We start from the raw sequence: 72,089 nt of genomic DNA, 5'->3' as shown, positions 1-72,089 counted from the left end.
AATTAAAGGAAAACTAAAACTGACATTTAAACTAATAACTGGAGCATACGTGTATTTTGGTCCACTTGTGGATACATTTAATTTGTGTATGGAGCACTGAGAATTTAATATTTATTTTCTAACCACTACAAATGTTGGTGAACCATTCATTTATGTTATCCTATTTTCATGGTATTTTGAGTTAAGATTTGGGTCAAACAATCTTGTCCTTTGAAGAGGTACTTGAATATATATGAGAAAGGTATCTGAGAAGTGATATGCCATGATATGATATTTTTTTATAAATACACCTTTTTCTAAGTCAGTGGTTGTGTGTGTGTTGTGTGGGTTGGAGGTCTTGTGTCTCTCCTCGTAGAGTCTGCTACTGCCAATCTCCTTACCGAACCTAGTGAACAGTGAACCTAGAACCTGAGTAAACCTGAAATCATATTGAACTGTGAGGTTTTTGGTCTGAGGTATCTCAGAGAACCCCAGATTTAAATACTATAGATACTTAAGCCAAGATCAGCAATATAGGAACCCTTTCTAGAGGGGAAGGTGACACACAGGTTACATTTAGATGTATGATGTTCTACATGCCATCACACCAGGTCATGGGTCCAAATGTCCCCAGTACAAACCACTTTGTCTGGCCTACACATATTTTCCAATGAACAGAATTAATTTGAAGAAAAAAGTGTTTTTTCAACACACACTAAGTATGTTATTCTAGATCTGTGTGATTGTAATGTATTTATTTTTTTGTCTCAAACCTTTAGAGTAAAAATGGTCAGAGACCTGTTGATCCATCATGTGTAATATGTGTGTTTAGATTTTTAGATTTAGATTAGATTATTTTATTTTGAATGTGTAAAAGAAGAAAAAACTAAACAAAAACATCAAAAACAACATATAAACATCTATGAGTAATTGTAGAATGGAAGTATTACCAAGGACATAACCTTGGTGTCCTCAGTTGTAGCTGTACGGCAATGCAGTCTGGTTAATTCAACAAAACTGGTGGAAAAATACAATAATAATGTGCAAAGAAGAAAAATACAATGACATTTCATAATTAATTAATAATAACCACTGTTCAAATGAAATTAATGGTTACATGCAAATTAAATTAATTAAAATACAAACTGAGGACAAGCATCTTTTACACTATTCATCGCAGCTCTGCAGTAGTTACACACACATACACACAAAGAAATTATGCCAATCACAAAAACAGAAGAAAGAAAAAGATTAAGCAGAAGAGGAGATGGTTTATCATTTTTCTGCTGTGCTGTTTTTTAATTGAAGATTTATCTTCTCATCACACTCTTCAGGAGTTTTCAGGCAGGCATGGTGAATGACACTTCAGGAGTGAGATATCTCACATCTCTGTTGGCCAGTTTTGGACTGACTTCAGGACCCACCTAATGTGTCACAGTCATGATGACTACTCACCAGACCAACTCTACACTAGCCAATTCAATAAGAGGAAAAAGAGAGCACTAATTGTTTAATTGACGTGTAAAGCATTGTTGTTAACGGCTTGACGCCTCCCAGTTCTCACAGTACTCCTGACACCAGGTCTGTCAGTCAGTCAGTCTGCGTCCTGTTGGCTATCTGCACTCCCACATGTGTGTCTGTGGCCTTGGGCCTCATTCTGTCAGATCAGCTTTCCACGGCAGACAGCACAAGGTCATCAGATGATGACCCTCAGCCGGGGCTTCCCCGCGGTCGCTCGGCTGTCCACATTCATTTTCAGTCAGCCGTCGTCCTGCACTCACCGGCCATTTTGGGAACTTTGCTGCTTTGCTGTCTTGCTGAGGGTCAAATATCAAAATCAGTTTCATCTCTGAGCATTCAGTACAGAGTGAACTTGGTGTTTTAGGAGGATATATAGCTTATTATGTCAACCCCCTTGAGACTAGCCCCAACCATAACCATTAAAACTAAAGGCTAACCCCAGTCCTACCTATAACCAAAAAGCAGCTGAATGGAGAAGATCTGTTGCCAGACATTCACTTCGTTATATGAATGTACCACCAGGAAGGATCCATGGACCATATATTCATTTTAGCATGATTAAAATGCTAAAATGATGTGACTATAATGAAAACCAATGTGGAAGTGTGTTTCGTGATGATGCATAAGCAATGTTTAGCAAGTTTCAAGTCTCTGTGAGTTGATTTTGATAGCGTACTTAAATGAACAGAAACCTATGGCATCTGGAAAGCAGGAAAACCCATTATATAATATCTTTACTGTACTAACTCATAAAATGACCATGATATATTATCAGACATTGAGGAAACATGCATGTTGAAATACTGGCTTCTGTGGCTTTAATACTACAGCCAGTGTGTTCTCTTTTGAAATTTCTATTCTGGTTCTGAACAAAATTTCTATTCTTGTACTATTTTTCTTTTGGCTTCTGTGATTCAACATAATTGTGGTGCTGGCACATAATTTTAACACATTATGTGCCGCCACCACCACGTAATGTGGTCTTAAGAGGTCATGGTCACGCATTTCTGTAAAATCAGGTTGCCGACCATTGCACCACAGGTTGCGAGATATGAAATAAAAACAGTATGCTGCAGCCATGGAACCAAGCAAAGACACCGGATCAACAGATTCAACCTGACTTAAAAACTTTCATGAGTATGGGGAGCAAGGGCAAATTTGGACTGCAGTAGCCATTTTAAACACTTGCTGTCAGCATTAGGCAAATTTATCACCTTTACAGAGCCAGCATAGCTGTTTTCGTCTGTTTCCAAGATTTATGCTAAGCTAAGATAACAATCTCCTGAATGCAGATTCATATTTAAGGACAGGTATCAATCTTTTTTTTATCTAACTCTCAGCAAGAAAGCAAATATTCAACTATTCCTTTAACAGCAATAAAAACCGAACAAACAACTGGCATTCCGTGTTTAGGTCATGTGATGGCAACTGAACCATCTGAATGACAACTGGGCAAACTTTATCTACTGAGGAAGACTAAGATGCGATTAAAAGCAATGCAAAATCTAGCAAGTGAAAACTGAGTCATTTTTTTTCAATGTGTTAATAATTTTAATAATACTGTTAATAATAATACTTTTTACAAAAATGTCATTGTTGGTTTCAGTGTCTTAGAGGGATTTGCTGAGAATAAAATAACCTTCAAAGTAATATACTACTTGGTGGGAAGAATAAAGGGAAAGAAAAAGAAACAAGTGAAGAAAGGGAGGACAGAATAGCAAGGGAAGGCATGGAGAAAACAGTCACAACAGATTGAAATCACTAAGACAGAATGGGTCTCAAACTGTGATATTGTTACCATTTCGGGTAATTGTTGGTCGTGCAGACGTCAACACAGCTGTGAAGAGTCCATCTCTGATCACTGAGCCCTGACCGTCTCCTTTCCCCTACTGATAAACAGTACAGGGGTTGAGATTGAATAGAATCTTAATAGGCGAGGAGAGGACAAAATGTGAGCCATTTAGGACTCTTGATGGCAATCACTGGACGGCTCGGACGGAAATTGGTCCTGCTTTTTTATGTGTCTCCATGTCAGAGAGAAAACACTAAGGAGCACTGAAGAGCTTAACCTTCCAAACCCATCAACTCAAACTGAGCAAACATATACTCACCGGTGTTCACATTCAGACAGAGGACCACTAGACAATGACTAATGAGAAGACTAAAACTTTAACACCTAGAAAATGTCCCTAAGAGGCAGCACCGGTTATTACGCCCTCAAGAATTTAAATAAAATCAAAATTATAATAATGATGACAAAGTTCTTTATGATCAAAACAATAGGGACAAAGTGGAACGCATACTGTATAGAACAGAAAATTTCAATTGTGATTATCAGTCATATTCACATGATGAATATTAAGGCATTTAAACAAATGACTACAGTCCCAGTCACACGTCTTTCCGAAATGTTTAGTTTTAGAGCAGCTGAAACTCACCATTAAGAGGGTGGGAGTTATCTTTTAAAATAGAGCCAGCTATCTTCTGTAATTGTCTGCTCTACAGGGATTCTGGATAAAGCTGAGACTCGCCAATCAGTTGGCCTGATCATTTCATGATTTGGTGTAAACAATTGGTGAACACTTTGAGATCTGAGTGTGTAGTGTGGGATATATTTTCATGCCTTGTGATTCAAAGTGGACATTAATGTCCAACTTGGTTAGTCTTGAAAGTGGAGATGGAGAAGTGGGTTAAAAGGCTTTCATTAGTCTCTAACCCAATGTTTAATTAATGCCTCACACTCATGCAACGGTTCAATTGCCTTCATAATTTTTTGGGGTTATTTCCATATTCATGATGGCATAGAGGTCAGTTCGAATTATTGTCAAGGTGCCATTTTTATTCTTTGGTTGGTCAGCAGTCATTGTGCTGTAAAGTTCAGCAGTTAGTCAAAGCAATGTCACCTTTAATGTTTGCTTACTAGCTAGTTCTGGAGATTTACTGTAATCACATAGTCTGCAGCGAATGGGGATGTTCAAACTTTCTGTTTTTCTCAGTGGACAAGATCCCAAGTGTTAAAAAAAAGTGTTCCATGTCCACAGTTCCACAACTGAACAAAATCCACCCACTGATGAGCCCATGTGATATGGTTGACAGCTCCAGAACAATCTATTAAGTGGAACTTGAGTTGAGATCAGGAAATCCTAATCAAGTTTTTCTTGTTTTTTTTTTTTTAATTTGGTATCTGCTGATCATTGCAAATTTGCATATTTTACTGATCTGAGTGTCAGAAAAATGGAACTGCATTTCAGTGAGTTTATTTTAGCAGATAACAATCCATTAAAATAGGCCTGAAGCAGCAGTGTGATCCTTATGATTGGCTCAGACTTTACAATATCATTATGAGGTATGTCAGATGGTGAGATGAAATGTATAGTGAATCTGCTATATCTGTGCTGTTTGTATGTTTTGAAAAGGCAGCCAAGTCAAACAAACTTCTTCCATCACTTTGGTTTTTGTGGGCAATGGATGTATTAAGGAGAACAAGTGTTTCTTCTCTCTAAACTTTTTTCAAAAACTACACTTACGAAATGTCATCTAAGCTAGTCTATTCTGTGTCATTTCACATCGTATTAGGATTGGTTTGTGAGCAGTAGTCACATTCTGAGAATTTGGTCTCATATCTCTTTAGACACGCTAAATTCTACTGGGCTGTCTTTGGTTGGCAAAGCTCCACATTGGTCGTTGGTGGATGCGTCTCACAATGCGACCAAAGATTTTACCACCTCGACTTTTGTCTTTGACAGCCGAAAATCGCACAGTGTAAAGGGGCCTTTGGGAGGACTCCTAAAGGTAAGACCCTTTGTGAATATAGTCCCTGGTAGACAAATGGGGAATGGCAAAATCTGTGACCTCAGCACTCCATATGTTACTCTGTGATTCAGTCACACAGCATTCCTTACCCAAATCTTAAGGGCTAGAATTAAAACTTTTTTTTAAACCTGTTATCCAGCAGTGAGTCGCATCTTCAAACATATTTTCATGATCCCACAGGTGTCGCCTGTTTGCCCAAAACAACCAGATGTTTGCAAAGACTAAAACCAACTTTTAAATCCCATATTTTCACATGATCATGAGTGGTCTGTTGTCAGAAAAAACATTTGGTCACACACTTAAAATGAGCTGGGTTTATGTTTTCAGACAAGGCTTGAAATCTTGAGTCTTGAAATGTCAAATATTACAATACAAATATACATGACACACATATTTCAAGCACCTCAGCTCTTCATTAGCTCCTCGAGCACCTCATTTTTGTCTCCATCTCTGTTAGTGGATTGTTTGCTCTTGCCTGATTTCAGCAGAGCAGAGGCTTGGGGGATTATTTGGAATTGAGCCTCTGGATTTGTCACTGTGTGCCACAAGCCTTTTGCATGAGTGACAACAGAGGTATTTTAGCAATTCAAATCTGCTGCAGGGTCCAAATCAGTTCATCAGGAAAAAGCTGCCGTCTGTGGATATACATATGATAGTTTGTCATACTGAGGGCAACAAGAGGATACAGGAGGAAAAAGTCCAACAGCAAAGTGATTACAATATGTCTGGAAGCAAAGTGAATCAGTTTCTTTGATACTTTCTTGGGTGGTTAAGTGGAAGCTATTAGGATTAATGCAATTTTAAAAGGAATATTTTTCCAGCGACAGTCATTGTTGGGATATTAGTGAACTCTCTGTTATACATATGGGAGATATCTTAAAGGGATACTCCAGGGATAATAGAATCGCTCTTCCATATAGTTAGTGCCTTTGTGAGAAATAGTTTTAAAAAGGAACGGTATAATTCAAAGCAGCAGAGGCTGAGGTATCTTGACCTTTGGTTCCTACTGTACTATACTATAGTACTATCCTTCATTAGACTCGCCACATCCTTGTAACACAGTTGATGTGAAGATGTTGGTACAGGACAGGTGAATGATTCGAAGAACACCACCTTCTGTCTCTCTGTTCCATTCAGTTACATCTCCCTGATTCAGAGAGACTATCCTCCCAGAAGGAAAATAACAGGATCAGCTGTTTATGCAAGCGCCCCAAAAGGACAGAGTGACAGAAGCAGGAAATGAGGTGACATTGTTATAGAGCAACAAACTCTGAGGTCAACACAAAACTGCACTTTGATGTGAGAGATTGCTGTTTGTTTTATCATTTCATTTTGCAAACTTGGAATCAGAAGATGGGTAGGGGAAGACTCTGGAACTGCAGGATGCAGTGCGATTATTTGTCTGCTTTTTTTAATTCAAGAGAAAATGAAATTGGAGATGTTGCCTTTGGTCACACTGCTTTGGAGAGCTTAAGCTGGCTACTGGAAATATTACATTATCTTGGAAATACCAATGCTAACCAAACATTACCCAGTAACTAGTAACTAGTAACATAACCCTCAACACTGTATGTAAATCAACCACTTTTATCATAAGTTTGTGCTGATCTATTGGAGACACCACACTTAGAGATATTAACCTCACACACATGTGGTACTCTCTGGTCCATACTTGTTAGCAGGGTTTCTGCTGTGTCAGTAATGTTGCACCCTTATGGTTATCAAAGCAGATTTCAAGTCATAGAACTCTTCTTTTTTCTGCAAACGCCTGTATATTGCATTCCTTTCCCAGAAGTACCGGGAACTTACAGTTTGCAGCAGCTGATGACCAGTGCTGAAATTTAGGTTCAGGAACCCCAAAGTGAGTGGATCAGTGGAAACAAAAGCAGAACCCATGACATTGACTGGCCATTAACAGGTTTAAGTCTCTCTGTTGGAAAAGACATAAAAGTAACAGTTAGGTTTGGACTGTTTTTGCACAAAATGTGTACTGGATTGTCCTGTGAAGCCTGACCTTGAAATGTCCAGGTACTTTTGAAAATAACCTGGAATGGTTTTGAAGGAAAGTTAACATTTGTTTTTAACCTGAAACCAAATTCTGTCATTGTAAATGTCACTGAGAATAAAATGCAAATTGGTAAAACTCTATTAAATTGAATTGGCTTTTTGGATTTAATAATCTTTCGATTTTTAATATTGGCTACTGGCTGACGTGTTTTGACATGTTGTTTTGAGCCTGAGTCACAAATTGAATCTATTATAATTGTTGTTGATCCAAGCTGAATGCATCCTCCATGAGTGTTAGTATGTATTTTCTCTGACCATACTCAGCATGACTCACCAAGGATATCACATTCTGCTCGAGCTGTGCATTGTAGATATTTGACCCACTCTGTGACAGTATAAGGCTCCTGTGTTCTGTAGTGAATCTTTGTCAGTGTCTCAGGCATGCGGACGTGAACCGAGCTCGTATTAAAACATGTATTAAGACGGAACTTCTGATTTGAGTCATCATTGCCACTTCTCCGACACAGTTTTCGCACTATCAATGAGGGAACGGAGCCACTTAATAAAGTTAAACTATTGTTTAAAACAAACAACGCAGCAGGTAGAGTCGACCCTACACTCCAACTTCCAAATTCATGTTAGGCCAGCCAACTCCCCTTGTTACCTCACCAGTCTCCAAATTTGGAGATGGATGTCTGAACTATTCAGTAACATAAACTGAGATGAGAGGAAGATATAAAACACACACTATATTTGCCTTACATTGGGAATTCAGGGCTCCATGTTTCTCTATATGAACTATAAAAGGTCTTGGATGTAGTGTTTGGACGAAGCAGCGTGTCATGCTCTTTCATAATGTGGTTTCCATCTACGCAGCCTTTTAAAATCTTAAAATATGCTCTTTATTCTGTGAGGAGTGGGCATGTAAATTCTCTTAAGTAAATGTTCTGACTAAGGCGGGAAGTCATATGCTTTTAGTCACCATGGTTACAGTGAATGGTGTGGCTCTGACACTGAAACATGTGAAACAGACGATAATGGTCAGAATGGAACATGTCGGACACACATGTTAAGTGCACCCATTGAGGATCAGGCAACCGCTAGAGAGTAAGAAACATGGCCTCCGTAACCTTTGTACATGTATTGAAGAGGAGAGCGTGGGGGAATATATTGTACGTTTGGTGTAAATATGAGGAGAAAACTGACAGGAGACAGAAGAGAGAAAGAAAAAGAAAAACACAGTTACTGTAAGGCAACTTATGTAGAAAGAAAGACAAAACAGCCAAACAAACACGCTGCTGGTGTATAAAGCTAGTTATAGTGTCTATAGGGTGCTGGGCTATGTAGTGTTTCAGAGTTTCAGGCAGTGTGAAATGGGTTTCAATAAATAGTGTATGGAACGTACAATAAATTATATATAGAGGAGGTCAAATGCAGAATTATTGTTCAGTAATTTGCAGGCATACACAGTACAAGCAGCAGGCATAGTAAGTAATGACTCAGCAGTGGATCAATTTATTCATTAGTCAGCTGACAGACAGCAAATCGATAATTTAAGCAAACAGGCAGAGAGGAAGAAAAGTGCATTAGCAGCAGCTTGCAAAAGACGATGCAAAAAAGAAAAAAACTGTTAAATAATGAATAATTTAAGTTATTTATTTTGTGTGATTCTGTTTTTATTAGTATAAAAATAATTATTGTTTTCTGATTGCTGGTTTAAAATGAATAAATTGAAGATAACACTTTGAGGTCTAGGAACTCCTGATGTGCATTTGCAGCTCTTGAAAAAAAAAAAAGTTAACTAATTAAGAGAAAATTAAACTAATATGTTTCATTTTAATCTTTCTTTCTTTGTTATTCCTTTATTTAAGCAGGTAAAAAGTCTCATTGACAGACCTGGTCAAGAAAGTGGCGTAAACATTGTTACAATAATTATTGTTAACAATGAATACAAATAACACACACTTATTCAACTCAATAGAAATTTAAGAGAAACTACATTGACCAAAAGTATTATTTTCTCAATCCTTTAGAACTTACTTGAAGTCCTTAATCATCTCTGACAGTTTCAGGTCTTTCTGTACATTGTTCTAGCTGGTGCATTCATAAAGCACTGATCACCATAATACTGTACCATTTGATATAAAAAAGACAACATTTCAGTTCCACCTTGGAAACAAGGTTTTCAATGTGTGGTTTAAAGGGTATGTTCTGATAAATAATAGTAACTAAATAGTTGGGCCTATATGTTGAGACCATTTCAATTTCAACCTTAAGGGCAGTTGATTAAACATTAATTAACATTAATTATTAAACAGTCATTTGTTGCAGCCTGGCTGTGAGTCTGGGTGAGATTGCAGATGTTAAGTGACTGAAAGTTATGAACAGGGGAATGTATAGGACATTCATTTCTTGCATAATTTACATATATACTAAAATATTCAAGTCTGCATGTATTATATAGTTACTGTTGTACAATTCTGTTTTGTGACAACGTTGTGGAGTTGTTAATGAGTGTGATAGCAGCTGGGAGGAAACCTTGAGTGTGAGTGTTCTTCATCATAATGATCTGGAGTGCCAGAGGTGAAAGGTCCTGTGTGTGGTGGCCAAGTCAAACCAGAGTGATGAGAGTGGAGAGAACGGACTCACTGGCTGCCAGGACTGGATCCAGTAGAGCTTCGTCGGACATTTGGTGCCCCAGGCGAGTGTGTGTGTCTAATATGCAATAGTACTGAAGGGGGAGGAGTGCTGGCACCGCAGTAAGAGAGTGATGTTGCCCAGAGTGTTGAGCGTTTTTTTTTTGAAAGTCGAACAATCAGTATTCTCTCATCCTCCATGGGTCTGCATCTGTCATCATGCAAATCAAAATTTGGACTATTCTCTCAATAGATTTAATTTTTTGTCACAAGCAGCTAATGGACCAGTTCCATGGCTGAAAGTACAGAGCTGTAACAACACACACTGAGCACTGCATATGTGCGCCAGGTCAGGCAGACTGATTTCCAGATTTTCTTGGAATCCAGCGGTCTCTCATATTTTTACTCCAGATGTGTTTGTTTTTGCTCATTTCTGAGTTGTACAAGCCTAAACGCCTTCAGAAAGCATAGAATAATCTTGCACATCTTTGTGAAATACTTCTAGAAGCTTAGTGATGTTGTGAGTGCATAGTTTCTAACTTTAACAACTGTTGCTCACATACTAACTGCCAACATGCTAGCCAGCATGGTAGCACTAGTCCAGGCATGTCCAAACTATTCCATAAAGGGCCATGTGGCCCTTTATGGAATAAAGGAGTGCAAGAGTGCACACTATTCGACCAATCAACTGTCAACTGAAAACATGCAGCCACATGGTCCTTTACCAAATAATTTGGACATGCCTGCACTAGTCAGTCACAATAGCTCTGCAAGCTTCTTACTAATATCTCTGTGCCGTGCCATGTACTGTACTACTGCGTGGCATTTCCTCCCAAGATAATGATTAAAGAGGCAGTAAACTTCTTCAAGATAGCCACTGGTGTAGGCAAAAATTGTATTTTGGCTGGGCAAATACATAAGTGGGAGGGCCGTCTTTAAGGTGTTAACCTCTCCTCTGTCTGGGTTAACATATCCCTCTTGCATTCAGCCTACAGCATTTGTTGTTTCAGTACCACAATTAGCTCACAAATAACCAGATCTGCACATTTTTCGAAAAGAAATGCGTCCTTACACTATTGATTTTTCATTCTTGACTGCGCAGGGAAATACCTACAGATTTGGCTGTGAAGTTGATTCAGAAATTGCACAAAAATTGGCAGGTGAACCTGCATTAGGCTGACTGAGAGAAAGCACTATAACGCCAGGCCGAGTAAATCTCATTGTAGGCTGATCTGGTGTAGATGGAGGCAGTGGCTTTATTTTCGACCTCAACTTGTTTTAAAGTAACACATTACAAAAATTCTCTGTATGTACAGAAACGATGCGGGTGGATAGATAACATGGAGCTGCTGAAATGACACCTGTCACACCTGCAGCACATTGTTTGACACTTGGCATTATAATTTCGTTTTGTGCATAGTAAATTACTGAATGTTCAGTTGGGACTTATCAACAGTGACCATAGCTGGCAACAAGAATCGTAAAATCGGTTGTTATTGATCTAGTCACTCTGAAAGAAGGAGCACTGGATCAATTACCAGTGTGCAAAAGAAACATTTGACCTCTCATTAACTAAGTTGCAACAAACGATCAAGCAGAGAAGAGAGTTTTCCATTCCCATTGAAATGATTCTGAATGAGGGTTCTTCCAAAGGTCTTTACATGATAGCTCAATAAAGTGATCAATTAAGGTGTACTGTTTTCTATGCTTCCCATTCAGTCCCTGTAATGAAAGTAGGGTTCTGTCTAAGGGTGTTTTCAGACCTGCGCTTTTTAGTCTGATTCAATTGGACTCTTGTTCCAAATGAAGTCTGGAGCAGTTTGTTCATGGTGGAAACCTGATGCAACCTCAACACAATCCAACTACTAGGCGCACTCTACAAGTTTGAGCGAAACAGCTTCTACAGCAAGGCGTGCTTTGCATACTGAGATCCAGATCAGGGAATTGAACAGTTACTTACAGATAGCCAAAGAATGATTTGAGATCCGACCTGGGCTACCGCAATGGAGCAGGAATTTCTGGAATTTTTAATTTTTATTTAAAGAGCAGCATCCAAGTAACCACAGTCAGACTGATAATTGGTCATATATGATGCATAGGAATTTCTGAATGAATCAATTTCACCACAGCTTCACTTGTTATAAATGAGAGGAGTTAGGATCCTCTTAAAATGCAGGACCATGAAGACAGAACTCTAGAAAATCTCTTCAACAATCTGACAATCATGGCAGGAAAGTGGGACGCTGATGAAAGAGCTTGATATTGGTAGCAAGACAAAATGAAAGAACTACCAAGGTTTTTAAAGAGGAGAGGAGTTATTGGGTCAGATATGGGATGTATTAAATTTGCAAATCTGAGGCCGGACATGTATAAATGTACATCAAAATAAAAGGAAATGGTAAAAGTTCAAACATAGGAAGCCTGCAGAAACATTTTCTTGTTTCACCCCCCCCCCCCCCCCCCCCCCCCCCCCCCTCACCCCCAAGACATAGTGGAAAGTAATAAAAGCAGGAAGTGATGGAGACAGGAGTGCAGAAAAATGCAAAGACATAGACAATTAGAGCAAACAACTGCTGGTGTGCAACTTTTCTCCTTCTAGCAAGGACTTTAAGTTTGCATTTGTACATTATTTGAAAACTTCCATAGCTGATGAAAAAGCCTGTGTGATTATTTTGTGTGAGTGTCCGCCTGTGAGTGAGTCTTGTGTGAAACTCAGACACATTTGAGAGACTTCTGTCAGGCAAAGGTAACACCACCTATGGCGAGATGACTCACACTGATAGATTTCCCGTATTCATCACGACCTCACACCAAGAAAACTCCCATGAGTGATGACATTTTTTTAAACAAGCTGTCTAAACTGCTGTCTGCTCAACATGATGATGATCCTCAGCTCTTAAATCACTGTGCTTAGTTGTACCCACTGAGGCACTAGAGTGACTGCTAATTATCTGTCATCACTACTGACACTTGATCACAGACAAGACATCGCATTCTGAACTGACAAATAAAGGTGCGCAGTTATTACATTCCTACAATCCTGTTTTCTTCTAGGAACAGTTTTGCAAGTCCAAGTACATTAGTAGTTTATATTTTGATTGGTGGAGATCCACCATCAGTCCAACACTGACCTTTATGAGCAGCCACATGGGATTGATCCACGTTTCTTCGTCCTCATAAAATTCTCTTTCCACAATCAGTTATAATCATGTTGAGATACTTCACAGGATGAGTGAAACATTTGACCTGCTGGTGGTGCTAGAAAAAGTCAAGTGGTCACCAAAGTGAGTATTTATCCTCTGGTTGTCATGGAAATCTGTACCAAATTGAGTGAAGATGCATGAAATAATTGAAATGTTTGGTGACACTTTGCTTTAAGTCCCCATATTTAGCACTTATAAGCACTAACTTGTGCAGTTTTTTTTTTTTAAATTGAAGGAAACTCTCTTAACTATTTTAACTTTTCCTTTGAAGACATGTTGTATTATTACTGCTGTTTTACTATATTGTCAATCATTATACATCAGTATCCACTTACAGGCACCCACAGGAGTTACAATTATTGAAAACTAATGAACTACTGAACCATTTACAATATTAACTGTTAATAGTACTGTTAATAGTACAAATACTTAACAGAGGCACTTAAAGTTATCAGATATTTCAATAAAAAACAAAATGTCAACCATGAAGGAATGACATGACACCATGGTTGACATGGTGACATTTGATATTTGATGTTTCCAACCACCTCTGCTGACTTTGTGGCTCTATAACATCACACTACTTCCTTTTTTGCTGAAGCAACTTGTGCCCTTTTTTTCTTCTTCAGAAGGACAGTCTCCCTTGGAGTGCTGTCTGTTTGGGTCAGTGCTTAGAGTGATGTATTTCTATTTGAGGTACTTGACTTCTATGTGACCATAGAAGAAAAGAAAAGTTAAAAGTAAGTACTTATTAAGTACTTAATACTTTTGTATTGTATGAGATATTCTATCATAAACATACAGATGGTTGTACTAACTTGAATGTTCACTGGACAGCTTTGTAATGTATGCAAGTTAGTAACAGATCAGACTAGGAATGTGTACTGAACTTGGATACTTTTATGGAACTGACCAGAACATCGAGCTGTAGCGCCAACAGCATAAACAGCAATGGTGGAGTTTGCCTGCTAGCTAGCTGACTGGAGAGAAGATGATGCAGACGAAGCCACACAAAAGTCCAACTGGTCTTTAACTTTAAGAAAGTTAAAGATAATCTTGTCAAGTTTGAAATTTGTTGAGCTGAGCTATCGTGGTTTCACATCTACAGTGCTGACTCGTGAAAAAACTATTGTCTGCTGTGGCAGTTACTGAGGGAAACCTGACACTAATCACCAAACTAGTACGACAACATTTGTAGCAGCTCCTTGAAATTGTGACAAAAGTCTCAGAGAGAAAACTAACGTTACGTCTCTCATTGCTAACATGATCGTAAAGGATATGCTCAGTGTTGTTCAGGACAGTTAGGAAAAAAATCCACACTTATATTTTTAGGCTTCTGTAAGATTTTTTTTCTTTTTAATTAATGCATTTCTGTAAAGAAATAAATGCTTGGTTGTTTTGAATATTGAAAGTTATTTTCTACGCATTATCTGTTTAATCTTTGTAAATGTTGGCATGCAGCGAATATTCGGTTATTCGTCGGTTCTACCCACTGGTTAACCAGCCATGAAAAAATGGGCTCATGCACATCCCTATTACAGTCACAGCATATGCCGGGTGCCACGTCAGTGAACATTACGGGTTAGGATGGTGTCAGCAGTGTGAAAGTATTCTACTTCTTCTTCTTCTATTTTTATGTAATGAAACTGCTTTGAGTGTGTAAAATGCCAAGCCGAGCTGAAAAATAAAACTAAAGAGTTGTACTGTAATATATATATATATATATATGTATATATATATATATTATTTTTTTTTGTTCAAATGAATTTTATAACGAAAAAAAACCCAGCCCTTCGAGGCTGAGTTTGTTATTGATTAGCGTTAAGGTTAGATTACTGCTGTAAACATATTATCACCTCTACCACCAAATATAATTAATGCACGTCTGACTAACAGAAACAGAAAATATGATGATAACAACATGAAGCAATTTCTCAGCACATGGTGTAACACATTCAACAATAAAGTGCACTACATTTAACATTCAGCCTCCTTATGTGTTCACACCGCATGGCATCTCGCTATGACACCTACCAGGGACATCACCTCTCCCAGCATAAACATGGAAGATGGGCTCATTTAAGAGAGAAGAGTTATCAGGAGACATGTCGCCCACACAGCCACTGATAGCTGCAATCAGCAGGAGAAGGAAGAAGGGGACTCGAGAGGGCAACTTGTCAGCACTGATAAGGCCTTCTGTATCACCTCTGATTGAGTTGGCATACTTAGAAGATGCACTGTAATGAGAGTCATTTTGGCTGGTGTCTGTCCCCGTGTGTTGTCTGAAGATCTCTGCAATTTAGTATTCATTCGTAAGAGCGAGGGAGTGAAGAGAGAAAGTGAGGATGGGAGTGTTTGTGTAAGTCAAGACCTCGTGCTGGAAAATGTAAACACACCATGTGGTTGCTCTCTCTCCATCGAGAAATCAATCCAATGTCACGTAAGATGATGTGTGAATGTAAAATCTGGTGGGAAAAGAGATGCATTGCATTTACATTACAATGTGGATATTTCCCCTAGGTGATCATTTAGAGTGATATACAGAGACTCCATCAGTACAGTAAACACATTACTTATGGTATCCTTATGCTTCCAACGTACTGTATGGGATGTTGGAATGAATGCCCCATCTCTGCTTCAAAAGCCTGAAAAGTCAGGATTGATTTCTCCACTTAATTATTGAACTGATCAGTGTTTGTGATCCCAATCAAAGCACATACTGACCATTAAAAGATCCCTTTATAATGCACTTACAATGTAAGTGATGGAAGACACAATCCACAGTCCTCCTTCTGTGCGAAAACAAAAAAAAGTATTAAAAAGTTGATCTCAAGCTAATATGAAGCTTCAGTTGTCCAAATGAGTCAAATCAAGTAGATATCTTTCAACGTTAGTCTTTTTTTGTCACTTTCTCAGGCTTCTATGACAGTAAACTGACTGTCTTTAGTCAGTGCCTAACTTCGTATGCTGTTTCTTGTTGTATTATGGGTCATCGGAGCTTGTTGGCTAAAAACAGCTGCCTGCTGCTGCTGTTACTGGAAACAAGGCTGAGAATGAATCAGAATAGTAGAAAAGTGAAAAGTTGTGGGCCGTAAACCTAAAACAATAAGCTGAAAGACTGCATAATGCTCCTTAGAACTACAGGGAACTGTAATCAGGTGATAAATGTGGGTTCATCATTGCCATTTGATTTACTCATATAAAAGTGTCGATCAGTGCAGCTTTAACACTCACCTCCCCTGTCATATAAATTCACTCATATTGGAGAAAAATACTTTTTTCTAAACTTTCCTGCCCAAATGTGAAGCTTTATGCTCAGGCACATTTGAAGTGTAGAGTAATGGGTCTCCATGCTGAGCAGCAATATGAACCTCATGAATTTTCTTGAAGAGTGTGAAAATATAGTACACTTCAGGAAATACTGACAACATAGCTCGACATTTGTGGACACACAAACAGTGCACCTACTCTTGCCTGCTGAACCTATGACTAAACCCTGCTGTTCTAACAGCCTCCTCTCTTTTAAGATGTTGGAACCTGGCTGCCGCAATTTATCCCCATTCAGCCAAAAAAACATTAGTGAGATCAGACACTGATGTTGGCTTACGATTGGTTTTCAAGCTTATTCTAAAGGTTTTGTAAGGGTGGTGAACTGGGAGAACCATTTCATTATGGAGCTGGCTTGTGCACGGTGGCATTGTCATGTTGAAACAGGAAGGAGCTTTCACTAAATTCTGACAGAAAGTTGGTACCACACTATTGTCCGCATTGCAAGTGGACTTTAAAAGCATATCTGTCAGTTAGGCAGGAAATAACAACATATGATCATTCTGGGTTCTTCACAGAAAAAAATGTTGTGCCTTACACAATCTTAACAGTCAGCTTAGTTCCCAGAGGAGAATCACAAATGAGTCATATAAGCAGCCTTTCAGTGTTCTTTTTCATTCCTTTTATAGATAGGATAGATTTAGAAATAGTTTGTAGTTCTAGCACGTGTGCAGTGTTTGCTGATTTCACACTTCCCTTTTCTCACTGCACTGGACTGTTTATTTTCAAATGACTTTATTTGCATCCGGGGTTTGACAGTCTGGCCACTCATACATGTGAATCAAGTCACACGTGAATCAAGTGGCAGGTACCATATTTCTTTATTTTTGGAATAGCATGTGCTCTACCTGCATCAGCTTTGCAATCTGCAATCTTTGGGTTGACCACGATCGACATATTGGGCAGCCCTGGTCTACATTATCACTGCATCCTGAATCATTTGATTTTCCACAAACAACTGCATGTTTCCACATACTTCTGGCCAAATAGTGTAGATTTTAAGCTTAAATGTGTTGCTTTTTTCCTTGAGAGGCTGAGCAAATAAAAAGAAAATAAAAAAGGCATAAAATGTTGTTCTCCATTGTCCATCATGAGGACCGAGTGCAACACTCTTGTCGGAACACAGAGAATCACACAAAGATCATGTGTAATTCTGCAGAAATATGAAAGCAAACAATTTTTATCTACCACTGTTTTTCCGGGGTCTTATTACCATGTCTGTTGATGGGAGTGGATGGCTGGTGTTTTTTGACTCACAGCATGTTGTTGGTTTCCCACAAAGCTCTTTGGCATCATGGAGCTGTCAAAACGCAGAAGGTCCAACACAGCTGAGGTTGCTGTGAGCAATCATATCTACAAATGACTCCGGCATTATCTGATGTTGTCATATGAAGCTCAAGCATGGAGAGTTTCAGTCCATGCCAAAAAAAAAACTTTTTGTCATACCTGCTCGTAGTGCGTGCCGACATTTAAAAAGAGAAAAAATGAACAGTTTTGTAATAAGGGACAAAGTTCACTGGTCACAGAAGGGACGAACCCTAGTTGAGGTTGTTCTGGTGTTTGAGCAGGCTCCTTCCTGGATGCTTCCCTGTGGAGGTATTTCACACAGTTTGGCCTCAGTAGCCCTCAGATTACAGCAGGTGGAACTGGAGCATGTGGCTGAGGGGAGCAATGTGGGGAGTACTTTGGATGATTGGCCTCCACTTCAAAGCTGCTATTTGTGCCTACATACTTTCACCCATGTGATATGTACTATGTCAGCCCCAGCAGTACTTGGGCTCAGATGCAAAATAAGCTGAATGCTAATGTTATACTACCATGTACATTTTCATATAACACAACATTTAGCTGGGAGCATTTTCACTATTTTTGCAGATACAATTCCTGTGTTCCAATATCCAACATACAACATTTTTCTTTACTTTGAGAAATATCATTATTATTATTATTATTATTATTATTATTATTATTATTATTATTATTATTATTATTATTATTATTATTATTATTATTATTATTATATGTTTACCAAAGAACCCAAAGTTCACAAATACCTAAATTAAACCGGCAACATTGGCAAAATTCAGATTGTAAATCTGGAATTATCTAACCAAAGAAGTAAACAAGATTCTGAATATATGACCAGCCATCAGTGCCAGTTTCCAAAACTTGATCTTTGACACTCGGCAGCATTTCAAGCAGAACAAAAACAACATGTCAGCAAGTTACATATAACGTATATATACATTTAAAATACTTCCTCTGTTGTTACATTCTAACCTTGTGGTTTGATATATATTCATGTTTGATTATTATGCGATTCATCTGGTAAAAATAAGAACTATAGCTGTGCTCAGTATGATGCTTGGGAGTTTTAAGCTATGTATACTGTAGCTATACAAGCTAACCAGGCCTCTCTGCACTCTAGTCAGATATATCTTAATGTGTTAGTCAATGTATACATATCTTAAGTTCAAACTTTAGTAGAATCTCACTAACTCACCTTTCATGCAAAGGTACTATTGGATGTTAAAACGTGCCATAACATTCTGTAAAATGAGAGATGAGTGTGCGGGCTACAATTGTATAGGCTATAGTCTATATCTTATCTAATGATATACAGTATATTCAATAAACTGCAACACTGGCATCAGAGGGAAATACATTTCTTTTTATATCTGTTAAATGTTTGATATCTGTTTGAGAGCTATAGGATGTCTTGAGTACTTCTCTTGTTTTTTTCTGTTTTTTTTCCTTACATAACTTGCTGATATTTATCACACTTTCACATCTATGGAAGGTTTAACCTTACTCATAAAAGCCATTGATCATTGTCACAGTGTTAAGACGATCTCCCTTGGGGATGCTGATTGGACTGAGGAGAAGCTCTGTTTTCTCTATTTACAGAGGTGCATGTAACAGGTCAAACCAAAACCAGTTCCTGTTTAATGTTTTCGCTTTTTTGTAAATGTTAGCTCTAAATTAATTAGACTGGCATATTACATTTCTTTGAGATCATTTTTGGTAAACATGCTCTTGTGGGCTCATTTTGCATTTTTCTGTCTTTGTGATGCCAACAGTCGCCTCAGAGTACAGAGTACATGACAGTAGAATAGGCCACAAATATCCCAGGGTGCTAAACACTCATTATGAATTTTGTTGTCAAAGGTTATAAATGTATTGTGAGACGTTAGTAAATTGTGTCAGTAACAAACTTTTAAAACACAATTTTCATCACAATGACCTTTGGCAGAGTTTTAGGAAACATTATTGACATTTTGAAATAGTCAAATGTAGCAAAAAGTAATATTCTGGCTCTCTAATACAGAGGTTATAAATCTTTTAGTAGCATATTTTGGCTTTGCCCATAATGCCACTGGCCTTTCAGCTGGAACTTACTGTTTTATCAAGCCACTGTCTCCTAGAAATTATGTTTATATACCGCTAATCTGTTTTCATCAGTTATATTTTGTACAAAGATTACCTTTGGTGTATCTTCCACTGAATAAAGTGCCAAGTTTAAGGAATTTGTGGAGAAAATACAAAGCAGAAGGACTTGAATTTGTTTAAGTTTAGGCAACAAAGAACTTCAGTTCAGGTTAGTTGAAGATTGTGATTTTCGTTAAACATTAATAAAGTTAAAAGTCACCCCAGATTTTTTCTGTATTAAACAAAGGTCATGATCTTTCCGACTGGTGTGACCGCTTAACTTAGCCATTTAATAATGCTTTGGTTGCTATGAGCAGATATTGTTGAAACATGAATGCAATATATTGCACTCCACACAATGTAAAGGCATGAGTAAAAGTGTAGACAGACAAAAGGCCATGTGGCTGTCCGTGGCAATTTCCTGGTCTGAAACTTTTGAGTGTGTCCCTAAGCTGTGCCAGCATTCATTGGTGCAAGATTATAAAGACAACAGTGTGATTGCCCACCATAAATTACTTTATGCATTGGAAGAGAGCCTGACCCCTTTCATAATCTCAAAGTGATGCAATCCCTGTCATTCACAGATTCCTGCTCATTTGTACCTTCCAGTCATTTCTGCAACAGGAAACAGACTGCATCACCCACTGCTACCATCTGCCAGTCTGCACCTGCCAGACATGGGTTAGCAGGTTCTCACATTATGGAGCTGCTCACATGAGACATCTTCTTCCATATGAAAAAATGAAAAAAGCAGGATTAACTATTGGCGTGATCATCTGAAACCTCCCCATAATATGTTCACAGGCAAACTTCTAGCACATAACGTACAACTTCCTGAAAGTCTTTCAAGAAGGTCAAATGTTATGGGCCGTGTGAGAACACTGCAAGATTCATTAAAAGAAAAAGTATAAATAACTGAGGTGTGTGTGTGTGTGTGTGTGTGTGTGTGTGTGTGTGTGTGTGTGTGTGTGTGTGTGTGTGTGTGTGTGTGTGTGTGTGTGTGTGTGTGTGTGTGTGTGTGTGTGGCAGCACTTGTGAACCAGCAGGAGTTCAGGATCTGTTTATTCAGTGTTGAAGTCCTGGAGAGAAAAATCATCAATTAAAACTAACTAATTAATGGTAATTGACCTTATGTAAATATCAGAATTCTCTGATAAAGATAATGATATTCATATATATAATTATTGCTACAGTTAAAACAGGATGTCATTAGCATAATGGAGGTTAAATGAATGTCGCTCTGAACAAAAGTACAGTAGGGTCCAAAAGTCTGAGATCACTTTCTTAGACTTTTGGACCCTTCTGTATGTATAAATACAGAATGTATGGACAGTGGTGCAGCGTGATCATAAACAGAATCTATACATTGTAAATCAATGTATAGATTCTAAAGTATAACGACAACTTTGAGAGTGACTGTTTTGTACTACTACAAGTTCAAAACCCAAAGATATTCAGCACCAAGTCCTCATGTAATTTTGCCCTGATGGTAGTATTAGCTGAAAAGGCAGGATTATCAAAGTTATTACAATTAATCCAGAGGTTGACATGGATATCTGTACCAAAGTTCATAGAAATCAATGCAATAGCTGTTGAGATATTTCAATCTGGACCAAAGCGGTGGATCAACACACTTACCATATTTCCCTATGTCTGACAGAGTAAGTCAGTTCATAAAAGCATTTTAGACGGCCAGTGTAACCCACAGGAATTTCTGACTGCTTGTGTGATGTGTTTTCCTGCCAAAGAGAAAATAAATCCCTGACAAGTGAAAATGAGTCAAAAGTGTCCCCTGATATCTCTGTAGAGGTGAACCGGGGGCCAAATCATCTGTGAAGTAGAAAATAATTAATAGTGTCACATTATTTCAGGATATAAAAAATGCCAGAGAAATTCATTTCGTCCAAAAGCCCAACAGGAAAGTATGTACTGTATGTAATTATGACTGAATATTTAGCTGCACTGTAAAACATTCTTGAACAAGCTACACAGTGTCACTTACATAATGTGTTAATGGAAGTTTGTTTTTAGTTTTATTAAAAGAGTTTAAAACTTTGACACTGATCAGAAAATCTAATTCCAGTGATGTCAAAGTTCTTGTTGTACATGGACGCACTATTGTAAAAGATAATTGTATATTACTTTGAAATATACATTTGGTATGATGGTTTAATATAGTTAAGCATTTTTGTTTTTATTGGTTGCTGTGCTTTCACAGATCAAAATTGTTTTAAAAAAATGTTATTAATAATGTTAGAAAGAGTCCCTGCACTTTCTCATACTGGTATCTTTTCCCAACAGCTGCTGATTGATCATGGCCATCCACCCCAATCTTCATGAAGACCTTTTAGACTTCATCAGCACAGTGTTTGAAGTGTGGGAAGTGTGGAGCGTGGTTTTCAGCTTGACTGTGGCGACCAAAAGGCACCCAGATGATCCAATATATCATTTTATCCAACTGTGTCAAGACTGCAGCTGCTGCAACCACCACTGCATCAATCACATTCCTCCCATCAATATAAATGCAAATTGTACAATCTGGTATGGCCGTGTGGATTATGACTTAGCAGTACACTGACTGTCCACAACGATGCTGTGAAAGGTCACTGGCTCATTAAGTTTGGGAAATTGCAAAGACTGAAGCAGCGAGCACAAGGGGATGAGCCGACTCGTCTGAACGCTGTAAAGAGCAACAATATTGCAGGGGCCTTTTTAAGATGTGGAGAGCTGGGACAGCTGTGTCGGGTAGCAGCTGTATAGTGTGTCAAATCACTTAAATTCAGGTAAACCCACACAACCTAACCGCATGACCTTTTGTCATTTGGCTCCATATTTGTATGCACAGGAAATTTAGTTTATGTTCCGTCCTGTTTCATCTTTTGCTTGACTTTCTACTTTTTAACTTCCTGATTTGCTTTCTGCCTTTCACATATGATGCTTCGTTAACTTGGTTTCAAGAAAATTATTCAATAAGAATTCAAGAGGAGGACACTGACAGGGGAATGGTTGTACATGTGGTAAATGCTTGAGTGCTCATGACTTGAATGACTAATAAGTGAAAATGCCCACTGCATACTGTACAGGAGTTAGGGCTGGGTGATGTGGACCAAAAGTCATATCTTGAGATTTTTTTTAGCTGAATGGTGTAGCTGGACATGGGGGTCTGCTTCAACTGTTTACAGATCTCTTATCTGATCAGTCCCCAAACAGAACAAAGGAACTTTCTCACCACAGGACATCTGTTAAACGTCTGCAGACCCAACTCAGAAGATTAAACATTTCACACCCCTATAAAAGACGGAGATTGTGGTTTGAAATTACTGAGACATCCAAAAAGACTCCACTTTCTGTCGTCTCAGAATAAAGGTGCGTTCAGACCAAGCGCAATGTCGCGCGACAAGTTTACATGTTAAGTCAATGCAAACACGCGATTAGACGCGAATTCACGCCGGGCGACGCGATACACGCGATGCCGCGAAAATCACTAGCGATGACGAAAAACGGAGGTATCAGTAGTTTTGTCCTTGCTGATTGTTGTTGCTGCGCCATTACTTTCTCTATGCTCCTGAAGCCGCTCTCCCGAGCTGAGGAGGAAGGGGGAGGGGGCTGTGTGCGTGAGCAGTGATTGACAGCTGTCAGACGCTCCATCAGACACCATCCTGGATCTGACTGGTTCTTTTTGTCCGGTTGCGTTGGATTCTGGCAATTTGCCAATTTGCAGTAGGAGCAGTAGGTGGGGCTAAATGAGCCTGTTTTTTTTTTGTTTTTTTTTTTACAGATTACTAGTTTCATGTAATGCTGTCTTTACATAGTGACAGTCTTAGCAAATATGACAAAAAGTTACTTTTATAAGACTTACCAACTGCAGCTTTAAAGTGGTTGGAAAATGTTGCCTCATTTTTTTTTTTAAAGTAACAAGTAACATTAAGTAATATTTTTTACAGTGTAGTCCAAAGAGATATCTGACATCTGGACAACTCTTGATCAGTTCACTATAAAACTTCCATAATCCATGATATAGATAGTCATTGTCACCAGAGGATGATTCCGTATGATGTTTATGGCCTTTTGACCTTTCCCTTATTGTCACCATCAAACATTTCCTTGCTCCATAACACATCTCAGAAACTAATGGCCCCATTTTTGTTTAGTTTGCTGTTGATAATCCTGCCCTCCAGAGGATGAACCTTTTATATTTTCCACCCTCCATGACTTTCACTCCAACATCACCCTCAGGTCAAAATGTTGTATAACATATATACAGTAAATGTTTCTAAAATATTCAAAACTCTATTCAGATTCTCATGAGATTTGCTAACCATAATCATGTTCTCCTGAGGATAACTACTTTTGATTATAATGACTTAAGGCAGCTTAGGGACACACTTTACATCTGCAGGGATAGCAAAATTGTCATTGTGCTATTCATTCTGTCCAACTATTGTAAATTTGACTGTACATACAAGTTCACACATACACACATATATATACACACAAACACACAGATGGACACCTCTACCTTTGTCCTGGACTTAATCTAGTGGTGTCTAAACTCCAGCCCCAATCAAACCGTCCATTTAAATCTTTCTCCACTCCAGGGATAATTACCCCCATTATTCTATTGATGAAGTGGCACCTGAAAAATCCCTTTAATGTTTTACCCTCTTTGTATTTAGCAGCAGCAACACACCTCCTGTGTTGCATAAAGTAAAAAGTTCTTAGAAAAAGAAAAAAAGGAAAAAAGGTTATAATGACTGTGTGGGCAATGGTTCAACCTGCACAAAAACCAAATGTCCACCTGTGTCACACTGTGGCGAGAGAGCACTAAACACCCCCTTGCCACGTCTTTGTGCGATTTAAATATCAATGTGACATAACCCTAATGATGTCAGTATAAAACACAAAGAAATATAATGTGATTTCTCCCATATTAGAAAAGTGTAGGTCTTGTTATTCATTCATGCCAACCCCTCCCTCACTGCCCTTCCCCACAGAGGTCTCAGTAGCACAACAGCCATCCTCATTTGTTTTGCAAACTAATTCAGACCATCAGCGGCCAGGCCGATTAATTAGGCAATGGGGCATCGAGTAGAGGGAGTTTGTCAGAGCGAGGTCATTGCATGAGGGGGTCTATTATCTATCTATTACCTCTCACTGAGGTGTGTAAACCTGTTAATGCTGGCGTTTATCAGTGAAAACAATACTCACCCCTAGCAGATATATCGTAACATTACTGTGCACATCAGGGTTTTAGTGCAGGTAATATTCATGCTGACTCACCAGCAAGTAAGAACTGAGGTCAAATACTTCCAATGAAGCACAGAGAGAGAAATAACATTTTGCTGGCGAACAATGAAGACTATGGTTGTAATTAACAAATATTTCTACTACTGAATATTTTTTCAATTAACTGATTATTAGTTTGATCTATAGGATGCAAGTACACCAAGCCCAAGGTGATATCTACAAAAACTGGAACCAGACAGTCTTTGGTTACTGTTCTGTCATTAAGACATTAATAAGTGGTTCTAATGTAACATGCAGATACAAACAACAACCTGTTTTGAGACAGTAGAGACCAAGGTCACATCTAGGGCTGTAACTAATTATTATTTTCACTGTCAATCAATCAGATAACAATCATTTATCTATCTGTATCTTTTCATGGATGTTCTAATCACTACTAAAACATAAATGTACAGGAAGGATTATGCCTATGGATTATGACAATTTACTGAGCTTCGAGAATGTTAGATTATTTTCACATTTGTGCCAGGTCTATAAAATTTTAAATGGTAATGTTACTGCCTGACAATATGAGGAGCTGCAGCTCTATCAGCACAAACCAAATTAAAAAGTCGGTTTAAAAGCTGCTCAGCTCTGAACTCACTGATTTTGATATTCTATGTTATTTTCTTCATGACTTATTTGACAAGCATACATTTGTAATGTGCTATTGTGTGTAGTGTGTGTGTGCTGTTTCTTTGCCCTGACCTGCTAAGGGACTACAGATGTGCCTTAGTTTAAAGCTATAATCTGGTACAGTGCATCAAATGGTGACATTTATGTCTGAACTGTACAGTGTCCCTTTTAAATAAAAATATTATGACCATGTTGATGCTTTGCAGATACATTCATTAAAAGCTTTTCCTTGTTATGTTGATTTAACAAAAAAAAGACAACAATCCAGTGTCATCATGTTTCTCTTTAAACATATTTGCTGTTTCATTCATTTTACATAGAGGGTTGCATCAGAATGTATCCTTTCCTTCATTAATATTGGGAAGCCTCCTCTATAAAGTTACACAAAGGTTATCTCTAAAATTAAAATACACTGTGATCAACCAACAGCAATATCCAGTTTTACATGTTTTGTGGTATTGCATGTGATTTCACTTTAATGTAGCTACTTGTGAAAAGTATCATTTTAATACTGAATCTTGTTTTTTTCTGTGGTATTACGATACCACATACTACTTCATACTGCAGGGACTCAGGAGGGGTGAACACTAAAAAGACCAACACTGTTGTGTAATTTCAAGATTTATAAAAGGCCACGAATGTGCTGCTCTCTGCTGGATTATAATGGTAACTACATACAGAAATAAGCCACAGCATGATAATTTAATCAATAAGGACACGAACTTGGTCACCACATACTGAAACAACTAAAGCATTTGAACATGAAATTAAAAAATGCACAAGGTGAATCTGCAGATAAGTCTGAAGCTTTAACCACCAACCAAACACGTAGATGGACCAATCCCTTACATTCATTGTCACTCGTGACCACTTTCTGAAACACTGAAAAATTCAATAACATGGCGTGCACAATAACAGAGGCATTTTTTATCTCTCGATTTTTTCACTGCTCTTAGCATGCTTTTACAAAGCCCTGGAGATGCCTTGGACGAAAGAAAAGGCAATTTGTGCACATGATTCAATAACACCTGCTCTCGATTTAATATAGTTTTCAACAGGAGGCACCCGCTTTGATGCTCTGCCACTGCTTCCTCTCCCGCCACCCAAACAAATCTCATGTAAAATAGGCAGCAGACACAAAACCAGTCTTTCATGACAACATGTACAGCAGCTACATATGTTAACTAGGCACACACAGGATGATGTCTAGATATCTTTTTATCCACAATGTTCTGAGATTAGTCCATAAACATTACAGAGATCCTAAAAGCTACACTTTGCATGGCTTTACTTGGCAAAGGTGCACACATAGACCTTTCCTAAATCAGAAAACACCTTTCATGTACATTGATTATAATAATTAGAATAAATCTTACAAATTACGCTCACAGCTTATTCACAGAATAATCCATTAAAAGCAAGTTTAGCCCTGGTGACTGCACAAGTCCTGTACAAGTCCGGAAGTCTTGTCTTCTGAACAAAAGAGGTGAGTCCTCAATGTATTTATCAGTAACTAACATTAGCAAACCAGCTTACACATAACATATAAATGCAACTTTCTCCTCTTTCGGTAGACTAGCTATTTCAATCCCTATACCACAGATCCCTCAAACAGCTCAAAATCCTGGCCCAGTCTGTCAACCCAACACATTGACACCAAACACATAACAACCATCATTTCCTCAAGCTGTGAGACAGCAAACAAGTTGACCCCTAAACTTTCACAGTAACATTGACTGGTATCAGTAAGTGTAATTCTGGAATTCTAAATTATAATCTCTGACATTTGTTACTGTAACAACTAACACACATGACTAAGTAATAAGCTACTTCTCAATACTGATACGCAGATAATACACAACTAGAGGACTGAAGCTACTGAAATGACCTTGGGGCACATCAATTCCTGGAAATCCCCAAACCATCTTAACAATAAACTGCCTAGACAACTAGTTGCAATATTTGATCCTGACCTTTCAACAGCTGCCCATAAAAGTGTTTCTGTTATGTTTTCCCGTATTTAAGTAGATTCATCATTAACTGACATTGAGGAGGTTGTTTTTGTATCTCTGTGTAAATATTGCTGCCACTCCCTCCTTTCAGCTTTCATGGCTTGATTTATTTAGGTTTCATTCTGACAGTTTAAACCAAATTTAAAAAGCCAACACACACCACAGCATCTCTTCACTGCTAACCTGTTAACTTTTTTAAATTTTAATATTCAGGCTTAAAGGCAAAAATCTGATCTGTTTCTGAGATTTTAGTCACCTGAGCATTAATGTGACCTCAGATCCCAAGGTAGAGTACTTATAATGAGTCCAAACTCCCAAACCCCAGTCTACAACTATAGCAACAGGGCTGTTAAAACCAGGGCCTCAGGACTGTGAAACAACTGCCAGAGGAACTAAATACCAGTTATAACAAATCATAATTTGTATTGATTGACACCACAGTGAGACTACCTTAGACTATAGGTGGTTTTTTGAAATTATTGGATCAAGTGTTGGGAGGCTGGTGCTAATGCTGGCACACTTTGAAAGGAAGGTGAACACATAAAAAGCATCCCTATTTGCTCAAATGAAAGTCCTGAAAGACGTGAATAGGGAAAACCATCATCCTGAGAGAGATCTCTGCCAGACCACAAAGTCAACAACTTTGACCATAAAAAATATTCTAGCTACAAGCTTCAAACTACTTGTGGGAACCTTTTTAATCTTTCATCTGGGCAAAGGCTAAATGAAACCTTCAAGTTCTCTTTGAAGGGGTTCTGAGATCTATAGCATTTTAGAAGTACTTTTTAACTTTTTAATTTAGTTAAAAATTCTGTTCCTTGGCAAAAGAAGGCATCCTTAATTCCAGCACAACATGACATGGTCAGTTCTCCTTCATCATTTGGTCTCGCCCCCAAGCTCTTATAATCAGTTACGTACAGTCCCGATCAGCCAGACACACTGCTGCTATCCACAGGGAGTAGAGAGCACAGAGACTGCATGGAGCTCGACAAGCTTACAATTTGCAGAAATACAGTGATGAGGGTCTGCACACAAATTCTGCTAACATGTAGTGTAAGTGAACTCCACCCGTACTTCAATGTTCATCTTGGTGTTTTTTTTTCTTCAGTTGGTGCTGGGCCTTGAAATCTGCTTTTTTACTCTTTAAAAAAAGACTGAAAATCTACTAGCTAAAGAAGATATTTTTGTTGTTCCAGGAAATATTGCAGGTTAATGTATTTACACCAGTCACAATTATTCATAGACAGTGTCACTTGACTTAAGAAAAAGGACAAAAACAAAACAAATGGGGAAAAAATGAAGAAATGAGAATGAACCAGGAAACTACAAAATCTGGCACAACTAAGTAAGATTATTGTATCAATTAACAGTGTCATTTTCTGTCACATTATTGCATATAACCTTTTGAGTTTCAAGATGAAAAACATTAAATTCTAATTATACAAAACAATATTTGAATTAATTCTTAGCCTTCCAATTTGTAAAAGTAAATGAATATATAAATGGATAGATGCAGTGAAACCAGCTGTTTACAGGGTGAACTGACTTATCATTTTTTAAATTTAGTTTTTCTATTTAATATTGTTAATGTTCAAATGATATTTTAATTAACGTGATTTTAATGTGATTTGTATTCATTGGCTTTCATTTCCATTTGTGGAAAGTTCAATTATATCTAACTTTACACATTATGTATCTTAAAAAAAAAAAAAAAAAAAAAGACTTGGCTAAATAAAACAAATTCTTTCAGAATAACATCACAAAAGTGGACCACAACCTGCAGTTTCAGTTTAATTTCTGTTTGTGGGATTCCAGATAAATGTGTCATATGCGGGAAACAGAAACTCAGTGCTTATCTCAGAGTCACATACTGTTACAAACTAAGGCTGGGGACCTGAGGGAGTCCTTCACAGAAAGATTAAACCACTAAATTTGAGATTTGAAATACAGAAGATTTTCAGTGTATTCAAGGATTAAAGGAACTTGCATGTCGCATGTAAGTACGCATGTTAGTGTACTTACATAAGGTACTAATTAAACAGGTATTATTTGTACACATTGAATTGGTGATATTCTGGGTAAATGTGGAAAGATGGACCACATGGCTACAAACGTCATTGGATCACAAACTCTACAATGGTTCCCAATAAGGTTCATGGTTCTCAGTAGGTCTTTTAAAAGAAGATTAAAGCACACTTGAAGAATATACTCAAGTGTAAAAAAGTGTATAGGGAACAGGCAAGTGTACTTAACATTAATAATAATAAGCTTAACTTAAATAGTGCTTTACATTTAAAGCTAATTGTTAAGATACAAAAAACAGATAAAATACTCACAAGAACGCATTTGAAAACTTGTGGATTTGATGCTGGGTGTGCATTTATTGAAAGCTGTGATTGACAGTAGGCTTACATGCTGCTCTCCCTGGATCCAGCACTCACACCGAGTCTGAGTATTGTTGCAACATTTGAATTGATTTTGATATCTGCCATGTTAGTTTGTTAGCGTTACCTCAAGTGTGAAGTGCTCAGAGTTCCTGGTAAGCTAGCATTAGCTTGCGTCTGGTGTGCTTCCACAGCATTAAAGGTCCAAACTCCTTATAAGGTCCTGGCTCCAAACAGAAAAGATGGTTGCCGACCATAAGCAACAACTCTGGGCTTCAAACCTGCTTCAATGAAAACCAGTGGGTGAAGTCACACCTCTCTAAGTCCATCTTTATGTATAGAATAAGACTAGTTTGTTAAATTTGAATATTTTAACTTGTACTTCTTTCATGTAAACTCAAGCATGTTGATTCCAGACATTCCATTTTACCTTTTGGTACAAGAGTAGAACAATTAATGATATACACTTTACAGCTAATATGTTAATATTTAATTTAAAATACAGAATAATGCTAGCATTGTTTTAATGAGGCTCATCTTACAAATATTTATGAGAGCGTTGTTTTTGTAAATGTTCTGTTCTTTTCCTATAAACTACATATTAAAGAAATATAATCTTTGTCAATCGAATTCAAATCATTAAATTAGCTAGCTTAAATTTGTTTGAATGAATCTAGTTTCTTTGGATTCAAATGCTAACTGCTTCACATAACCTTTCTGTTTTTAAAAGTCTTTGATGGTTTGGAAGCATGAGGCCACATTTTAAATGCATGTGCTGCTCTCTGCTGGTGTGTAGTAGTCATTACTACTCATTGATAATCTTATAAATCATATGCATATACACTGGGGAAAAAATACAAAATAACAAAATAAATATTGATATAGATCATATTTAATTACAGTTGTCCTATAATGAGAAACTAGGTTCTAACACAACAGCTACAACTGTTTGATACTATTTCATTGCAACAAAACTATCATCACAGGAAAACTATATATAAACATTAAAAGCTGCAGCACTCACTATACAGTAGGCAACTTTATCTCAAATACTATTGAGTAGCAGCAACCCACTGTAAACCTAGAATCACAGACTGTATTTCAAGCCCTTCTAAAAATAGTACCAATACATTCTGTCACCAATGTGCTACTTCCTATGGTCTATAAATTTACAGTCTACATTGCAACAGTTCATACCATGACTGGGCCTCCCTGTAAGATTTTGAATGTGACGTATGTAGCCTCGCCCCCAGGCTATTATAATCAGTCACCTACCACCACAGGCAGCCAAACACACTACAGCTGTCCACAGAGAGCAGCGAGTGCAGAGCTGCAGCTACACAAGTGTTTCTGGAGACAGTACAGTGCAGCACAGGCACACAATGATGGGGGTCAGCCTGCAAACTCTGATAACATGTAAGTAAAGTCTATTTCATCTGGAGATGAGCCTTTGAATCTGAATCCTTTCTATCTCTGTTTATGTAGAGTTGATTTCCTTTATTGTAAATGTCTGTAAGCAGGAGCCAGAGAATGAACCAAACTTTCCAATCACATGCAAGCTAGCTTTGAGCTGAAAAAACACTTTGTATACACACATTATATACAATTAGAGAATATTACCATCCTGATAAAGGTGAGATAATTTTGATAAAATCACCTGCATTAACATAATATGCAGAAAAGAGTCTATATGACTAATTAAGATGCAAAAAAGGTTTGAAGAAAGTATGAAGTATGAAGAAAGTATGAAGAAGCATATAAGGCACCATTCCACTGGTTTAAAGTCAGCAGTTATGCAGCATTAAAAATTCTTCTTTAATGTTTGATCCAGTGTTGAATCCCTAAAATTTCATTTGCTGTTGTTTTTACTGGTAAATTTTTTCAGTATATGAGTACCTGAGATAATTCCAAGGTTGGTAAGATCAATGCAGTCCAATACTCAGTGATTATTTAACAGATATGTGTGTGACTAGAGCCCAGAGGCAAGAGATTTCTTCTATGTTTTTACTTTGGCTCTCTTAAGAACACCGGCTGTGAAGAAATCTTTGGCTAGCATTTGATGTAAGTCTTACGTCACAGGAAAATGTGTCAGTAGGAAACCTCAAAGTGTCTTTTTTTCAGTAAAATTATCTCTGAAAGAATTAGATCACAATCTGATGCTGAAAATTGCTGTTTTTTAATTTATTTGCAGTATGTTCGAAACATGCAGTCACTTTCTCTCTGGTCCTTACAGAAAGATTGAATTTAAAACACTGTTACCAGAGTACTGTGGAGACAAGACAGCCTTGAATGCATCATACCAGATCTCTATGTTGACTTCCTGTTCACTAAACCGCTGATGAAAAAAACTACTTCTAAGCACTCCTGCTAAGGTAACATAATTCTGTCAAGGCTTAACTATGGGGTCTCGGATCTTACCCAGGTTCTGAGAGTGACATCAAACGTTGTTGAAGCTATGTTTTTATGTCCCAGCTTTTGAAATACCCAGACTGCACTGTTAAAAGGATACTGCTGGTGTTGTTCAGTATTTTTCTTATTAAGAACAATTCCCATGAAAGACCCAAACTAACAATGTGTTAGTATGTCTCTCAATAAATCCTCGACTTCCCTAACCCTGCCTATGTCTCTCAGTTCTAAGCACATGTAAAACTAAAAAAAAATCAGTTACAAATTAATAGTTGCATCTTTAAAAAGCTTTAGTAGTTTCTTGGATCAGCTGGGCACTGTAGTTTTTTGCAAATCACACACCAACATTTGCATTTTTGGGGAGCATTTTCAGGAGTGGATTACCAAAGGTTTGGTGACATTGAATATGTGACAGGGTTTAGATACAAGAGGGATTACAATCAAATCTTACACAAGTGATTGGATCGCTCCAAAGTGGCTTCGGCTTTGAGAACCGAAGGCATTTGCAGATTGGATACATTTATGTAAGTGGTCCTAAGTTCAAGATGACTCATCTGAAATAGGTTTGTATTTAACAAGAAAGAGAAAGATTTGAGAAAAAATACTACAGTGAATTTTTAAACACTTTTATTAGCTTTTTTAATAGCATGTAACATGAGATAAAAGGTACCCAAGATGAATTAGAAAGTCACTGTTTTAGAATAAAAAACAGACGGTTAAAAATGTTCTGTGAAGCCTGCTCAGAGCCATGTGTGCAATAGATCATCTTTGCAGTTTTGACTTTTGATTTGTATGTTTTTTTGTGTTCTAACTTCATGATACTAAATATTGTACCCTACATACAAAAGTATATGCACACCAAAATATTACACCTGTATGTGTGTGTGTCATATGTAATTCCAAAATAATATGAATAGCACCGTCCGTTTTGCTGGGAATACTGCAGGTTTACCTTACCTATTTAGACTTGTGACTGGCTTCATTTACCAATAACACTCCTGCTAGCCAAGTATGGTATGCTTTTAGCATGAAGTTGACTGACTTTACATTTTCCCAGTTGTTTTGCCAGTTTCAGTCTGTGCCTTGCCATTCTTGTTTTTTGACTGTTATTTGAAATCAAAATGTCTGATTCTGGGATTTTGGAGTTGATCTTAATGTACAATTGTTTTGTCCTGAAGGTTTCGAACTTTAAAATTATTCTGCTACACAGCAGTCCACTCCAGTCTTAACACGGTTTGTTTTGAGCTTGAAGGCTAACTGTACATAAATGTGTGATTGATTCATTTTAATCCAGGGCTGACCCAGTGCCTGCATGTAACTATGACACATTAAAATGCATAATAGTTGTTTTGGTCCACAGTACAACAGCAGCACAGCAATGCAACAAAGTAAAGGAATCAACTCAATCAATGCCAATCAACTTAAAACAAAATGGACTGAGTGGCCTATGAATAAACAGAAAGAAAACAGATAAGACCATGAGGACTTTACTATGGTCTTCCTAAAGACTGTAAGGAGCATAAAACTGAGCCGATCAGAGAAACAAGAATGTATGGTCTTATGTGTGTTGAAACACATTGTTGAAGGAATGTGCTAACAATGAACTTGGACAAGTAACATATATTGTCTTAATTTGCAGGTCTATTACTCTGCTGTGCAATAGCAGAACATACTGTAGCTTCATCAGCTACATATAAGACTACTGTCACCTATCAAGATTCCACCAGTCCAATGCATACAATCAGCAAAACGCCTCCCACCTCTACAGTTGAACAAGCCACCCTAACAACAGCTGGCCCTGACGACAAAAGTGCAGGTTCAACAGCTTCATCACAAACTGAATCCCTCTCCACATCTGTCACATCGGCTGAGGCAACATCAACCACTATCATAACACCTAGCACCAGCAGCACTGCCCAAACCGACACCACCGGCACTACCCAAACCGACACCATCAGCACTGCCCAAACCGACACCACCACTGACTTTGACAGCACTACCCAAACCGACACCACCGGCACTACCCAAACCGACACCATCAGCACTGCCCAAACCGACACCACCACTGACTTTGACAGCACTGCCCAAACCGACACCATCAGCACTGCCCAGACGGACACCGCTAGCACTGCCCAAACCGACACCACTGACCTCACCAGCACTGCCCAGACGGACACCACTGACCTTACCAGCGCTGCCCAGACGGACACCACTGACTTCACCAGTGCTGCCCAGACGGACACCGCCCAAACCGACACCACCGGCACTGCCACCAATGCCCAAATCACCAGCACTGCCCAAACAACCAGCAACACCACCACCATTGTCCAAACAACCAGCAACACCACCAACATTGTCCAAACAACCAGCAACACCACCAACACTGCCCAAACCAAGACCACTAGTACCACCCCCACCACCAGCAACACTGCCACCCCCACCTCTACAGCCGCCCAGACCACCAGAACCACCACCAGTACCACCACCAGTACCACCAGCAGCACCACCAAAACAACCACACTGGTTGAGGAGTCACACAAGTCCAAGGCTTTGAGTTCAGGTACGCAAAACCAAAAGGGTTGTTTTTGTTTGTGTGTTTGTTTGTTTGTTTGTTTTCTTTGGCGGGTGGAGGGGTATTCTAATAAACTGATCAAATTAGTCCGTGAAGTGTTTTCTCGTGACTATAGCATTTAATCAGTCGTACACACAGCACTTTCCAACTTCTATCTGGTTCTGTGTTTGTATGCTCAAAATACAATGAAATGCATTTTTATTAACTGGTATTGATAACAATGGCTAACCTGGCTAGAACTGGTTTTCTGACTTCTAAATTGGTACGATACAAACTCAAGTGTGACGTTATTCCCAGCTCCAGCTTCTGAGGTAAATGGACAGCAGCACAAGTTTTAGTTTCAGCACAGACAAAGCAGAAAAGTCAGTTGACTAATTGCTGCTGTTTGTGTTTCTTGACAAAACTATGCTTTAGGCAACACCTGAGAGGTATGTATAAACTACAGTATAATGTGGAAACTGTTGAGTAGAATCCCAGTACTTTCTCTCATAACCAAGAATGACACCACATCAAACACAAACCAGGAGCACAGATCAGTGTGAAGAGTCATTTTCACGCTGTCCCTCTGGACTTTTACAAATGAGCTCATGATGTTCCAGTTACTCATTAACTTTTTTTATACAAGTACTGTCAAAATATTTTGCCAATAAACTGCAGGTTATCTCAAAAATATGTTTCTCATGTAAATCTGATATGAATTGTCATATTAGGAGACGCTCACATTTAGGGACAGACAAATCACATACATTGCCCCAAATACACTACACCTAAAGGAGCTCAACAAAGGTGAACGCACTTCCCTGATTTAAGAAATCAAACATATGCATGTCTGTTCCTCCCCCTCTTTGACCTCCTTCAGCGTTGTGTCAATCCGTGGTTAATATGTGAGCGAGACAGTTTCTTCTTATACTTCCTTGTTTACTTTGCTGTCAGGTGAGTGAAAATAAAACCACTGACCTGTTTTCTTTAAATGACATCCATTCTCACTGTGTTATTTACTGTAACAGCACAAGCCACTCATTACAGATAAACATTCTTTTCTGTGATTGGCCCTTGTTTTTCGAACTCCATGTATGTATTGTTTGGAGTCCTCGTTTTGTCACACCTTTTTTTTTTTTCAAGACGCGATAAGGACGTTTAACAGTTCTTTACATCTACCCATTCTTTCTACCTTTTACACGTCTGCCATGCAACCACATGTATTAGGTGTTGTTCTCCAACCAAGATTGTACTTTGTCCCTCATGCATAAACTGTGAAGATAACCCCATTACCGACATCTATTAGATCTGATTATACATCTGACTCATAACTTTTATGGCTAGGATGGTGTTTTTAGACTTTGACCACTTATATATGTCATGCAGCTACTCTTTTTGACCACATGAAACTGACAGTCAGGAACTGAATCTGGAGGGACTTTTAGAGGGTCAATATCTCCTCCTACTTTCAAGAAGTGAAAGTGTTTTTGACTCAGGTTTTGCTAATTTCTTGCATGCTTTAATGTTTATCCATGGTTGGCAATGCTGGTCTGTCCACAACTTTGGTGCTGACTGAAATCCCTAAAGATTTAAAAAATACACTGCCCTAAAATCCCAGGTTCCCATGTGATGTATTGTCCTGCTCAAATCTGGCACACCTAGTCACTGTACTACTTTTGTTGACACTGCCTTAAAATTGCCTCTGTCCTCCAGTGTCAGAACACTAAGTGAGCCTTCACTCAGCTGCAATCGGCTCAACAGTTGATTAGCTGGTTTCTCCCTCTGTTTTTTATAGTATTTTGGGGCATTTTATGCGTATATCGGAATTGAATAGGAATTACTTTTAAGCACCAAATCACTTTCCCTACCCCTGTCTTCCACCTATAGCAAACTGTTATCTTTCAGCCCAGACATCAAGTGGGTTCAAATATCAAATAGCTTTGTTCCATGATGAGTTTGTGATTGATAATCTACATGTAAGTAGACATTTGTTGTTTAAAGATCCTCCAAGAAGATGATTGAATTCTGTTTTGACTGTCTGCACATTTTACTGGGCTTCAGTGTACAGATACGATTTCACAAAGATATAAAAAAAAACTGACTTTCAGCAGTATGTTTGGTCCAGTTCCCCCAAGGTGATTACTAATTAAAAATAAAGCAACAAAGTTGAGTTTGCTGGAAAAGGAATTATCTTAAGGTCACTGCAAGTCCAGTCTTACCTGATAAAGAGTTAGAGATTTACCAGGTGAACAAGATTAAAGTCTGTCACACAGGTATGGTTCAGAACAATCAGGGAACTATGAGGCATGTTTAGATGATGACATAATGTGCAACCTTGTGATACCCTAGGATGGCAGGAACAAATGTTTAAGCCACACCTTGATTTACATTTTTTTCATGATCTTGTAAATCTACAGCAAAGAAGGATCCAGTAGTTTTGGGAATGTTTTAAGTTTTTTTTCTAATTTTAACTATATTTTGTATCTGCATTTGAGATTTGACAGCTGCTGTGTTTTTAGTCATGTTGGTAATGTCAAACAGACTGTTGGTTGGTCTGTCAATCCACTATTTCACAAACTCTTAGATGGATTGCCAAGAAATTTGGTACAGATATCCATGGTGCCCAAATGATGAATCCCAAGGACTTTGGTGATTCCTTGATCTTTCATCTAGCACCACCATGAAGTTTACATTTGTGGTTTTGAGTGAGATGCCTCAACAGCTATTGGATGGATTGCCATGAATATATTTCCTCCTCTGGATAAATTCTATAACTTTGGTGATCCCCTGACATTTCATCTAGCATCATCATGTCGAAATTTCAATTTGTATTTTGTTTTATGACTTAGTACATGCTAAGCCAATAATGTTCCCTAAGTGTTAAATGTCTCAACTGTACTTTGTGTTTAGTTTTCATTTGTATATGATAGCATCCTAACAATTTAAACTAAGATGGTTGAATATGTTAATAATTATACCTGGTGAGCATAGTCACTGCTGTGCCTAACTACACCCTCACAAAGACTGTTATTAGCCTTTGCAGTTTTCTTCTCTAAAAGAGGTCTAAGAGTTATCAACAGAGTAACCAAAGAGTTTGACAAACCAACAAGAAGGTTAAGACTTTAATATTTTCTATCATATCGAATGTCCTATGCCCCCCAAAAGTTTCACCAAACCCTTGCCAGACCGCATTGAGATGTACAAATTACGGAAGTTATATGTCACAGGAGACAAGATCATCAGGGAGGAAATTTAGGAAGGAGGCAGTGCTTTGAAACACCTTGTACATAATATAAGCAGGACTAAAATTCTTTAACAGACTTATTTCCTCTCTCCCTCTTTCTCTCTCCAGGAAGTGTTGCAGCCATTGTATGTGTGTTCATCGTAGCTGTCGTTATGGTGTTAGTTGGGCTATACTACTACAGGATCAGGTAAGAGCTCATGCGATGGCCATTTGCTTTACTGATTCATCCGTCTTTTAAAAGCATAGTTCACAACTATCCCAAAACACTGCAGAGAGTTTTGGTCGTATTTGTTCAGGGTTTTTTGTTTGTTTTTTATCTGTGTTTGTTAAGCTCATAGTGCTGAAAAATTAAGTTAAAAAAAACCAAAGACTTTTTTAGCATCCTGGTTACTCAGCAAAGTAGAGGTGGGTGACAAATTAAAGGAAAGGAAAGTGTCTTTGTAAGGTGCCATCAAAACGACCTCAGTGCTTCTTGGCTTTGATTCAACAGTCTCTGAACTCTATGGAGGGATGAACACCATAAAGATATTCCCTCATTTGGTGTTTTGATGATGGTGGTGGAGAGCACTGTTGAACAAATCGGATCTGAATCTCCCATACATGTACCACTGGGTTGAGATCTGGTGATTACGAAGGCCACAGTATATGATTCACATCATCACAAACCATTCATTGACCTATCATGTCCTATGGATGGGGGTGTCGTCATCCTGAAGGAGACCACTCCCATCAGGATATAAATGTTTCCTCATATAAATGTGATCACTCAGAACAACTTTGTATTGATTGTAGTGACCCTTCCCTCTAAGGGGACAAGTAGACCTAAACCATGTCAGCAAAATGCCCCCCACAGCATAACAGAGCCACCAGATCCTATCACTGTAAGGGTCAAGCATTCAGACCTGTAAATGATATCCCTTTAATTTGTCACGCATCTATAGTTCTCAGTCATTCCATTAAAATTGTTCACAACCAGGTTCATTCAACCAAGTACATTTAACGAGTAGGGGTTGTTTGAAATTGTTCAGCACTTTTAAAATGTTGGTATAATCAAAAGAGTAGTGATTTGTATATCTTAATTTACCATTATCCTTTTGTAAATTAGAGTGTTGTCCAGTAATCTTTGTTAGAGAATATATTCCCTGTCAAACTGAGGTACAATGTTGTAGAACTTGAGTCAGTATGATGACAATTATTTAGTATTTAAATTGTTTGGTTTAAAGTAGATTCAGATTTTAAAAACTTAAGTTTTAAAATATTGAAATGTCCTATATTGTGTTTCAACCAAGCTTATTTCCTTTCCTTTTTCTCCATTCAACTTCTACCAACTTCATCACTCATTCTATCTTCTCTATTACTTTTTCCACAATTTCTTCTATATATGTACTAATCCAGACGGTCATCCTACGGCCCTCTCATGGACAACACTGACGTTGATACTCTGGGAAACTTCACCAACCCCATGTATGACCCTTAGGTCTAAACTTTGGACTTCCGACACTAGAGATGACTCCAAAAACACAAAGTCCTCAAGTCTGCAGAAAGAGCCAATCTAATAAAGAGTGTTTAAAGTGTGTGTAATTAGTTTGGGGCAGTCAGGTTTAAAACTGTGACATGTGTCCTGATAGCTTGATTGCACTCAGTTGGAAAATGGAAAAGTAATTGTGACTGTATTTTCTTTCTTCTTCTGTACAAGCAGCCCAGGAAACATGAAAGCAGATATAATTGCAGTTTTACTCAGGTCAATAGAGATCAGAGAGAATCTCACTTGATATTTTCATAAAAAAGGAGTGGATTATATGAACCAGGATCTTTTTACAGTGGAAAAAAGCATAAAAGAAGGACCAAAAGGTAACTCTAAGCATTTGAAAAATGAATACATGAAAATTACAATATCCACGCTTAGATTTACATATTTTATACTTACCACAACATGCAAATAATTTACAGTCGATGAACGTCATGACCAATAAGTTCCCTGTTTTTAATCATGGATTGTTCTTAAAGGCACCTTACTTAAAACAGTGAAATGATGCAATATCTGTCTCATTATCAGTTTTTAACCTGAATGTAGCTTGAAGTCTGGCAATACAAAATCTATTTATCGATATGATAAACAAAATGGTATCATGAGTGTCAAATTTCTGATGATTTTGAGAATCTAACTTACCAATAGCAAGGTGAATTTTATGTCCATTGATGAAGCTCCACCGCTTTCACACAGCTAGTACAGTTATCTGATGTAATATTGACCTGACGTTCCTCACACAGGTCACATGCAGCCAATGCCTTTTTCAAACCCAAGGCTATGTTGTCGTCGGTGTGATCCTCAGGTCTGGATCATTTTCTGAAGTCCCTCTTTGCTAACCTAGTACAATGACATCATGTCCTTTGCTTAGAAGTATGTTATGAAGTCAGTTTGTGTTTTCTTTTTTTTACAGGCCGGTCATAAATTGTCTCTTTAGTAGTTAGCCCTTTGAATGTGATGCATTCATATTTTACTTTGTGCTGTTTAAGCTGCTGATATAAATTTGTTGTATTGCCCCGTGACATACAGACATTTGTTTTATATATTTTACAGAGTACCTCTTTCTGCTCGATGTGGCTGAGCTTGAACCCAAAATATCACCATGTAAGGTTGTGGTCTTTTCGGCCACCAGTTCAGTGTCAGCCCGCTCGTTAGCTTCCATTTGCACATGGTCTGTGGTCTGCACACTGGCAAGTCATGTGACCATGCACTGCACAGGCTTCACTGAGAGCAGTCTGTGAAGTATCTCCACGCATGGTGTGTAGATGACCAAACGTTTTCACGTACACACTTAAATTGAATTTAATTTAAATGTCTCTTTTGCGATTAAAAGTCTCTTTAGCGGTTATATATTTGCACAGGCTGACAGATTAATCGTGCAGCACTATTCTCAATTTAAAATTGAAACATTAATCTTGACAGTTTGTTTGCATTTATACTGTAAGTACAAAAGTGAGAACCGGTGCTTGCTTTCACATACACTTAGAAGGCGAAGGCATTTTGGACATTTTCAGGCAACACAGAAGGTCAATTATTATGTAAAGCGTGGCCTTAATGTAGATGTTAGCAGCTAAAACAAAACAGAAAAGAGACTTATTTGAGGAACATTTCCGAGGTTTCCTTCATTTAGTCTGTAATTGTATTTTCCCCATCTAAGACTGTCTTCAAGCCCTTGTATTCATCTTACTAAAAGCACTGAATCCACCTGCTCCAAGTGCTGCTCTGCACCTTTAACCTTCATGTAGAGGGACCAAAACAAAACATTTCCTCACACCAATCATTTTAGAATAAAGCTCTTCTAAATCCAGTCAGAGCTTTTGGGAAAAGGCCATTATGTAAAGCGTGGCCTTAATAATGTGGTGTATGAAAAGTGTCAATGATCAATTTTAATTACTATTTATGAGTGAGTTTTTTAATGGTTGTGGAGTTTGTTTGGGTTTGTGTGTAATTTTGCTGCACTTCGCAGCTCAGGTTGCAATGTATTTACAGTACTGTTTATTTGCATTCAGGTGAAGAATTATTATGTAACAGTTTGGATGGTTTGACTAAATTGCATTGTGTAATATAGATATTGTACAACATTTTTTGTGAAATAAAAGTGATAAAAAATAATATGAATCCCTGTGACAATCATTTACAAGAAATTCAGATGACAAATGGCATATGACACTGGGCGTTGGGTTTGGGCTCCATGTGTTGGTAGATTCTGATACGGTTCTGAGATACTTCTAAGACTTAAATACTGATGTTTACTGGATATTTTTTTATAAATAAATGTAATGATTTAACAATTGACATACTGTACAGACAAGTCCAGTTCCTCTGACTCTTGGACATGATTCTCCTCAGGCTCTCTGGACATAAAAATATGAAGCTTGTCCTGAAGATGGTGCCAGGGCAGAGGTCATGGGGTCATTAAAACCAAAAGGGTTCATCCTCTGTGGAGCAGGGATGTAGTCAAGTAAGGCCATTATATCAGCTTCATTGGATTGGATATTTCAGAGGAACAAGTAGAACTGCTAGATAATGCAAAACAAAAGGTCAGAAGTTACAAAAAACATCAAGATTTCTCCTCAGCAGACCATGAATATCCACAAAAAACGTAATGATAACCTAATTGAAATTGATATTTTACCTTGGGCCACAGTAGTGCTGAAAGAATGATCCTATTGATTAATGAAATGTACAACGATACATTTGATAATTATTCATTGCCATTTATCTAGTAAAAGTGCTGAACTTTCTTTGGTTCCAGCTTTTCAGTTGTGAGAAGGTTTTTCTTCTGTTTTATATTTATATTAAATCAGGTTGATCAGCCAAACCATGTAATTTGAACACATTATATGGACTATGAAATTGTGGTGTATATTTTTTCAGTTTTCTGACACTTTAAAGATTAAAGATTAAACCTCCAACTGAAAAAAATAATGGACAGATGAATCAGTAATGAAAATAATTATAAGTTGCAGCATTAGAGAAATGATCAGGGTAAAAAAAAAAAAGATTAAAATAATTATATATAATCCATTCACAGTTCACTCACAACATACACAATATACATACAACTTCTACAGTCATTAAAAATGATATTGAAAATGGAAAAATGGCAGCAGAGCACCACAATATTCAGAAACTCTCAGCTCTGTGTTATCCACAGTAACTGCAGTAGCTATCTGTATACAAAAGCACAGAAACTGTAATTATTGCTTGAAAAACATGCGAAACTAATAAAATGACATAACAACACAGAGTGTGTGTAAAACACAGATGGATGCTGAGTTTCATCTCAATGTCTTTGTCTCTGCTCCTCAATTCGCTGAAGAGCATTTATTAGTAGAAGCTTTAATAACAGTTCTGTCGTCGCTGCTCTCGCATCGTAACTGCTCCCATTCTTCTATTGCAAACCCTTTCCCATTAAATCCTCCTCTCCTGCCCACGCTCTTCTTCTCTCCTCCTATTTAACTCCACTCCAGCTACCGTGTGATATTTTTCCAACCTCCCAACTTACTCCTCCATCTACACCCAGTGTCTAAAATTGCAAACACAGTCATGCCAACCCATTAATATACAAAGAGCCACTGTTCATTCTAACATAATATGTTGTTATTATTACATATCACTACTGATGCATTGATGTGTAAGCAGCATTTTAAAATTGTAGTTGGGTAGTGTATTCCATAACAATACATTGTATTTTATATGACTATCAAATATTTTGCTTTCCAAAAGAATCTCCATCATTCCAGAAAGTTCCACGTCTGAAAAGTCTAATTTTGTTTTGGTTTGTATTTGTACAAGATAACAAAAAAACAAAACAACAACAAACAAACATAAGTGTGTCTGTTTCCAATAAAAGTCACCCTATTATAGGAACTCTACAAATTAATGTCATAAAATAATATTTATAAAGAATTCACCATATATCACAATAATAAATAACACTTGACTGCCTCCATGTTTAAATAATGTAACTGCAAGGTTGTTGCACTTGTAATATACACTCCTTTATGAGTCAATAATAGACCAAAATTATCTGGTAAGATGGAGATTCAAAGGACAGATTCATAATGCTGTAATCATTCCTCCTGTCCATACAAACCATTAGAAAATCGTTTAATAATGCACTTACAATGTGAGTGATGGAGGACAAAATCCACAGTTGTCCTTCTGTGCAAAAATGTATTTAAAAGTTGATCTGAAGCTAATATGAAGCTCCACCAAAGCTCAATAGGGAAACACTGTCTGATGAATGTTATGCTGTAAGACTGTAAATGTGGCAGATATACACTGGATGTGACTAACTCAGACTGCTCATCAGCTTCCAATCAACTTATAAATACAAAATGACTGAGGACACACTGTGTTCACATTTTGGCCTGCATCACATTACTGCTGGTTTTTATGTTTGTGATAAAACCACATAAATATTTATGTGTGACATGTTAAAATACATGAATAACCACAGCATAAATAGACAGGATCATAAAGTCAGAAAACTGACTTAGTATTGTCAGTTACACAGCAATAGAAAGCAAAAGTAAGCTAACATTAGCCACCATAAGCTACTTGTCATATCAGACCAAGTGATGCTATAATCACAAAACCTATTAATGTATTGAATTGACTAAGGGTGCTTTTTATTACTTATGAATTTAGCTTTTCTTTAGCTAAACGTGATTTGCTGCAAGTATTTCAAACATCTACCAAAGTAGAAGTATGATTGAACATAAAATGGAAACACTCAAATGCTGTACTTAAATGAAAGTACCTCTAAATTGTACCGTGTTTAAGTGTAATTTGGTTACTTTCTGCCACTGGCACTTCGTCTCCCTTTTTGTCACCATTACTGGGCAGCGGCACTAATAACAGAGGCTGCAGATTCTGCTGCTGCACTGTCATTATCAGGCCCTAAATACTCTAAGAAGCGAGTGTGTGTGTTCTTTATAATTACACCGAGGGGAAGGGTGGGACCATTTTTTACATAAGAAACATCTGTATCTGTAGTCAAACTCCACCATGATATACTGTACAAGGACTTATATTTCAATGAATGAACAACCTGATCTAGGTGCTCTGTGACCTGTCAAATAAATACAGCGTTATGAAGAATATTAGCTTTAAAAAGACTATTAATATAAAAGCGACAAATGAGCCTGTAGTCATTATATTTGACAGATCTGACCTCAGCTCAGACTACAGACCACACAGCACGGTTTTCTGTCAGTAAGCTGGGAGTTGACTTCAGTCATATATTTTCTGAGTGTTTATATTTAGCTGTCAGTCATGTATTTTCCATCTCATTCAATAAAAGAAGTGGCAGAAGAAAAGGGAAACAAGAGATATGAGAGGAGGAGTCTGGCTGTGATGTTGTTTGTGTGAAGCACAGTGAATATTCAGAATCATTTTCCGCCCTCATTACACAGAGACGTGCCAGACTTTGAGAAACAGGAAGAAGCCTTTTCCTCTCTCTCCCTCTAACTCATTTGCAGAACGCTCACAGCAGTCTGAAACCACATTCTGATGACATGCAGTGCAAACACAACAGAAGAGATGTAGCTCATGTGCTGTAGATTTTTACATCTAACAAAACAGATACACCCACTCCTAAAACAAAGTCAGCTTTAACAAGACAAAGAATACACCATTTAAAATGCTATAATCACATTCTCTCTCAATATCAATTTGTTATATTATTAACAAAATATTATAATTCACATGTATATGCATTCAAAATGTAGAAAATGTGTCTTTTTTTTTTACAACTAAAGTCATTTGTTTCAGTTAAATGCTCAGATTCTGGTGCATTTAGCTTATCATTTACAGGTCTGAAGCAGATTAAGAATCATGCTAGTGGCTCTATGAGGCTGTAGGCACAGCAGTAATTTGAGCTAAGTGCTAATTTAACATGCTCACAATGAGAATGCTAACATACCATGGCTGTGTCCGAAATCACCCCCTATTTACTATATGGTGCACTACATTTACCCTCTGCCATTTTATTTGAGTGTCTGAATGCTGATTGTGTAAATATATCCACTGTACCAACAACTGAACAAAAAAAAATAGTGTCCATGGCATTAACACTTTCTGGTAACACTCCCACAATGCAATGCTCCACATTTTAAAGATGTGAAAACTACCGTAGCGTGACTCTATAGCTGATGGTGATGACACAAATCTTGAAATCTTGATTTGCTGCTCACTATTGATTGAACTGTGTTTATTATAGTGAGTAGTGAATGAGTGAATAATGGAGTGATTTCAGACGCAGCCCATGTTCACCATCTTAATTAAGCATGCGCTAATATTTGCTCTAGTACAGCAGAAACTGATGGAAACGTCATTAGTTTTGCAGGCATTTAGTCACAAACCACAGTGAGACACTCGACGGACCACTACGACCTACAAGGCGAGGGCCATGTGTCTGACCCGAAGCAGCTGACCTTTGACATATTTCAGTATTTTTTTAAATTATATGTTTGTCTAGTAATTACAATGGCTTTGAGTCTTCTTCATTATGTGGTATTTCCCTGGACATACTGAGTAGAGCTGCTGGAAGCCCCTAGCTGGGCAACAGACTCAGAAATGGGAGAAAAACTATAAAACACTAAAAACATTTTGAAGGCATCCGTCAATGTGGTTTTCAAAATCTGAGTGACTAAAAGTTATGTTTGCATGATTATCCATAATAGATATAATATATTTTGGAGGAAGGTTAACTTGCTACAAATCTGTTTCTTTCGTTATCACATTTATATTTTAATATTTTTGCATTGTTGAAACCCCAATTAATCAAAACGAATGAGATAAAATAAAAAATCATGGCAGGTTGATTAACAGCTTTACTGCATTTTCCCCTTTGCTGTAGAAAGTTTGTTTTTTCTAGAACAGTTTAAGACTTACCCACCATTTCCCTTCTTCTACAGTACAAAAAGACAAGCTAGCTATCTAAAACTGGCCTAATGACGTTGTTGGCTGTGTCCATTGGTCGCAAAAAGCTTGCCATGCAAGTCCTCCTGATCCTTTGAGAATCTCTCAAACAAAAGTATAGACAAGCTGAAATTTTGATCTGATGATGGCCCTACATGACTACAAAGTCAGGGGATGACCAATAGGTGTTGAGATATTTTATGCTGCAATCCACTGAAAGTCAGAAGTCAATAGTTCTGAGTCGGTATTCCTGACTTCCAGTCTAAATGTGTCCCAGTGCATCTGTTCAGGACAGCATGGACCCCTGCAGCACACTAAGGTTTGGAGGACCAGCTTAGCACACTTTAAGAGAGGCGGGAGGAGTAGACCAGTACCACATGTTCGCAAAGACTTCTATTAAACATTCTTCTATCAAGAATGGAAATGACAGCTACAACGTTGTTAGGGCATGTTTCACAACACAAACGCTACATTAAGTAAAAAGTGATGAGAAGGTAATTGTGCTTCATGTTTTCTGTGTGGGCCACCATACAGAGTTTCCAACTCGGAATTCCAACTTGAAAAACTGTTCCATTGCATTTTTCTTTAACAATTTTAACATATCTACAACACATGATTTGTGGCTTTTAATTAACTTTAATGAACATAATTAATGGTAAAATGGAAAAACATATCAGTTTCAATCAAGGGCAACAAACTCTGATACCTTCAAGACCTCACACCCACACACTAACAGAACGGAAACTGTTGTCTGAATTGCAGTTTCATTACATGGAAAACAACTGGTAACTCATTGCCTCTCTGAAACTTTCCTGCTCACTGAAGTTTCACCACATCTGGTTTTCTTCACATATTGGATTATAAGCACGAGTAGAGTCTGAAAACATGTAGCCTTATGAATGTTTTCGGGACCTGTTAAATAGCAAAAAGAGATAAGTGATACAGTGGTGTATGAAGTGTTAGTAGATGTTTTATCATATTAACTTGTGTAGAGAAGAGAGAAACTCACTCCTGGTCAAATATCTACGTTTAATCAAATATCTAGTACCTTAGGGAGTTTTTTCAAATGAACTGAAACTTGTAATGATTGAATGTTAACTACCGTACAAACACAAGCAACTCATTATGCCTTAAAGCATACTCAAAATTATGAATGCTTTCACTAAAGCTGATACTCATACTGAAATCTGGTATCCACACAGCTTACTTGTGTAGATGTCCCTTTCTGTAAATGTGATTTGCAGTACTCAGTGTCTGAACTGCTGCTGCATCACTTGATTCGAATAAATAATCAAAATCTCATCAATGATCAATGAGTATCCAGTTAAACTGGGTTTAATGTAAGGTGTTTGCATTCATTTACTAGCTTGCATCTGATTTTTATCACCAGTAGGTGTCACTAATCACCAGGATGTATGACACACAGCACAGAGAAGACAGTTGACTGGAATGTGTGTTTGTATGTGTGATTCAACTTGAGTAGTGGAAGAAGTACTGAGATCCTTTACTTAACCCTCCTGTTGTCCTTGAGTCAAGGAAGGAAGGGAGGAAGAAGGACGGAAGGGAGGAAGAAGGAAGAAAGGATGGACGGAAGGGAGGAAGAAGGAAGGAAGGATGGACGGAAGGGAGGAAGAAGGAAGGAAAGGAGCAAGGAAGGGAGGAGGGAAGGAAGGAAGGAAGGAAAGGGAGGGAGGAAGGTAGAGGGGAGGAAACAAAGAGAGAAGGAAGGAGGGAGGGGAAGGAAGGAAGAAAGGGAGGAAGGAAAGGAAGGAAGGAAGGACGGACGAAAGAAGGACGGAAGGAAGGAAGGTAGGAGGGAGGGAGGAAAGAAGGAGGGAGGGAGGGAGAAAGGAAGGAAGGAAGGGGGATGGAGGAAGGAAGGGAGGAAAAACAGAGAAAAGAAAGAAAGAGAGAGGGAGGGAGGAAAGAGAGAGAGAAGGAAGGAGGGAGGGAGGAAGGACAGACAGAAGGGAGGAAAGAAGGAACAGTCAAACGGGGTCAATTTGACCCGGGAGGACGACACGAAGGTTAAGTAAAAGTACCAATACAATGATGTAAAAATACTCCATTACAAGTAAAAGTCCTGCATTTAAAAGTCTACTTCAGTAAAAGTACAACAGCTACATTTACTTAAAGTATTAAAAATAAAATTGCTTATTTTGCAAAAAAATCAGCCTCTTTGACTGTTTATTAAATACTTTTGTTTTTATTAGTTAGTTTTATCCAGTGGGTACAGAGAATTTGGGCCCCTCCAAAAGGGTCGCAAGATAAATCTAAGGGGTTGTTAGATCTAATGGTTCTAGTGTTGTTGTTTGTTTTTTAAAAATTAAATTTAGGATTATTTGAATAGTAATTGAAATAAAACCATGAGAGAAGTTTGGAGGAAAAATGTCTCTTTGATGTTACTATGATATCTGAAATGTGATGTGGAACCACAAGTACCGACTGTATATGGGAGGTCAAAAAGGTTGGAAACCAAGTATCATGTATAATAAAATGGAAATAGTCAAGAAAGTACAAGTACCTAAAATGTATTTAAGGGGGCTGTCAATCGATTCAAATATTTAATCGCGATTAATCACATGATTGTTATGAGTTGTCTCACGATTAATCATACTTTTTTTTTCTAAATGTGCTTTAAAAGGGATATTTTTCAAGTTTTTAATACTCTTATTAACATGGGAGTGGATACATATACTTGCTCTATGCAAATGTTTGTTTATTATTATTGAAACAATCCAGAACAATGAAATACTGCATGCTCAGAAAATCTGCTGTCAGTTGTGATATCAGTAAGGAACTATGGTAGTCACATTCACTCAACCGTTCGCGTGCACACACACAGTCTGTCTCTCTCTCTTCCTTCCTCTTACACACGAGCACAAAAGAATGAAATTAGAGCAAAATACACACACAGTCTGTCTCTCTCTTTCTCCCTCTCTCTGCTACATCTAGTCTCTCTATCTTCCTCGCTTACACACACACACGCTCACTTACTCACTCGCACACACACACACGTTCATGTAGTAGACCTAAGTAAATGCACTTCATTTCACTACTGGTCTACCTCTGTATTTGTATTGTATATTGTATTTGTATACTGTATTTGTTAACTCCCAAAGAAACAACAGATTGAGACCTCATCAAGCGACTTTGGTGTCACTATAATAAAATGTTGACACTGTCCTCTGTCCAATTTCATTAGATCTTGTGTTTAGTGACTAAATGCCATGGTCTTGTTTGTTGTATTGGTTTTAAAAAGGTGCTATAAAATATTCAAAGTATCCAAACTCAAAGTACAAGATGAATAGATAAGCAGAACATCAGACATGAACACTATTAGACCACTAATTACACTAAATACCTTCAGGGCCCCTTGCACTTGACTCATTTTTTGGTTTTTATCTGCAGGTCCCGACAGCTTTGTCCTCCTTCACCTCGATTGCCAAAGATGATTTAGTTCTGCCAAAACACATTCATGTGTTTTAGAAAAAAGTGGGTTAAGATGGTGTTTAAAATGATTTTATGATTTTGAAGGGCACATTTACATCCATTTTATTACTATTCATTGATTGTGATTTTGTAGAGCGAAATAATTTAACAAATGTAAGAATTATTACAAAAGAACAGGTCTAGAGCGGGTTCTTTTAATAAATAAGCTAAATAGGCTTATGTTATTGATCTAATTTATGCAAAGGCATTTTATTTCACTCTACATCGTTGTGCATTTACAATTCTTTTCATTACATTTTCTCAAAATTAGAACTTCTGTTTTTGTACGTATGCTGCACATCCTATCATGCTGCAATAGCACTTTCTGACAAACAGCTGATCTGTGGCATAATACAGTACACAGCCTGTGTAGAAATGTGGACGTTCTATGGAAACCCTATACTTTATTTGTTGACCAGCCACTCCTTTTTACCTTGCTACAATTTCTGTGGAAGAACAATGTTACTCTGTCAGAACAGGAAACAATGTTACCAAAACCAATGAAATCGTTGCGTTTTCTCCAGTATACTGGCAGATGACTGATGAAAATGTGTTGATCAAGACAATGTCCAAATCAATGGGTGGATGTGTTGCAACACTGTCTGCCAGACAGACTGCTTAACTAACTGGCCATGAGTCATTATTTTTCCATCACACCATCATTATTACTTCCACTATGAGAATGCACACTGCCACTACCTTTCAGAGTTATGTCAGATAAGGTAAGTGAGACAGGTTGATGACAGCAAGGTTGTCGATTCCATGGCAGCACAAAACTGGACCGTCAAGAAGCATGTATTTGTCAAGTACACTGTTATAACAGTAATGGGTTTTTCATTGCAACTATAATATATAAAGCAAGATGCTTTCATCATGACAATTAGTACACTGTTATTGGACCACAGGATCTCATAAACTGGAGGAACAACCCTCTCTTTGATCAATCAATCAATCTTTATTTATATAGCGCCAAATCACAACAAAACTCATCTCAAGGCACTTTACACATAGAGCAGGTCTAGATCATACTCTTTAATTTAATTTAAAGAGACCCAACATTCCCACATGAGCAAGCAACTGGTGACAGCGGCAAGGAAAAACTCCCCTTAAATGGGAGAAACCTCAGTCAGAAGCGGGTTCTAAGTGGGCAGCCAACTGCCTTGACCACTATAAACAAGACAGAATGCTTCATACATCATAATGAAAACCATATATTAGTCAGAAAGTGCAAGTATCAGTTCATTCAAAGACTCTCACCCATCAGTTTGGAGTGTTAACAGTAACATTTAAAATATATTAAAGTAAGTGTTGCTTTGAAACACACGAAGATACTTGGCTGTATGGGAAAAATAAAGAAATACAGCAACAAAACATTGTAATTTCATCAATATTTTTCTCATTATTGATTTTCTTTTCACTATTAAACGTGTCATGGAAAAAAGATGTGGTTCAAGTCAATGAGAGTATGTTGAGATGTTTTGTCACCGTAGGTAACATTGTACTTGTTTCAACAACAGCAGTATGAGGCAGCTCTGTGAGTGGTAATGTCATCACCGCCTTCAGGAAATGTAACGCTGTCATTGAGCAACACTGTGTGGGAGATGCTCAGCATCAACAATCAAGCTATAGTTAACTTATTACTTTACATATGATGTCTGAAAATAACAAGCTCCTTTCATTAAAACAGAACAAGGAAGAAGTCTGTGTTAACGAAAATAGAGAGCTTTAACTGTAAACTCCTACGACCTTGGTTCAACTGGCATTGAGTTTTCTATTTTTTATGCCTCTGTGTGGGAGTATGTTTTCATGTTGTCCATCCTTCTTATTCTGGTGAACACAGGAAGGCCTGGAGGGAATTTCCTTACATCTGGCACAAACACTCACTTAGAAATTGAACTACTCATTTTAGCAACACATTTTTGGCCATAACTCAAAGATTTTAAACACTAAGTATGACAGTTTTAACACAATTTTAAAAACAAATTTCTAATATGATAAAATGATGAAACGATGGCATTTTAGATCCAAAAGGTCAAAGGTAAACTTCACTGTGACAGCATGATGATATGCAAAAATACTTTTCCGGCCATTATTGGTGAGATAATGAATTGGTGACACACTGTTTGGGGCCACCCTTGAAACTGTGGTGATTATAATGAATTTCTGTGCTGCCGGGTTGAAGATGTGTGTGAAACATCCATGTTTTAGAATTTGTAGCTTCATTGCAGCAACATCCATATCTGAAGCTTTGTCTACTGTTATAGTTGCAACTTTGTGTTAAGAATCAACTTTATTGGCCAAGCATGTGAACAAATACAAGGAAAATACACATTATACATTTAATTCCTTCAAAGTCTTCTATACAAATATTACTTGAGTCTGGACAGACATGGATGTAAACTGTAACTTGACTGGTTGGGGGAGGCGTACAACAGTGAGGCAGTATTTCTAGTTTATAATTTAACCATGAGCAAAAGTTTAACTGTGCTGTGTTTGACACATCTGACATACTGAGGTAGACAAAGGTAGTTGACCCACTTCCATTAAAATGGTTTACTTGCCCAAACTGACTTACAACCTTAAATGAGCACTTCCTGTGCATGACCACGCCTGAGAAAGGACTGTTGTTGGATGACTGTAATATTTGACCAGAGTGGGGATTTCCCCCTCAATTGCTCTGGATGCGGTAAAGTGTATCTAGTGCGGTTGAAACTGTTTCCAGATTTATTTTTGACTCAAGCCAACTTACTGGATATGAAGGTGTATTTACACAAGAAAGTGAATTCATGTCTCATAATGTCTCACGCTGTTGGAGACATGCAATACTACTATAAGATAATAATCTAAATTATTTGGTTTTCCAAATTTTAAATGGTTTTCCTGTCCAGCAATGCAATGTTTTCAATAAGCACTAAACACAGTAGTACATAGTAAGTAAAGCTGAGGTTGAATGTTTATACCATTATACACCAATTTCATGGCAATCCATCCAATAGTTGCCAAGATGTTACACCCAAATGTCAATGTCATGTTGGTGCTAGAAGAAAAGTCTGGGAACAATGAATGTCTGTACACTATTGTGTGTCAATTTAGTTTAGTTTAGTTTATGGGCACCATGGATGGCTGTACCAAATTTTGTGGCAATCCATCCATTAGTTGTCAAGACATTTTACCTGAAACCATAAAACTCATTCTAATGGTGGCACTGGAGGAAAAGTATGGAGATCACAGTCAGTAGGATTCATCCTCCTGGGATCATGAACATGTCTGTACAAAATGGCATGGCAATCTATCCAGTAGCCTAATTGCAGTAGAAGTAATAGTTGAGGTATTTCAGTCTAAACCAAGTCTTAAAGACAGACTGTCTAAATTCCATACATTCCCAGACAAAAGAAAATGAGCACATTCATTGATAAGCAATCTAAAGCAACTGAAAGTAGGAATACAGGAATGTTTGTCACAAGCTCAAAAATGATTAAGATTAAAAGGTTATCAAAACACTTTCAGATTAATTGTTTGTTGGTTAACTAAGTGATTCACGGAATTAATCATTTCAGCTCTAGTGATGATTGTCTGGTATCACTGGGTGTCACCGAAACAACCAGTGCAGTGAAAAGGATACGCATCTTCACCATCTTCCCACCCACAAACATACTTAGTAACACATAACCAATGTTGATTCACCAACCCCAGAAAAATAACCTCATGTAACTGCATGAGTTGGCCAGAATTCTGTTAAAAAAACAAACAAAAAAACCCACAAAATATTGTCATTATTTAGTTTGCTAATTAAGTATCAAAAACCACATCTTTGTTGTTAAAACAGAAATAGTGTGCTTTTCTGATTTTCTGTCTGTTCCGTGAAACCTATTCATGATACATCTTGTTTATGATTCATCCCTGCTGTATGTGTTTTGTTTTTTTCACGAGAAGAGGAGAGAGGGGAAGAGGGGAAGAGAGGAAGGGGGAAAGTGTCAGTGCGATGAAGTAGCAAAGTGGTGTCACACACACACACACACACACACACACACACACACACACACACACACAGTAGTCTGATCAAAGTGTGGCTCAACTTTGACTCTACTGTAAAATTCCGCAGACTGTTGCCTCCATCAGACTTCCGTCATCGTCTTTCTTACATCTCGATCGCCTCATCGCCATGACAAGTTTCACAAGTATCACTTCAGTCTTCATGCAGAATTGCCAACCCTATTGCAAGACAATAACATTGATATCTACAAAACCCTTTTTTCTGAGAGTGCTTTTTTTGTTGAGCTGTGGTGGAAGTATAGTTACAAATAGAGGGACCTTGGCACTAAAAAGTAATGTTGAAAGATATCTACTTGATTTGACTCATTTGGACTGGATCTTCTATTGGACAGTATGAACAGGAGGGAGGAATGATTATAGCAAGAAAAACCTCAGCCTCAGACTTTAAAAATTAATCCATCCTTTAATTTTCAAGTCATTTAAACGCCTTAAACCACAATTTTTCTCACATTATACAAAAGAGATAGAAGGATAGAAGGAGCATTAGCAATCTCTAATATGGGTGTAATTATGGTAACGGCAAAAGTCCAGACTGTCACTACTGGCAGCAAAGGGTAGTCCTGTAACTTCAGCACTACTTATGGGAAGGGAGGAATGATCATGGCATGAAAAATCTCAGTGTCAGACTTTAAAAATTGTGAACCTGTCCTTTAATCTTTAATGTAAAAGCAGACTGAGGAGCATAACCATTTGAGCACTTTATTTGGGTGAAACAACTCTGTAGTTGTTGAAATAAATGACTCTTGGGTGAAATAATAACATAACTATCTTGGGTGATCTGTAAGTGTGGTAAACCTCCTCTCCCACCCCTCCCTTCACTTCAGACTGGGGAAATCCAGTCTTACCCAATGCCCCCCCCTTAGCGCAGCCTCTCTGCCCTGCCAGCATATATGAGCAGCAGCCAGTCTAGATGGAGGTTAGACATCTCTCCACACTGAGACAGTAACTGATCACAGCTATACAGAATCCAATTTGTTTTTATACAGGATTTAAGATAAGAAAAAAAGCTGGTAAGTTTTTTTAAATTTATTTAATGAGCACATATGAATTCTTTGAGATTTATGTACGATCCTCTGTTTATGAGTTGATGAGCATCAACTGTCTATTATTTAGTTCAATTGCATCAAGTGTTTTAGAAGTTATTACAACTCTGCGGTGAAAATCTCAGCATCTCATGTCTTGTTCTTAGTTGTGTGTAAGCACCTGTGTTTTTGTTGTGACTTCCTTCCTTCAGAGACAGGAACCAATCAGATATGGAGCTTCTCACATCCACCATCATCATCGTCATACTTACAACATGCTCTGCTATGTCGGTAAGTTACCTGCAACTCCTCACATCAATCTGCCCTCCTCCTCCTCCTCTCTCTCTGACTGTGCCTTGCTTTCTTTAGTTACAACTATCAAGCCTGTGCTACAGTTCCATACACTATTTTTAGTATGAATATTTACAGGCACTTTGTAAAAGGGTTTATTTTACATTGAGACAATTCTTTCTTTATGTTAAAAGATCCTCATTCTGCCAATTGCATTGATGACTATTTGTTTGGTATATAGATTCTTCTTTAAATTGTATGTAAACTATAAACTGTTTACTAAGATGAAACATGAACATCTTGAGGATGTGTAGCTGAAGGACAAGGATCTTAACGATTTTGTTGATTATGTCACCTTTCCTCCGCCATCAAAATTGTTTGACTTGTAAACAAGAAATCTATTGGTCCATTTGTCATTTAATTTCATGATTTCATACATGCTTTGGTGATTTCATTGGTGGAATATCTGCGTGGATGGACATAATTTGTTATGTTGCTTTAACTCCAACAGGCTCAAAAGCAGTTAACCTGCTGGGGAGCAATGTTGTTAACATTTGCTTAGTTCCATCTATGAGTAGGCTGCTCCCAATATTTCTCAGTGACTCAGTATATTAGTTACTCTGTGTGTAGTGATTCAGATCAAAGAATAACATACCTTAGTAGTGTTGAGGTTACAGAACTACCCTTTTCTGCCAGCTTTTCTGAGCTGTACTTTTGCCATGCCCATAATTACACCCATATGAGATTGCCAATGTTCGTGGCAACCCTCCTTTTGTATAATGTGAGAAAAAATATCATTGGCAGTATGAGTTGCCAATAACTCAGCAAGTGTTGAAATAGCTTGAACTTGATACTTGAAAAGTATCATCAAGGAAAGTGGAAGGTAGTTTGCATAAATTGCTAACATTAACCCTGCAAATGAAACAAAAAACTAACAGCATAAAAGGGCCGATGTTTTTGGCTCTACATGGCTATAACGTGCTCCAAACAGTTAGGCACCATGAAGTTGACTGTGCATCCCGAAGCAATGCCAACATTCAAATGTTGGTCAACTGCAAAGGGAAATGCCCGCCCAAAAGCTTGAAGCTTAGACACTTACACGTTACCAAAAATACGTGTATGTATGTGGGGAAATCCAAATTAAGTTTGACATGTCACAAAAAAAGCACGTGTGGAAAATAAAATAACAACTTCAGTTTCAGGATGCTGAAGTTGTACATGCTGGCTCACTGTCATGGCTTAGTGAGACACTTGAATATAACAGAGCCATGATTAATGTTACTGTGATGTTTTTCTACTGTGACAAGTACAATCTGTTTTGAATACAGCCTATAAACAATTACAGAATATGAGTGGAGATATTTCTTCTTTAATTTTATCCTTTATACATTTGCCACCTTGATGTTGTCTCATGGAATTCTCAAATGGACCAATTGCTGGATTATGTGCATTTTTCTATTGCCAGGGTTGTTAAAATGACATGTCTTTCATTTGATATTTCCTCCAAAGATTGGCAGGGGCAGGCATCAAGATGCTGACATCGCAGACAATGACTTGATGCAGGGGTGGCTGAACGAGAATTACTTGCGGTTCAGGCAGTCTGACGAAAATTCTAGCTACAGAGACTCTTCAGAGTCACGAGACTCAAGTGAATCTAGTGAATCTAGTGAATCTAGTGAATCTTCTGAGGAGACCTCTGATGAAATTGTCACCCCTGATCCAACCACCATTGCCATGACGACTGGCACATCAGGAGATGGTAACCTCACCCCTGAACCAGACACAGCAACGACAAGGTCAACAGCCCCACCAGCAACACCAGCAACACCGGATGCTGTCACATCACCCGGTAATGTGACTCACTGTGCTACCCATGTGATCCCAACAGAAGAGCCCATCAACAGAGGAGACAATTAAGAGACTATAATTCCTGCTAATTGCAGCATTCCTGTAAAGAATTTGACAGTTTTGATGAACTGCAAAGCTAAACCTCAATGAGATGATTGTTTGCTGAATTTATTAACTTAAGGACATAAAGAAGGTTAAGATATTAGTAGAGATACTCAACTTAAGTTGTCAATTTAATAAATGAGCTACCAGTTTTACTAACCTACCAAGATGATTTGTAGCCGAGTGCCTTAAGATGCATTTTCCTTAATGACCACAACATGCTTGATCCAAAAATAGTATAAACTTATTTTTTCTACAAAAACAAAGATTTTGAATCAGTTTTTCTATTGTGCATCTTTATGGCGACTTCAAAAATTACTGTGGTTGCCACATCACATATCTTCTCTCTTTAGTTTTACAGTATTTTGATTAAATACAATTTCTTGAATAATGAGATAACATGAAGTTCTATCATGGACCAAGCAGACAGTCACACTGAGCCTGATAGCATCCTGCTACACAAGAGCCACAGGCTCTGAACAACAACCACAACAGTTTTCAAGGTAAAGTATGCTTCCTATCTAACTTTTTTGAAGCACTGTTAAGAGCATGCCAAAGCAACAGGCGGTGATATAAGAATGACTCTTTTACCATGTTGGTCAATCAGAAGCCAGGAAAAAGGTAGGCTACCTGCAAAGTAGCAATGTAGCAGTGACAATAGTGGAAGAGTAACTTTTTAAAAGTACAAGTGTAAATTTGTACTAGGCCTTTGTCTTGGTTCCATACAACCAAACAAGCCTCCACACACACCCCAACAAAAAGGAGCATTTCTGATGTTTTCCCAAATCATATAAAACTATTAACAGTACATTAAAAAACATGATGACATTATTTTAGACTGTAAAGAGGGGTGAATAAATGTGATGTCAGTTGGACTTTAAAGGTTGTGTCATTTTCTAGCCATGCACTGTTTCATAGCAAGGGCAAAAGTTATTGTGTTACCTTCTAACAATGCTTCTTACATTTATATATCATGTAAATAGCAGAAATAAAGGCCCTTTTGGGCCCCTAATTGATTGACTTCTAATAAATAATTATACTATATTTACTTAAAATAACAATGAATGTGACATTATTATGATAGTGATATGTTTACATCTATGTCAACACCAAATATTGTTCTATTTTGGAGCATTCGGTCTCAACTTGTAAGATTACTACATGGCTGTGGTAACATGCTGAGGGTGGTCAACTCTTGTTCTTAAGAGCTGAGTCACAGGTTCAGAGTTTATTTATTACATGTAGAATTTAGTTGTTTTTTTTTTTATATCTACTGATACATTGTACATTATTTAATATTTTACAATTAATATTTTTCAGTTTTGTCTCTTTCTTAACGTACAATAATGGATTTTACATATACAGGTGTGTTACTGAGTTGAGTTTTCGATATGTACACCTGTAGTGTTAAGACCAAATGCCAAATAAAATCTGATGAGAAGAATTTCTATTTAAATGTCAAGATCTGCTGCTGAGATACTGTTTGAAATGTTTTTTGGGATTTTTTAAGGACTTTTGTAAGAGCTCCACCTGCATCACAGGCTTATTAAAGCAAGAACATATCTTATCAATCAGACAATACAAAAGCCTATTGAGTAGACCCTCATGTATTGTATATTGCACATAAAATGTACAATAACGAAAAGAAACAAAAACAAGTCCCTCCTCCGCATTAAGTATCCAGAGTATTTATCCCACAACAGTTCGTCTATTTATACTGTGGGTGTGCCTTGTTTATCTTGATGGTGCTCATCTGCTAAATAGGATTCACTGTGGTGTGCAACAGTGGCTTGGTGTAATCATGGGTTGGGAGTTTATCTTTTACCAAATTAAATATGGCTTGCAGGGCTGAAGACAATACTTTACATTGTTGTTGGTTTGTCTGTGTTTAACATGTGTTGTACTTCATTTTGTTAAACTAGATCTAATGTGCATGATTGTATGTGTTGTGTATAAAAGTATTGCCTTTTCTACTAAATAAACTATAGTACAATGAGATTGTCATATTTGTAAAATCATTGAGTCCTACAAGTATTATAACATATATATAACATATTATTAATATATTAAGTTAAAAGGTTGTCATTTCTATGTGAATATAAAAATTGTTTTGTCATCTACCAGATCAGCTTCAATACACCTTAGCATTGATTCTACAAGTCTCTGAGGGATAAACACCAATTATTCTAAAAGATGTCCCCTCATTTGGTGTTTTGATGATGGTGGTGGAGAGAGCATTGTCTAACAGGTCAGTCCAACATCTCCCATAGTTGTTCAATTAAGTTGAGATCTGGTGACTGAAGGCCATAGCATATAATTCACATCATTTTCAACCCATTCAGTGATCCCTACTGCACTGTGGATGGGGGCACTATCATCCTGGAAGAGACCCCTCCAATCAGAGCCGAAATGTTTCATCATAGGATAAAGGTGATCACTCAGAGGTGCAGTGATTCTTCCCTCAAGGGGATAAGTGAACCCTAACCCTAACCCAGCAAAATGCCCCCAATGCATTACAGAGCCACCAGATCCCCTCACTGTAGTGGTCAAGCATTCAGACCTATACTGTTTTTTTCTTTAATTTGTCACCTCCCTGTATATATTTTTATGAAGAAAAATATTCAACAAATATAAACAAATCTCCCATGACGTTGTCTGCTTATAAGCCCTCATTTCAGTGGTTTAGAAACTGATGAATAAGGGATATACAAGGGATATGGTTCAGTTTAGGCCAGGTTCTTTTGTGTTAACTCCATGAAGTCTAAATCCAATGTGTCAAGCTTCTGAGATACCTGTCTCTAAAGATTCCTGCTATATTCTCCCATACAATTGAGATGATTGGAAGTTCTAATTGTAGTTCTCCTACCATTAAACTTTACATTTAAAAAAATCTTAAGCAAAATACCCTATACCTCTACACATAGCAACAGTGTTTCTATTAATATAGATAATCTAAAGGAAGTACTCGCAGTTTTATTGAACTACTTCTATCAAAGAGAGTCCTTACGAAAAACTGCCTTAACAAAAGGTATACTTGCTCAGTGGCTGTGTTCGTTTAAGTAAGATAGTAGAATAATGCATATAATCCATCCAATCATTGATTTTTCAGTCATAAAAATAATTTCTAACTGCTCAGAACACAAAAAACATGCTCTAATCACTGTATAATATCATGTTCATTACAGAGCAAGCAGAGTGGAGCAGAGACACTTGCCAATGGTATTTCAATACCTCAGCTCCATCTAGTGGTGAGTGTTGTTAATTACAATTTATGTAAACTTTCAACTTCAAACTGACTACGGATATGTGGACTTAGACTATGACACATTGAGGTTAAATATCTGTTTTTCAAGGATGTCCATTATACAGGACTAATAAACATCATATGAAGCAAAGGTCTGTGGACAAGAATGTATTTTGTGGTTTGTTGCCTCAGTTACATTGAAGGGACATCTTAATGCTACAACATAAAATGCTTCCAGTTTTGTGTCCTTTCCTGTTTCAGCATGACAGTGGACTTAATGTCAAACATCAGTGTCTGACCTCACTAATACTCTTGTTGCTGAATGGGAGCAAATCCCTGCAGCCAGTTTTCCACATCTTGTTGAAAGTCTTCCCATAAGAGTGGATGCTGTTATAGCAGCAGAGAATACAGCATCTACTTACATGCAAGAAGAATAAATGCCATGAGAGAATGGGTTTGTTTCATTTAACTCGTTTAAATCCGCCTACTCAGTAAATTACAATGTGCGAACTGGGAATATGAACTGACCCCCAGTGACGAAAGCTCAGTTTCAGTAGAGTACTTTAAATTACAGACTATATACCACTGAGGGCAGTGCAACATAAGTGACACTGCGGTAGGTCCATTCAAATCTTACATTTTCTTTTCCTTTTCTTCTTCTCAACAGTTTGGACTCTGAACAAACTGTTCTACGCCGAAAATAATACTGTTAAAACTTGATTTATTGATCGGTTTTCATGTCTCAAAGCCCACAGTAAAATTACACAGCTCTTTCAGTGACTTAGAGATAATTCGCTCATTATGCTGTTGTTTTTACTTTTTCCTTATACATAAATACTAGGCCCAGGCATATTTCCAATGCTGGATGAGCTGTCAGCAGCCCTCTCAGAAGGAGTGACACAATACTGAGGTGAACTAGAGGGCAGGACACACTGACGCCAACCCCTGCAGGCCGAGACACTATCCGAAGACCAAATACCTGTTCAGAAACACTAAAAGTTCTAAAAGTCTGAGAGGGGCTAAAAGGCTGATCAACTTTTTAACTGGTTTTTCACTTTCTGTTTACAGTTTGCAACAGGGCAAAGAAGGTTGTCACACATATTGGACAAGGCAACAAACACATTATGCAGTTCATTCAGAAACAGACGCCCAGCCTGGGATCTCCAGGATGACATTAAGACATCACTATTACTTGTCTCTTATCTTTATACATACATACATACATACATACATACACACTACATACTTACATACATACATACATACATACATACATACATACATACATACATACATACATACATACATACATACATACATACTACAAGCTGCAAAACACGTTGCAGATCAGTAGTGAATACTCTAAATCAATGCAGCACGACCAGTTATCGTCTTTCCATTCATTTTTCTTCCATGTTAAAATCTGGTTCCCACATTACTCACAATACAGTATGACCCCAGACAATTGGTCTAGGTGTGTTATGGTTATAGTAGTGGTTAGTGTAGCCTCAAACCATTAAATAGCAAGTGCTCTGCATTTTATATAGCACCTTTCTAGTCTTCGAACCACTCAAAGCATTTTACAACACGTTAATATTCACACACACATTCATACACTGTTGGCTGCCATGCAAGGTGTCAACCTGCTCATCAGGATCTAATCTAATGCACATTCACACACACTCTCACAGACAGGTAGTTATTTGGGGTTCAGTATTTTCCCCAAAGACACTTCAACAAGTGGACTGGAGGAGCCAAGGATCCAACCGCCGATTAGTGGATAATTCACTCAACCTTCTGAACCTTACCTGGATGAGTGTAACAGTTTTCTCACCTGGAGGGGTTGTATATTTATAACCTACCCGTCAGCCAATTTCAGTCAATTTTCAGCGGTAACCACATCCAGCCCGCTCTTGGTTGTTCGATTTTATCAGTAGATCATGGTGGTGTGTGGCAATTCTCTGTTTCAGTCCCTTTCTTTTGTCTCCAGGCGTCTGTTGCTCCATGTGGTGTGTCTCTCAGCAGAGCAGCTGCCGCCGCTTTGGGTTCTCAAGGAAGAAAAGGAAGGAGTTTTTTTTTGTTATACAGACTTATTTACACAGACTTCCCTACACAATTGTGTAACATCTGCTACATAATGTCAGTTTCAAGAAACTCCTCTAGCTCAAATTCTGCCATTTTTAACTCTGTTGGTGCTAACAACAATGCTAGCCTAATTAAGGACAACCTATTACCCTGATGAAAGTATGAGTACCTGTAACCTGAGGTGGCTCCAATGTCTTCTTCAGTCTCCTTCGGTTGCAATCGTTCTCACGGCGCTCAGCTGAAAAACAAAAATATTTCAAATGCGTTTTTTATGCTGTTGAGTAAATTATAATCCATGAGTGTAGTTGCATCAGATAGTTGTTTGAAATTAGATCCACATAACCAAGGACATGTTAGACCATGTGTGAATAAGATGGTGTATGTAAATGAGAATTGTTAATGTTGTTGCTGTGGGATGAATTAGTTAGATAGGTAAGTATTTTATTAGTATGGTAATGCTAACAGGTAGGTAAGAAAGTGAAGCAGCAGTATGTTTATGTCTATTTATACATTTATTGAAATATATGCATATATAGGCATGAAAGGGTTAATCAGAAGGTATGAGTACCTGTGGCCTCAGGCGGATCCGATGACCTCTGCTGTCTCATTCTGTGGCACGTTGTCCTCACAGCGCACTGCTGAAAAGTCAAGACAGTTTTTTAAAAATGAGATAATGCATGATGACACATCGCTGGTTAACAAAGTCAACATATATTGATAATGGGACTTCTGAAAAATGTTTATATAGGCTATGACACACAGACTAAATTGTAATATGGTGGAGCCAATGCATGAAAAGGTTAGGCTTTACATGCATAATCACATTATGAAGTATGATCTAGTTGCTAATGAAAACAGTCATAGTAAATAAGTAAATAATTTAATTTAATACTTGCGTATTGTCTGAAAAAATATATTTTCCCTTGTTTTAACCGGTGTTACACCAAAATCTGAGACTTTCACATCCCATCCTAATCTTACAGAGCCCGTAAAGGGACATGGGGAAAAGAAAAGAAAAGAAATTAAATGTTTCTGGTGCGCACAAGAAACTTTCTGGTGAGTACAAGTTACTTTCTCGTGCATGCGCGCATGATGTCTGAAAGAGGAGACATTATGCATGGGTTCCCAATCCGACCATTTTTTTGTGTATTATTTTATCATTATTAAGGCAAAAGAACTCTATTTATGTCCATTGACATTATAATGAATAGGCTATAGGCTTAATATTAGGCTGTTTAGTGGTAACCAACATGAATGCAGACTCTCGTAAAAATAATTGTACTTCCAGCATTATCCAACCACCAAAAAAATACTACCGCCAGAAGTGTGTGTGTGTGTGTGTGTGTGTGTGTGTGTGTGTGTGTGAGTGTTTGTGTGTGTGTTTGTGTGTGTGTGTGTGTCTGTATATGTGTGAGTGTGTGTGTATATGTCTGAGTGTGTGTGTGTGTGTTTGTGTGTGTGTGTGTGTGTCTGTATATGTGTGAGTGTATGTGTGTGTGTGTGTGTATGTGTGAGTGTGTGTGTGTATATGTGTGAGTGTGTGTTTGTGTGTGTATGTGTGTATGTGTGTGTGTGTGTGTGTGTGTGTGTGTGTGTGTGTGTGTGTGAGTGTGTGTGTGTATATGTGTGAGTGTGTGTTTGTGTGTGTATGTGTGTGTGAGTGTGAGTGTGTGTGTGTGTGTGTGTGTGTGTGTGTGTGTGTGTGTGTGTAACGTATATCTACTTTTGCAGTGTCCGATAAATGCCCGGGTCTGAATGCGTCTAAATGCACCTGACGGAAAATGAGCAGAACTTTATGGAACTGTGGGGTTTATTGTATAACCATTAGAGCCATCAGTCTTCACTGCTACATCATAAAAAGAAATCCTCATAACTACTATCTTATTAAAACTATTAACTATTCATTTCACTAAAACACATGGCAATAGATATGGAGATAATTTGACCCAGAACAGCCTCAATGGACAAACATTTGTAGCACCTATACAAAAGTAGAACATTTTAATATAGTTGAATTTTTGTGCATTTTGGGCCACTTTAGGAAAAGTCATCAAATTTCCGAATAAAATATATTTAAATCACATTTTAAATGAAACTGTATGTAGATGGGATAAAGATGTGAAGGTGAAAGAGGGATGAAGTCTCTAAATAAAGCTCGAGAGGACCAGCTGAACTTAATCAGGACAATAAGGATAAACAGAGGGCGAAGAAAATAGGAGCCGATTAGTGAGAAGGAAAGGAGAGGGAGAAAAAAAGAGGAAGTGAGGTAAGGAAGGAAAAGGAAGTGGAATAAATAAAGGAGAAAATAGTTAATATTTACTATGACTACTCATAACTGAACTCAAATCCCTGTTTCAGATTTAAGAAGCCTGTTTTAATCTGATTCAACTCAACTTTATTTAAAACATGTCTGAGCACAATGTGAACATGAAATAATAAAGATGTTTACTTCAATATTATTGGTACAAATTTGCAACGAATTGAATCAAACGACCAAAAAAAAAACCCAAAACAGCTGATTATCCGTAAATGTGTAACATGAGGTGTGGAGATTGAGTTTTAGAGATCATTATTAGGGCCCGAGCGGCGACTACAAGTCGCCTGGCGAAAGCCCTATTGAAATTGTAATGTTTATTATTAGGGCCCGAGCGGCGACTGCAAGTCGCCTGGCGAAAGCCCTATTGAAATTGTAATGTTTATTAGGGCCCGAGCGGCGACTGCAAGTCGCCTGGCGAAAGCCCTATTGAAATTGTAATTAGGGCCCGAGCACTGACAAGTCAGTGAGGGACCTATTGCTTTTGCCAGGATTCTTATTATTATTATTAGGGCCCGAGCACTGACAAGTCAGTGAGGGACCTATTGTAATTGCCGGAATTATTAGGGCCCGAGCACTGACAAGTCAGTGAGGGACCTATTGTAATTGCCGGAATTATTATTATTAGGGCCCGAGCACTGACAAGTCAGTGAGGGACCTATTGCTTTTGCCAGGATTCTTATTATTAGGGCCCGAGCACTGACAAGTCAGTGAGGGACCTATTGCTTTTGCCAGGATTCTTATTATTATTATTATTATTATTAGGGCCCGAGCACTGACAAGTCAGTGAGGGACCTATTGCTTTTGCCAGGATTCTTATTATTATTATTAAGCACGCTCTTATGCCGTGTAATGAATCGCATTTTTGGTGGCCTGAACATACATGAAAACTCATGAAATTCTGCACACACGTCGCAGCTGGTGAAAATTTATTTAATTCAATGTGATTGGACGCAAGCGTGGTAAGGGGACTCGCTAGCGCCCCCTAACGTCGGGTCATGTGACCACAAATCCTCTCGGATCGCCATGAAATTTAAATATGTCATAGGTCTTATCGGATCATTGGGAAATTAATTTTGTGGAATTTTTTTACCAAACAGGAAGTTGACCACGCGGCGTGGCGTGCACTGATTTTCATTTTTCGAACACCGCTTTGAGGACTTTATGATGTTCACAGAATCATGAAACCTGCCACGTAGGTTTCAAATCATGAGCTCTTTCATCTGATACCACATTTGCCCAATATTTTGCCCCAACAGCTCAGTAGCGCCCCCTAATGCCTTTTCCCACTTAGCATGTACTGACAAGCTCTAAAACTCACCAAATTGGACACACTAATCAAGACTCATGAATATTATTTTTTGGTATAACCGCAACCTTTTAAGTGCCAAAATGACTCTACAGCGCCCCCTAGAACATTAAAAGTTGAAGCCCCGCCTTCTACATGCACGTACATGAACGAAATTTAGGATTCATATATATCATGACCAGACGCACAAAAAAGCCTCTTGGACCCATACCCTAAGTCCAACAGGAAGTCGGCCATCTTGGATCACAGGTGCATTTTTTCCGCCACAGGTGCATTTTTCCAGGCCTCGTACTTTAACGCACTCCTCCTGCAGTTTTGACTCCACAGACTTAAGATTCGCATTGTATCATCATCAGACCTTGATGATGTAAACTTGACAACAGATTTTTCCTACGTTATACCAGGTGGGCGTGGCTGTTGTTTGTTTGTATAAACAAACAACTCCTTATAACTCCTCCATACATTGTCGGATGTTAATACATGCACTGCGTAAAATGTCACACCTGGTAACGCCGTTTCAATTTCAACATCATTGGGGGTGGGTGTGGCAAGGGGTCTCCATAGCGCCCCCTAACAGCAGGTCATGTGACCAAAAACGTTGTCTGATCTTCGTGAAATTTACAGGACTTATAGCACTCATGGGTAAACCCTCAAATTATTTTTTTCAAAATTTTTGCTCTAACAGGAAGTTGGTTATTGTGCATTTCCTGCGTCAATTTACCATTTTTCCAACAACGTTTAAACGACTTTCCCGTCTTCACAGAATCACCAAATTGCCCACATAGGTTCACACTCAGGAGCACTTTAATTTGAGACCATAACTGCCCCTGGGCGTGGCACAACAGCTCAATAGCGCCCCCTAATGCCTTTATCCATTTTGTACATTTTCACAAACTCCTACACTCACCAAATTGAACACATATGTCAACATTCACACAGATTGACTACTGACAAAGTTTGGGATTTTTAAGTGAGAAGATGACTCCACAGCGCCCCCTTGAAGATTTCAAAGTTTAAGCCCCGCCTTCCACATTGACATAGAAAAATGAAATCGACAAGGCCTATGTATTATATCCAGACGCACAAAAAAGCCTCTTGGAGCCATAGCCTAAGTCCAACAGGAAGTCTGCAATCCAGGCAAAAATGCTCAATCTCAATGATTTTTTTGACCCTTCACCCACATTCCTTATTGCTTAGAAGTCACTCAGACTCATTTGTGGTCTTAGACTGCCATCTAGTGGAGACATTAACAGCTGCACACAATGTTCAATTAAAGGCACAGGAGCAAAGACATCTACATGCCAGTTTTGACAGCCCTGCGACCGCCGCACGCACCGACGTGCACGTACGGCGTTACAATTGGGGGGGTGAACGGGGGGGTGCGAGGGCCCTTCGACACTGCTTGCAGTTTTAATTATTATTATTATTCACGTTCTTATGCCGTGTCATGAATCGCATTTTTGGCGGCTTGAACATAAATGAAAACTCATGAAATTCTGCACACACGTCGCAGCTGGTGAAAATTTATTTAATTTAACGTGATTGGACGCAAGCGTGGTAAGGGGACTCGCTAGCGCCCCCTAACGTCGGGTCATGTGACCACAAATCCTCTCGGATCGGCATGAAATTTAAATATGTTACAGCTCTCATCGGATCATTGGGAAATTAATTTTGTGGAATTTTTTTACCAAACAGGAAGTTGACCACGCGGCGTGGCGTGCACCGATTTTCACAATTTCGAACACCGCTTTGAGGACTTTATGATGTTCACAGAATCATGAAACCTGCCACGTAGGTTTCAAATCATGAGCTCTTTCATCTGATACCACATTTGCCCAATATTTTGCCCCAACAGCTCAGTAGCGCCCCCTAATGCCTTTTCCCACTTAGCATGTACTGACAAGCTCTAAAACTCACCAAATTGGACACACTCATCAAGACTCATGAATATTATTTTTTGGTATAACCGCAACCTTTTAAGTGCCAAAATGACTCTACAGCGCCCCCTAGAACATTAAAAGTTGAAGCCCCGCCTTCTACATGCACGTACATGAACGAAATTTAGGATTCATATATATCATGACCAGACGCACAAAAAAGCCTCTTGGACCCATACCCTAAGTCCAACAGGAAGTCGGCCATCTTGGATCACAGGTGCATTTTTTCCGCCACAGGTGCATTTTTCCAGGCCTCGTACTTTAACGCACTCCTCCTGCAGTTTTGACTCCACAGACTTCAGATTGGAACTATATCATCCTCAGGCCTTGATTATGTAAACTTGATGACAGATTTTTCCTACGTTATACCAGGTGGGCGTGGCTGTTGTTTGTTTGTATAAACAAACAACTCCTTATAACTCTTCCATACATTGTCGGATGTTAATACATGCACTGCGTAAAATGTCACACCTGGTAACGCCGTTTCAATTTCAACATCATTGGGGGTGGGTGTGGCAAGGGGTCTCCATAGCGCCCCCTAACAGCAGGTCATGTGACCAAAAACGTTGTCTGATCTTCGTGAAATTTACAGGACTCATAGCACTTATGGGTAAACCCCCAAATTAATTTTTTCAAATTTTTCGCTCAAACAGGAAGTGAGTTATTTTGCATTTCCTGCGTCAATTTACCATTTTTCCAACAGCGTTTAAAGGACTTTCCCGTCTTCACAGAATCACCAAATTGTACACATACGTCAACAGTCACACATATTGCCTACTGACAAAGTTTGGGATTTTTAAGTGAGAAAATGACTCCACAGCGCCCCCTGGAAGATTTCAAAGTTTAACCATTATATGAATACCTTATCCCCTTTCATTTCTGGTCTTGGTCTGCCATCTAGTGGAGACATTAACCCCCCTTCACACAATGTTCCATTGAAGCAGCAGGAGCAAAGACCTTTACATGGCTGCTGTCAATGCCCTGCGACTGCGACAAGCACTGACGTTCCTGCGTATGAAGACCTACCTGCGCGCCCTCCGACTGCGCCACAGTCCGACGTGCGTGGATGTGCGAGGGCCCTTCGACACTGCTTGCAGTTTTAATTATTATTCACGTTCTTATGCCGTGTAATGAATCGCATTTTTGGCGGCTTGAACATAAATGAAAACTCATGAAATTCTGCACAAACGTTGCAGCTGGTGAAAATTTATTTAATTTAATGTGATTGGACGCAAGCGTGGTAAGGGGACTCGCTAGCGCCCCCTAACGTCGGGTCATGTGACCACAAATCCTCTCGGATCGGCATGAAATTTAAATATGTTACAGCTCTCATTGGATCATTGGGAAATTAATTTTGTGGAATTTTTTTACCAAACAGGAAGTCGCCCACGCGGCGTGGCGTGCACCGATTTTCATTTTTCGAATAACGCTTTGAGGACTTTATGATGTTCACAGAATCATGAAACCTGCCACGTAGGTTTCAAATCATGAGCTCTTTCATCTGATACCACATTTGCCCAATATTTTGCCCCAACAGCTCAGTAGCGCCCCCTAATGCCTTTTCCCACTTAGCATGTACTGACAAGCTCTAAAACTCACCAAATTGGACACACTCATCAAGACTCACGAATATTATTTTTTGATATAACCGCAACCTTTTAAGTTGCAAAATGACTCTACAGCGCCCCCTAGAACATTAAAAGTTGAAGCCCCGCCTTCTACATGCACGTACATGAACGAAATTTAGGATTCATATATATCATGACCAGACGCACAAAAAAGCCTCTTGGACCCATACCCTAAGTCCAACAGGAAGTCGGCCATCTTGGATCACAGGTGCATTTTTTCCGCCATTTTCCCCATTTCCAGGCCTTGCACTTTAACGAACTCCTCCTGCAGTTTTGACTCCACAGACTTCAGATTCGCACTGTATCATCCTCAGACCTTGATTATGTAAACTTGATGACAGATTTTACCTACGTTATACCAGGTGGGCGTGGCAGTCGTTTGTTTGTATAAACAAACAACTCCTTATAACTCCTCCATACATTGTCGGATGTTTATACATGCACTGCGTAAAATGTCACACCTGGTGACGCCGTTTCAATTTCAACATCATTGGGGGTGGATGTGGCAAGGGGTCTCCATAGCGCCCCCTAACAGCAGGTCATGTGACCACAAACTTTGTCTGATCTTTGTGAAATTTACAGGACTCATAGCACTCATGGGTAAACCCTCAAATTATTTTTTTCAAATTTTTCGCTCTAACAGGAAGTGAGTTATTGTGCATTTCCTGCGTCAATTTTCCGTTTTTCCCTCTGCGTTTAGAGGACTTTCCCGTCTTCACAGAATCACCAAATTGCCCACATAGGTTCACACTCAGGAGCACTTTAATTTGAGACCATAAGTGCCCCTGGGCGTGGCACAACAGCTCAATAGCGCCCCCTAATGCCTTTATCCATTTTGTACATTTTTACAAACTCCTACACTCACCAAATTGAACACATACGTCAACATTGACACAGATTGACTACTGACAAAGTTTGGGATTTTTAAGTGAGAAGATGACTCCACAGCGCCCCCTGGAAGATTTCAAAGTTTAAGCCCCGCCTTCCACATTGACATAGAGAAATGAAATCGACAAGGCCTATGTATTATGTCCAGACGCACAAAAAAGCCTCTTGGACCCATACCCTAAGTCCAACAGGAAGTCGGCCATCCAGGCAAAAATTTTAAATCTGGATGATTTTTATTATTATTATAGTTGTACGCCTTTTTGACAGCCTAAACATGCCCCAAAACTCACCAAAACTTGCAATCATGTCCGATCCGGAGACAACTTTGATATTTTAAGGAGCGCGGAAATGGCCGACGCAAAAATTGATTAATAGCGCCCCCTGGAAAATTTAAAAAATCAAGCCCCTCGACTCAGATTGACGTAGACAAACGAAATTCGGTGAACACATGTATCATGTCCAGACGCACTAAAAAGCCTCTTGGACCCATAGCCAAATCCAACAGGAAGTCGGCCATCCAGGCTAAAATGCTCAATCTTGACGCTTTTTTGGCCCTTCACCCACATTCCTTTGTGCTGACAAGTCACCCAGACTCATTTGTGGTCTTAGACTGCCATCTAGTGGAGACATTAACCGCTGCACACAATGTTCAATTAAAGGCACAGGAGCAAAGACATCTACATGCCAGTTTTGACAGCCCTGCGACTGCCGCACGCACCGACGTGCACGTACGGCGTTACAGTTGGGGGGAAAACGGGGGGGTGCGAGGGCCCTTCGACACTGCTTGCAGTTTTAATTAGGGCCCGAGCACTGACAAGTCAGTGAGGGACCTATTGCTTTTGCCAGGATTCTTATTATTATTATTCACGTTCTTATGCCGTGTAATGAATCGCATTTTTGGCGGCTTGAACATAAATGAAAACTCATGAAATTCTGCACACACGTCGCAGCTGGTGAAAATTTATTTAATTTAATGTGATTGGA

At 38.3% G+C, this 72,089-nt stretch overlaps 2 protein-coding genes across 2 annotated transcripts; both read left to right on the top strand.

Annotated features, from left to right (window-relative positions):
• Positions 1-34,914: 34,914 nt before the first annotated feature.
• On the top strand, positions 34,915-40,491 carry LOC133995752 (prostate androgen-regulated mucin-like protein 1 homolog). Its single transcript, XM_062435226.1, has 4 exons — positions 34,915-34,964; positions 35,009-35,199; positions 38,543-38,621; positions 39,830-40,491. The coding sequence occupies exons 1-4, from the start codon at positions 34,915-34,917 to the stop codon at positions 39,909-39,911; spliced, it is 402 nt and encodes a 133-aa protein (XP_062291210.1). The 3' UTR covers positions 39,912-40,491.
• A 14,866-nt stretch (positions 40,492-55,357) lies between these two features.
• Positions 55,358-57,667, top strand: LOC133995751 (probable serine/threonine-protein kinase DDB_G0269628). The gene is made up of 3 exons (XM_062435225.1): positions 55,358-55,447; positions 55,672-55,750; positions 57,260-57,667. Exons 2-3 carry the CDS (start codon positions 55,691-55,693, stop codon positions 57,665-57,667), a joined length of 468 nt encoding a protein of 155 aa, XP_062291209.1. The 5' UTR covers positions 55,358-55,447; positions 55,672-55,690.
• Positions 57,668-72,089: the final 14,422 nt, after the last annotated feature.

The sequence above is a fragment of the Scomber scombrus genome, chromosome 15, assembly GCF_963691925.1.
Source record: "Scomber scombrus chromosome 15, fScoSco1.1, whole genome shotgun sequence".
Taxonomy (NCBI): Eukaryota; Metazoa; Chordata; class Actinopteri; order Scombriformes; family Scombridae; genus Scomber; species Scomber scombrus.
This window is presented reverse-complemented; position numbering and strand designations above follow the sequence as displayed.

Bases quoted from the DNA above. Each gene is read 5' to 3' on its own strand.
- LOC133995752 (XM_062435226.1), top strand. From the start codon at position 34,915: ATGCCCAAATCACCAGCACTGCCCAAACAACCAGCAACACCACCACCA. The intron at 34,965-35,008 runs GTCCAAACAACC...CCAAACAACCAG, and splicing joins CCAGCAACACCACCACCATT to CAACACCACCAACACTGCCC. The intron at 38,622-39,829 runs GTAAGAGCTCAT...GTACTAATCCAG, and splicing joins CTATACTACTACAGGATCAG to ACGGTCATCCTACGGCCCTC.
- LOC133995751 (XM_062435225.1), top strand. From the start codon at position 55,691: ATGGAGCTTCTCACATCCACCATCATCATCGTCATACTTACAACATGC. The intron at 55,751-57,259 runs GTAAGTTACCTG...TTTCCTCCAAAG, and splicing joins CAACATGCTCTGCTATGTCG to ATTGGCAGGGGCAGGCATCA.